The sequence below is a fragment of the Schistocerca piceifrons genome, chromosome 7 (genome assembly GCF_021461385.2).
Source record: "Schistocerca piceifrons isolate TAMUIC-IGC-003096 chromosome 7, iqSchPice1.1, whole genome shotgun sequence".
Lineage (NCBI taxonomy): Eukaryota > Metazoa > Arthropoda > Insecta > Orthoptera > Acrididae > Schistocerca > Schistocerca piceifrons.
In genome coordinates this window covers 421,493,689-421,565,777 of record NC_060144.1, presented here as the reverse complement: position 1 = coordinate 421,565,777, position 72,089 = coordinate 421,493,689, and positions in this window count along the sequence as shown.

Below are 72,089 nucleotides of genomic sequence, written 5' to 3'. Positions count from 1 at the left end.
TCCTTCAACATTAAATAAGAATTCTGAAAATCAATGACTGCGTCGTGTTGTACCAGAAAATTCGTACCTAAAATAACGTCTGTTGTCAATAAAGGAACAATCCAAAAATTAGAGTGAAAAGTATGACCTCCAATACAAAATGATAAATGCGTCTGTAATTTAACGTCTACTCCTTTGCTCGATACTGCTCCCTTCACTTTCATTTTGCCTAATGGTAATGTAGAATATGTATTCTCTTTGTTGCACTCGTTGAAAGTCTCCTCATTTATTACTGATATAGGTGATCCGGAATCAATTACTGCTGAGAATTTCGATGAACCAATTTGAATTTCGATAACAGGATGTGAAATAGATTTCTGAACAACTGGTCTTTCCTGCAAAAGAGTGTCTCTGATGTCGTCAAAAGTAATTACATTTTCGTGAACAACATTTTGCGTGTCAAAGGTAGTGCTTGTGTTATTGGAAGATGCGTCCTGTACAGTATCTAGTCAGATTCTATCTGACGTGTTATTATTATTAGGAGGATTCTGTGGCATTTCTACTATTTGAACTGTTCTATTACTTCTTCCAGACGTATTACGCTCTGGATGATACCTACTGTCGGGTTCATTCATGAGAATAGGTTCTTGTGTATAATTTTGCTGTTGGTATGTCCGACTGTTGTTAGATGTACGCTGAAAATTGTTCTCATTATTTTTATGTCTGTCGTAATAGTCATTCCTATACGGTGTATTGCGATAGGAATTGAAATATTGTCTTCTTTGTACGTAGTTGTTTCCTTGCTGTCGTGCGCTACCATTTGTTGGATCTGGGACTATACGTGCACGCGGCTGAACATTAAAGCCTGGTTGACCTTGTGCATTACATTGTTGGTTACGTATGCTAACCGGTTGACTTTCATGCTGTTGCGGTGGAAAACTTCTATTATTACCAAAATGTGGTTCCTGTTGCTGATGATTTTGACGATATTGATAATCAGAATTCTGTCTGTGATTTAAGTCCTGGTGGTTGTCGTTCCTAAAGCGTCTGTTACTTTTCCTATTGAAATTACGTCCCTGATCATAATTACTGTAAGTTTGTTGACCTTGGTTATTATACGAAAAGTTTTTGTTTACAAAAGAATAATCAGATTGTTGTACTTCCAAGAGCTGTAACAAATCTCTGAATGCTGAAATATTTTCTTTTTGCTGACCTGTTAAAAGTGACACTCTTAATGGCCGTGGTAATTTAGAGATACATAATTGAATAAGTGCAGATTCACTGTACGGTTCACTTAAGTACTGGTTTTGTTGGACCATATGCTCAAAAAATTGCGTGACACTGGGAAAATTTGTGTTCTCATAATTTGGTAAGCTAATTAACTGGTCTTTAATTCCGCGCTGTGTCGTCTTCGACCAATACGCTGACAGAAATGCATTCTGGAATTCTTCTACCGAATAGCATTGTCTCGCGATCGGTCTCATACGAGTTGCCGGTTCGCCTTCCAAAAAACTGCAAATAAATTCAAGTTTATGCGTAACGGGCCAAGTCGGTGGAAGAGCAAAGCTAAATTGTTGAATCCAATCCAGTGGGTGAATCTGCGTTCTATCGTTTTTAAATACTTTAAACTTTCTCACTGACAGAAAATGCTTGTAATCGAAATTATCATCTCTGTGTGATGGAACAGGTTCAGGATCGTAAGAGAATCTGTTGAAATGTGGTTGTTCGGAATCTAAGTCCCGTACTCTCTGTAGATTACTCAAATTATACGCGTTGCCGAGTCTCACAAATGTTCGCAAAGTGGCGTCTGCTGTGATGTGTTATTAACTGAAATACTTTTCATTTCTGTTACCTCTTGCTGTAAGCTTGACAATTTTCTACGCAAGGTGTTGTTAGATGAATCGATCTCATTAATTGTCTGCTGTAAATTTTGAAATTCAGGTGTTTGATTAAATGAAACCGGTGAAGTATCGTCTGATTTGTTGTCATTACTACTTTCTATAACGTCAATACGACTGGCCAATTCATCATATTTTTCAGTCAGTATTTTTACCTGCTCATCAGACTTAGTGTCAGAGGCATTAATCTGTTTTTGCAATTTACGTGTTGTTTCGTTCAGTTTTTTAACGTCAGTTTTGACGACATCGGAATCCTGTGTTAGTTCTAATTGTTCGAGTTTGTCGGTCACTGTTTGAAAATCGGTTGTGTATGTGTCTGTTTTCGATTTAAGATCAGAAATTTCGTCACGTAATTCTGTGTTCGACTGTTTGATGGAATTAATTTCGCCGGACACTGTGGCAATATTGTTGTCTACGTATGTCTTCGCTTTCGCGAACATTTTACGTTTGTCTTCTTGTCTCTGAGCAGTGATTGTTTCCATGACTTGACGTTTGACTTTATTTTGATCCTGAATAAATTTGCGGAAACGCGTATCACTGTTTTGTATGTGAAGATTAAAGCGTTCGTCAATCTGAGTGTTCTGCTGTTCGAATTTCGCGTCTATCTTTGCGTCCATTGTGCGCGAAAGTTCTACCGTCATTGCTTTAAACTCGTCCCGTAATTGTGTAGCTTTTTCAGAGCATTGTTTAGCGACTCCGCTAATTTCGTCTCTGAGTGTTTCTGTTGCAGCTGTTTGCAATTCCCTTAATTCCTGAGCAACAGACTTAATTTCTTCGCTACTTTTTCTTGAACAAGCGTCAATTTCCTCGCGCAGTTGTTCCTTAGTGTCATGACACTGTGCGGCAACGTCTCTAATTTGTTCACTAAGCTGTTTAGAACTGTTGTCTAATTTTTCATTTAACTGTCTGGAACTGTTGTCTAATTTTTCATTTAACTGTTTGTTCTGTTCACTAAGTTGTCTGAAATCTTCACTTTGTTTTTCACTAAGTTGTTTGAAATCTTCACTTTGTTTTTCACTAAGTTGTTTGAAATCTTCACTTTGTTTTCCCTAAGTTGTTTGAAATCTTCCCTCTGTTGTCTGAAATTATTGTCTATTTTCTCACTTTGCTGTTGTAGCAAACTTGTCATAATTCGTACCAAGTCAAAATTAGCGTTTATATTCTCTGTGCTGTTTAGTGGTGGATCTGGAATTGTCTCGTTTTCTGTAACCATTTGGTTATTCTGAGATTTACAAAAAGGTTTGCCAGTTAAATATACACTGTCAGTCCCTATTTCGGAATTAAATAAATCCGTCGTACTTTCACTACACTGACCATTTTCATTCGAAAAATTTGTCTGTATGTTACTTGAATTTTCCAAACCGGTTGTGTTAAGCTGGGCAGCGCTCATTACAATAGAGCGTCCCGCGTCATCAATTGTCGTCAAGTTAACAGAAGAGACAATTGAGTTCGTTTGTTCATCATTAAGATAAAAGTCATCATTAATGATTGGAATGCACTGATTGTTAGTGAACGCAGGATTGTCATCATTACACTGCGTGTCACAATTACTATCGGTCACGTTGTTTAAGTCGGTAATTTCATTCACAATACTTCGCGATACACTATTCACAGTCTTTCGCGGCATTTTTACAATAGTCACAAATATTCACAAAACAATAAGCACAATGCAAAAACAACACACAAATACAACAGAGCAACGAATTGCCGTTGACCTGTAGAGAGAAAGTCACAAGATTAGTAAAACCGTTGCGCCAAATCCTAATTGTATCTAAGCAAATAAGAGCAGATATCTGACTGTTTTTCAAAAGATTCTCAACGAAATACGATCCTGGACTGGGTGTCGCCAAGTGTAACCTCCCCACAGAAATTTAAAAAAAAAGCACAATATTTAATAGAAATGGGAGCCAGGCGTAACCTCCCTAGCAATTAAATTTAATGACAATAAAAATGAGAATCGCAATCTGACTGAAGGTGTAAGCTGTCACGAAAATAATGAAAGACAATTCAATGCTAATGAAACTTCAGTGACAATGAAAATTCAATTAAACCGAAATATCGGTCTTTGGTCCTGTGCAAAAAATCATAATTAATTTCTTACCTCACTGAAACTGCATGTCAAATTTCTGCTCTTATTGTTGGCCACGGCTTGAAGGAAATGCATTGCAAATATTTTTTTTTTTTTTGAAGTTTAACTGAAACTTTACTTTAAATGAAATGGAAGGAAATCGTTGGTTCAATTAAAGGGTTCTTTTGTAAAAATTGCTTTGAAATCAAAATTATTATTGGGGCGATTATTGCACAAATTAGTTACAATTAATTTACATTATTAGGTAAGGGCATTGCTGATTCATTACCTTGTTTAAAAAATAATATACCTCGTCCTGAATCTTGACCAGAATGCCATGTCGACGCCCGCCGACTCCTCACACACAACTGCACTGGGCTGCTACTACCGACATACTCCACTGCTCACAGACTGCCCACTGACAGACTGCTCGCAACTGTACTGCACGACGCACGACTACTACTCACAGACTACTTCACAACTGTACTGCACGACGACTACTGACAGACTGACTACCGCTCGCAACACTCCCGCGGTCAGGCGCAGACTAACTACGATAAATGGCTCTCTGGTCAAAGATTTTATCATGCCTCACCAACGCTGCTACGTTACATACGTGTTTCAAAGTTGAATCTTTCCTCCCATCTTAACAGATGGTGGGCATATCTTGTTCCATTCACGCATGATTTTCTCCAGCACACAATTAAACAATAATGGAGACAATCCATCGTCTTGTCGAAGGCCAGTATGAATCTCAAAAGGTTCAGAGAACTCATTTCTGAACCTCACTCTAGCTTTAGTATTTTGAAGGGTGACTGCAACGAGGTTGACAAGTTTCTGATCTAAATCAAAATCTTTAAGAACTGGCAGTAGAGTTTCACGATGGATACTATCGTAGGCTTTTTTAAAATCGACAAACGTGATCACTAGTTTCTTGTCCCTGACCCTTTGATGTTTCATTATCCATTTGAGACTAATAATCTGATCAGGACAGCTTCGTCCTGGACGAAAGCTTCCTTGATATTCGCCTAGTTCACTATCAAGCTGTTCATGAATTCTGAAGTACAGAACCTTGGAAAAAAGTTTTATAAGTAATATCCAGCTGGGGTATACCCCTATAATTATTTGGATTAAATCTATCTCTTTTTTTGTGTAGTGGATGGATTATTGCAACATTTAAATCCTCTGGTACCTTCTCAGTATTCCAAATGTCGGTAAGATGTTTGCGTAAGTTCAGAATAATTTGTACATTTTCATATTTCCAAAGTTCTGCCACTAGTTGGTTCTCACCTGCTGCTTTATGATTCCGAAGTGAGCTACTCGTTGCTTGTACTTCATCTGGCTGTGATGGTATAACTTTTTCTAAATGCGTTTTGTTTCTTGGATAGGGGTCAAATTCCAAACGATGTTCAGGTTCCGCGCTGTTCAGTAACTGTTTGAAATATTTAGCCAATATCATTGAATTGTCATAATTGTTATGTGCTACCTTCCCGTTTGTACCCTTCATCATAAGAGTAGGTGGAGTGTATTTCGACTGTTACTGTTTGAATGTCTGATAGTAATCTCTAGCGCCGGCCGAAGAGGCCGTGCGGTTCTGGGCGCTGCAGTCCGGAACCGCGAGACCGCTACGACCGCAGGTTCGAATCCTGCCTCGGGCATGGATGTGTGTGATGTCCTTAGGTTAGTTAGGTTTAACTAGTTCTAAGTTCTAGGGGACTAATGACCTAAGCAGTTGAGTCCCATAGTGCTCAGAGCCATTTGAACCAAGTAATCTCTAGCCTTGTCGCGATTGAAGGCATCCTCTATAGATTTTAGCGAGTCCTTATAAAATTGCTGTTTGACTCTTCTAATTTCTTTGGCGGTTGATCGTCTAGCATTTATTAATTCCTCCCTGGAGCTTTCAGTTTTCTTTTGTTGGTCATTTAAAGAGGCCTTATGTCTCTGTTGAATGGATGCATCACATTCCTCATTCCACCAAGCATGTTTCTTGCGTTTCTGTACAGAAACTACTTCTTCAGCCAAGGCTTTTAATTGATTGACAGTGGCTTCTAGATTGTCACTTAAAGGTATTCTTGATCTCTCGTAATATATCTGATTATTAATAATATAACTAGAGTCATATGCTCTCTTTGTATCTAACTTTGGAGGTTTGGTTTTTCATTTAGGTGTCAGTTTGATGTTATTTTTTGAACTGTAGTGGTCTGAATCAACATCAACGCCACCCAGCGCTTTAATATTATAGATTTTCTTATGGAATTTCTGATACATGGTCACATGATCTATCTGGAACTCTCCTAGCTTGACTTTAGGACATTTCCATGTCATTAACTTATGTCGTCATCTCTTAAACCTGGTAGTCTTCAAAACCAATCCATCTGTAGTAGAAAATTCAATTAACCGTTCCCCGTTCTTGTTTGTAAGTTTATGTGCTGGCCATCGCTCCACCACACCTCGAAATTTCTTCTCTCGTCCTATCTTCGCGTTATAGTCTCCAAGCAGAATTTTAATGTTAGCTTCCGGTATGGTCCTTACTAGTTGATCAAGTTCATCCCAGAATTTTTCCGTTCCATCCTTGTCAGTTTTACTTTTAACATTAGTTGGAGCATGAATATTTATCAGTGTCTTTGTTTTCCACCTTAATTGATAACAATGCCATTCTTGAGGGATTGGATGAAAAGTCCTCAATGGAATCCAATATTATATTCTGTACCAAGAAACCCACACCGAATTGGGGAAGATATCTATTACCCTTTCTCCTGGTGGTCCCTTATAAAGTAAATATCCTCCTGATTCGATCGTGTCCTGGTCAGTATTGCGTAACTCTTGAAGGACTGTGATAACTATGTTCTGTTGATCTAAGACATCTATTAAATGCTTCAATTTACCAACTTTCCTTACAGAATTAATATATACTGTTGCAAAATATGAAAATCTTCCTAGTTTGTTAAATTTTAGCACCTTCTTATGTGGAATATGTTGCATGTTTGTTTGTTCATTCAGTGCTTCACTAGGTGCTCCCACTCGCCTTTGTCCTCTATGTGACACCCCACCCTATGCGGTGTTCATTTTGTAAGTACTTAACAATAATGGATACAATATCGATCGACGGCTTATTTTAATTGCTACTACTTTTAATTAGATACATTCGTAATAAGATATAAATTCCAATCTTCGATTAATGTCATTAGAGTAGTGTAATCGTCAGGTAGAATATAGCAAATCGAATCCTACAGGCATTACACGAATCAAATAGCACTACATACGAGTAATGCTACGAGCGTCTTATAGTCATGGTAATTCGTATGATACATCCTTATAAGAAAGCAACATTTTTAATCTAACTCAACGAAACAGTACATATCCAGTGATGTCAGACGTGTTAGATGAGATACGTGGTGTGTCCCAGTTCCGTCAGAACTGTTTGTGTGACATTTCTGTCTGCAATGTTATCTCAGCGAGAGTTGCGGCATTGCGTTGCCTGAAATTTCAACAACAGCCGAGTGGAAGGCGAAAGGACCAGTGCTGCTGCTGCACACGTCCAGGATTCAAATGTAAACAGTACGTGTCTGACAATGGACGAAAAATGGTGGTGGAGCAACAAGGTAACATTAACTTCCGTGCTAAATTTTGCGTCTTGGACGAAATTTCGTGAATTCGACCCGAATACCTAGAAGTAGGTTTCCGGTTGCTCCTCCACGACAACGCTCCAACCCACAAAGGCAATGATCGTGCTCGTGTGTTTGTCCAACCAACGGATTATAGTCGTGGACCAGCCGCCATATTCGCCGGGTTCCGCCCCAACAAACTTCTGCTTTTTCCTCAGAATGATACTGGAAATTAATGGACAAGGCTACGATGCATTTAAGGGCATCTCAGAAAACTGAAATGCAGTAATAAATACAGTTCGGAAAGAGGAGTTCAGTGACTGTTTCAAAACATTTAACAACTATTTCAGCTGTGTATTGATTCAGGGGAGGATTGTTTTTCAATAAAAGCCGTGATTTTATGATCATAATGCCTGACTTTTATTTTTCATAGCCACAGTCCTAACGGAAGTAGGACACACTATATATGCTGTACATGGTGTACAATGTTTACACCAGTTGACTTTATCGTGACATTAGATCCTTAGTACTTAGATACAGTTTATCCGATAACTGTAGATTACTTTTACGGAATTTTTAATGTACAGATCACCTATAGGAAACAAGTGAGTTCTAACTTTAATATCATGTAGGACATTAACACTGTATCCAGCTTCCTGAAAACACTTTTAAAGTAACGGTGCGTTGAGTATCCATCAATTAGATTATGGCTAACCGGAATTGAGGTGGTCTCGATTCCCGGATTGGATGAAATATCAATTTGCATGGAACACTAGGTGCGGGACTCCCACTCGTACTTATCCGGAATTTTTATTGGTAGAACATGCAACAGGAATACAAGGTAACTTTCTGTAGTTGTGCGAAAGTAATGCTTTTAATACTTTTGTTCCACGTATCAATGAACGGTCACCACTGATCAGTATTCACCGGACAATTTATGATTTTTGCAACGTGTAGGAAGTCAATCGGTATGAATAAGTGTTCCAATACATTATTTCTGTTATGGAATTCTGCAGATTCTTGTACATAGTTCCACATCGTTAAGTGCGATGGTAAAAGCTCTCCGCAATTTTAAGAGTCCTAGATCGCCTATGACAACGATGATGAAGGCTTTTTGCCCGCTGTCAGGATGATAAGCAATGTTATCGCTTTCAATATCTTCCTGGTTCTTGACTATAAACTTTATGACGCAATCCACACAGGGTAGGTTCAAATGGTTCAAATGGCTCTGAGCACTGTGGGACTTAACTTCTGAGGTCATCAGTCCCCTAGAACATAGAACTACTTAAACTTAACTAACCTAAGGACATCACACACATCCATGCCCGAGGCAGGATTCGAAACTGCGACCGCAGCGGTCGCGCGGCTCCAGACTGTAGCGCCTAGAACCGCGCGGCCACTACGGCCGGCCACACAGGGTAGTTCTGTGATGATGTTACAAACTTTCAAGGACATGGAGAAGGGTAAATGTATCACTTGGAGGTGAGGTTCCCCTCTGCGAGAACGAACGAGCCGACAATTACAGGCAAAAGTGAACCTCTTGTACTGTAAGGTCTTGGCAGTCCATATTTTGGGAGGAAGTAATATGGAATAAGGCAAGTAAAAATTGTTTACTAAACATGGGTCCTAAATTACATACCTTGAGACCCATGAGGATTTGTTCAGAAGGAGAAATGTGTTTTAACTGGCACAGCTCTTACGGCATGCTCTTTAGAGCCCACGTTTACAGACAGTTTTTGTTTTTGTTTTGGTCCTTACTAACTTTTCTCAAAATACAGAAATCAAAGAGCTTGCAGTAGAAGAGGTTCACAGTCAGAGGTATCAGAACGATTTTCGCTTATAGCTTTGGACACGGTCGTTGCCGGACCTGGGTTCCCTATCTTAAATCTATACATTTACCCTCCTCCATCAACTCCGACAGTTAGCAACGTCATGGAATCAACCTGTATATCGCTGGCCGCTGTGGCCGAGCGGTTCTAGGAGCTCCAGTCCGGAACCGCGCTGCTTAGGTTATTTAACCTGTATATCGTGAGACTGTCGTTCGTAGCCAAGGGTTTTCTTTTAAAATTTTCTGTATGTGGTTCGAGATAGAATTACAGAGATTGTGCAGGTCACGCTTTCCGTTTCTATTTAGAGAATATTTCGCTTCTGTAATGTTTCACTAGAATTAATGTTCTGATCAATAGGCACATTATGAACGTCCAGTTTTTTTTAATCTCTTTTCCATCTACACTGTTGTTAGCAACGACCATGTACAGGTGTGAATGATTCTTGTTTACAATGTACCTCAATGGAGTAGGAGACGTCGAGATGAACAATTTGAAGTGAAACACTTGCGGCCTATCAAGGCAGGAAACTGCCTCAAATTCGCTTACAAAAGTAGTCTAAGCAACAGTGCATGCGCACTGAGCCAACTTTTAATATCCTCTCGCACTGACTCTATTGCATCCGACTTTCGTTAACATTAGTGAGTTTACCCACTTATGAAAGATAATGGCTTATAACTAGTCATGCAGGTAGTAATTACGTTCCCAATTCGATACAAAATTAGCTCTTACAACCGCAGTTGCTTCACAGTAAGACGATCAGAGAAACAAAACGATGTACTTGCTAATTTTACGCTCTTGAAATTACCAAAAGTACAAGATAAAATTTACACAAAAGTCAATTTATAGTTTTTAAGTGCACGGTTAATCCGGTGGTGCAGTAGAGCGAGAGGATATTATATGGCTTTTTCTTGGCCAGTTGGAGGTTGCTTCCCGGCTTGATATACCACAAGAGTTATATAAGTCTTGTACCAAACTGTTCGACTCCACATCCTGATGCCTTGCACATAACTGAATAAACGAATCTGTCGTAAGTCAAGTGATACTTAATTTACCGATTGCTATGACCCTCTTTACACGCTGTGTGATTCGTTAGTGGATACGGGAGCGAGGAACAGATGCCGTTTATGAACAGAGAAATGAGATGTTAATTTATTCTACATCTAATATCAAATAATAAAAATAATACGTAACTTTTTAGATGAAGTTGCAACGTCGGTTGCCAACAGTATAGAAATATATGCAGATAAAAAAAGATTTATAAATCTGTCATTCTTCAGTACAATGCTCATTCAGAGTCCTGACCACAATGAAAGTCTGTAAATGTTATTCAGCTGGCAGACACACAGAATTCGGTCTGTGCTTGAATGTTCGAACCTAAGTACACCCGCCACTTATGCTCCGGAGAGCGGATGCTTGCATCTCACTGGCAGCAGTGTAATTGTGCGTGGGAGCGCCCTCGTGCCATGGTAGCGGCTATTGAAACGCGCCGGTATAACTGACGGTGCGTGTTTTTGAGGCCGACCGGATGGCGGCGGATACCGCACCGATAACCTACCAATAGCTTACAGGAATATTGCATTTTCTGTTCGTTCATTTTCACCACTATTTGTGCCGATTCCCCACGATACCTGTTGACAGCGATCCCATCTCACGCAACAAAGTAGCAACTTACTCCAGTTTATAGAGGAGGTAAATACACTCCTGGAAATGGAAAAAAGAACACATTGACACCGGTGTGTCAGACCCACCAAACTTGCTTCGGACACTGCGAGAGGGCTGTACAAGCAATGATCACACGCACGGCACAGCGGACACACCAGGAACCGCGGTGTTGGCCGTCGAATGGCGCTAGCTGCGCAGCATTTGTGCACCGCCGCCGTCAGTGTCAGCCAGTTTGCCGTGGCATACGGAGCTCCATCGCAGTCTTTAACACTGGTAGCATGCCGCGACAGCGTGGACGTGAACCGTATGTGCAGTTGACGGACTTTGAGCGAGGGCGTATAGTGGGCATGCGGGAGGCCGGGTGGACGTACCGCCGAATTGCTCAATACGTGGGGCGTGAGGTCTCCACAGTACATCGATGTTGTCGCCAGTGGTCGGCGGAAGGTGCACGTGCCCGTCGACCTGGGACCGGACCGCAGCGACGCACGGATGCACGCCAAGACCGTAGGATGCTACGCAGTGCCGTAGGGGACCGCACCGCCACTTCCCTGCAAATTAGGGACACTGTTGCTCCTGGGGTATCGGCGAGGACCATTCGCAACCGTCTCCATAAAGCTGGGCTACGCTCCCGCACACCGTTAGGCCGTCTTCCGCTCAAGCCCCAACATCGTGCAGCCCGCCTCCAGTGGTGTCCGAACAGGCGTGAATGGAGGGACGAATGGAGACGTGTCGTCTTCAGCGATGAGAGTCGCTTCTGCCTTGGTGCCAATGATGGTCTTATGCGTGTTTGGCGCCGTGCAGGTGAGCGCCACAATCAGGACTGCATACGACCGAGGCACACAGGGCCAACACCCGGCATCATGGTGTGGGGAGCGATCTCCTACACTGGCCGTACACCACTGGTGATGGTCGAGGGGACACTGAATAGTGCACGGTACATCCAAACCGTCATCGAACCCATCGTTCTACCATTCCTAGACCGGCAAGGGAACTTACTGTTCCAACAGGACAATGCACGTCCGCATGTATCCCGTGCCACCCAACGTGCTCTAGAAGGTGTAAGTCAACTACCCTGGCCAGCAAGATCTCCGGATCTGTCCCCCATTGAGCATGTTTGGGACTGGATGAAGCGTCGGCTCATGCGGTCTGCACGTCCAGCACGAACGCTGGTCCAACTGAGGCGTCAGGTGGAAATGGCATGGCAAGCCGTTCCACAGGACTACATCCAGCATCTCTACGATCGTCTCCATGGGAGAATAGCAGCCTGCATTGCCGCGAAAGGTGGATATACACTGTACTAGTGCCGACATTGTGCATGCTCTGTTGCCTGTGTCTATGTGCCTGTGGTTCTGTCAGTGTGATCATGTGATGTATCTGACCCCAGGAATGTGTCAATAAAGTTTCCCTTTCCTGGGACAATGAATTCACGGTGTTCTTGTTTCAATTTCCAGGTGTGTACCACCAAATATATAATGATGATGATCTATCTATTTAGTCTCAGACCGTGTAAGGTGTCGGAATTCCTCCTGCTTTCAGCGGTCCTTGATTAGTAAAGCACCTGAAAAAAATTGAGCGGAATCGATCACAACAAAAGAATAAAATAAAATAAGAGAATGAGAGAGAATGGCAAGTTTTGAACAGATAATTTTGTGTCACAGATTAGAGATTCAAAATTTTCAACAGAGTGGAGAATTACTAAAGAAGAGCACACGAACAGAAAACTTCGCCAAAGAACAGAGAAAGTACAGAAACGCTTGTCAATTCACTAGAGGCAGGCTAAAGCCTGTACAGTACTTGTTGCAGAATGTTAGAGGGCCATGGCTCTCGCCAGAGAGGGATTACTGAAATATAATACACTGATTCGTGTGACGAAGGAAAGGGCACAGAGGAGTCGTGTCGCGTGGCTGGGGCCGGCATTCTGAAGCCGTAGCAAGGGATGCCGTACGAACGAAGTCACGTGCGTACGTAAGCGTCGCCGACGAGATCTTTTCAAGTTAAACTTTTCCTGAAAGCAAGGGGCCAGTACCTACTGGGAAACGCGTTCGTGACGGAGATGGTAACTGCAACTGTTCGTCAACACCGAAACTGAAACTGATGTGACTCGGGCGGCAGCGGAACGACCTTCTGTGACTCTGCAGGCGCCAACCTCCAGACAACTCCGACGCCAAAAGATTGATCAATTGTAAGCTTATGTGATGGAGGCAAAAGGGCACCCACTGTGACTTAGGGGAAGACCATATCTTTTGGCGACACGATTTTAAAAAAAGAAAATGGTTCAAATGGCTCTGAGCACTATGGGACTTTACATCTGTGGTCATCAGTCCCCTAGAACTTAGAACTAATTCAACCTAACTAACCTAAGGACATCACATACATCCATGCCTAACGAAGTAGGCGAGTGTCAGTAATATGTCTCGTGGTCTTATCGTTGCGTGTTTATCTTCTGCCGTTAGGTCACACGATAGAAATGCCACTCGCACCCTTAGAGTAGCAGATTGATAGTGATCAGCTTTAAACAGAACTTGATTAATTTCCACACACATGTATTAAAATAATAAAAAGCATAGACATTACATAACTTGATTCTGGATGCTCTTTACAATTGACAATCTGAAGTTCCTTTGGTCGTGTTATGTTATTCTTATTCTCACATATCTCTGAATGTTGACAAAGTGTCTATACAGTTATCTTCATGGCTGTGTACAGGAATATGATAATCTTCTTAGGTGCAGACTGAGACTTCACTAGAGACTGGTACAGACTAATGCAGACTGGTACAGACTGGTGCAGACAAATGTAGACTCGACAGGCTAACGCAGACTGACTAATCGGAAGTCTGTACACTCATTATAATACCTCGGGCGTTCAGGTATCACTGCGTGAGTGTGATCCACGAGGAGAAAATGTTCTACGTTAGCAGCAATCTCATTGGCTGCGTTACATATCAATACGTGGATCGGCAGAAGCAGAATTTGGTCCGTCTCTAAGGCAGCGCCATCTAGTAGTGCGGAGATGGACGAGCGCTGCACCTGGGCTGTTGTGGTTAGCGGGGCGCACCCTAGTGGGAAAGTTGTGTACACACTGCCTACGCCGAACTATGTACATAACAGACAGTTAGGCAGAGGTGAGAAAAATGGATTTCATGGTCGAGTAGCTGCACATAAGCCACACAGCAAGCCGGTAAACGCGAAACGATGCCTGGCTTGGTGTAAGGAGCGTAAAAATTGAACAGCGGAAAAACGTTGTAAGGAGTGACGAATCACGGTGCGCAATGTAGCGATCCGAGGGCAGGGTGTGGGTATGGCGAATACCCCGTGAACGTCATCTGCTAGCGTGTGTGTAGCGCCAAGAGTAAAATTCGGAGGTGGTGGTGTTTTGGTGTGGTAATGTTTTTCTTGGAGGGGACTTGCTCCCCTTGTTGTTTTGCGTGGCACTATCAGAGCACAGGCGTACATTGCTATTTTAAGCACCTTCTTGCTTTCCACTGTTGACGAGCTGTTCGGGGATGGCGATTGAATCTTTCAACACAGTCGAGCACCTGTTCATAATGCACGGCCTGCGGCGGAGTGGTTACACGAAAATAACATCCCTGTAATGGACTGACCTGCACAGAGTCCTGACCTGAATCCTATAGAACACCTTTGTGATGTTTTGCAACGCCATCGTCGTACGAGACCCCACCGACTAACGTCGATACCTCACCTCAGTCCAGCACTCCGTGGAGAATGGGCTGCAATTCCCCAAGAAACCTTCCAGAACGTTTTTGAACGTATGCCAGCGAGAGTTGTAGGTGTCATTAGGGTAAGGGTGGGCCAACATCATATTGAATTCCAGCATTGCAAATGGAGGACGCCACGAAATTGTAAATCATTTTCTGCCAGGTATCCGGATACTTTTGATCGCATAGTGTAATTAATGAAGGAGGGAATAGCATTGGACTTTGTTTTATGAGTGTATGACAATTATATGTTGTTTGATGTGGGATAAGTATGCACCTCGTCTTGTAAAACAAAAACGAGGATGAATCCTCTTTTGCGGACTGCCAATAATACCTCGTCACCACAAAAATTTGCAAAGAAAAATGTTTTCCCTGTAGGACTATGGACCTGCTCACAAAGATATTCGGACGATGGGATTAGTGAGTAATTCGTGTGCAATTTCTTAGAATGTCACCCAAGACACAAAATTTGGAGATCTTTTGTTTACACCGTTCTCACGTTCCCTAATAAAATGTGATCTAAATGAGTCCAATGAAGAGGTTACATAAGCAAGTGTATGTTTAGGATGCCGTATTGTTTAATATTACAGGGATAGATCTCACTCGCTGGTAAAAGGTCTGGGCTCGATTGGGATGTTTGGGGGAAGAGACCAATCAGCGAGGTCGTCGGTCTCATTGGATTAAGGAAGGACGGGGAAGGAAGTCGGCCGTGACCTTTCAAATGAAACCATCCCGGCATTTGCCTGGAGCGATTTAGGGAAATCACGAAAAACCCAAATCTGGTTGGCCGGACGCGAGATTGAACCGTCGTCCTACCGAATGCGAGTCCAATGTGCCAACCACTACGTCAGCTCGCTCCTTAAAAGGTTTGGATAAAATGCTATTGCTCAAAAGCAGTCTACTCGTACGTCAAAAAATGAGAGAATGCCATATGTAAACCTTCAGTTCTTACAGTCGGTCAGCACAGAAATAATTAGTACATACACAGCGTCTCCTTCCTGGAATGCAACACACATATCAGTAATACAGAGTAAAATAAAATACTGTAAAGTGATCCCTGTTACAACTCATAGTCTTTGCAAAGTAAATGCATCACCAAATAGTGAGCCGGCCGGTGTTCCCGAGCGGTTCTAGGCGCTTCAGTGTGGAACCGCGCGACCGCTACGGTCGCAGGTTCGAATCCTGCCTCGGGCATGGATGTGTGTGATGTCCCTAGGTTAGTTAGGTTTAAGTAGTTCTAAGTTCTAGGGGACTGATGACCTCAGATGTTAAGTCCCATAGTGCTCAGAGCCATTTGAACCACCAAATAGTGTAAGTGTTTACTATAATAAACCACACAGGTGATGAACACAGAGGTAAATTTGATGAATATCGGCTTCCTACAAATGGGGGAAAACTTAAGTTAGTTCACATGAGCAAGGAAAACTGTCCTGTCATGTTCGAATACGCTATTAGTGGCGTGCTGCTTGACCCAGTCACCTCGAATAAAACTGTCTAGGACTAACATTGCAAAGCAACTTGAGGTGGAACGAGCAGATCACATCAGTTTTAGGGTAGTGGAATGGTCGATTTCGGCTTATAGGTAGTATTGTAGGAATGAGCACTTGATCTATATAGGAGACCGCCTACAGAGCACTTGTGCAACCCAGTCTTGGGTACTGAGTCTGTTGAAGTCGGGATAGCTGTTGAGAATCATTGTTGAAGTTCAGTCTTTAATTCTCAATTTTTGCAAGTCGTCGTGATTCCGTACCAGCCTCGGTTATTGCTGATTTATCTGTATGTAGGATTCTAGCTGAAGTCCGCCGAGTCAGCTCAGTGGTTGCACTTCCAGGCATGGTTTAGCGACCCCGGTGACATGGCTGTTGGCCTGTGCGAGGTGGTCTCGTGTTGACTGTTGGAGTGTCCTCGGTTCCATACTGAATTCTACGAAGACCCTTGATGCTCCATGCACAACGTATCTGGCATCGGTGGGTTTCAGCACCTGGAAATGCATGAGTGTTGAACAGGCAAGTGGACCCCATGAGGCCCTCATGTTGGCTTCCGCGTTAAAGCTCTTGTTGGCAGCACACTTTAATATGGTGTTGTCGGGAGACAGTCAGTTTCTGCTTCTGTAGACGGTAGGTGATGAGCAGCACGAAGTCCATCATGTGTAGGTCATCATCTCAAGTCCATCTTCGGCTAGTCCATAGACTGTGCAGGAACATCTAGGACACAGTTCCACTGCAGTATTGTAACCAACGAATCGAGTGCTATTGCTGTGAATGCCATCAATCCTAACATCCTAGTTATTCAGCTCTCGTCGTGAAATAACGCATTTTTCCTCCTTATTCTACTGTACTCAGCTAACAGGTTGTTAACAGTTTCGTCAGTTACTCACTAATCGTTCTTGTCTTACGATCTAATGAATATTATTATTTCACTTCCTTTGGTTTTCTGCACAGTCTGCCTTTTGCTGAATGCGTATCCTCACCCGGCAGACAGTGTCTAAATGTATCGACGACCTGATCCACTTGCGACATACTGACTAGCTTCCAGCTTACCAACCCCCCCCCCCCCCTCCCCCTCTCTGTCACGTCCTGAGTTTACCTGTGACAGTGTGAATTCTGTGTCATAACACATACGTATTCATTATACAAATCTCGCACTCGGGCGCCCTCTCAGCAGGGCATCCAAAGTGGCCGAGCGGTCGCTCCAAATTGTGAAGCGTCTTGTACAGAAATCTTACAGTTAGGAGCCTCTGAGGCCCTTCTGTGCTTGGCGGCCCAAGCTGCAGCTTGTGGAGGCTGGACCTTAAGCCTGCCCTGGTAACCTAAGGAGTACGTCGAAGCAAAACAGAGACGTACTGCTTTTTTGTAGGTTCGTACCATTTCGAGGGTAATGTGGATATACTCTGTGTACTCAAACTAGGATCTTTTCGCAAAACACCGTTGAAAAAGCTTAGAGGATTGTCATTTCTGCTGTGACCAACTGAAGCATATAGACATTTTTTTCCCTTGCTCAACTTGTTATTGACACAGGAAAGGGGACGGCCATCAGTCGTAGAATGTATCCTCCACGAACCGTATGGTGATTACCGCAGTATGTATGTAGATATTATTGTTTTCAGCTTACTTCCTTTCTTCTGGATAACGGGCATTGGTGAACACTTGTCATTCTGTAACATTCAAAGATCGTCATATTATCGTTCAGATGTGTGCTATGCATGGATAAATTGACTGCGACGAATGAACATTTTACACACGAGTTAGTGAATTGCAGAGAAATAATGAAATACTTAAATTTATGTTGAATTACTTGTTTTAGATAAGTTTCGCTGTAACCAGACACATGTCGGCTATCGACGTTTGGAGCACTCTTTAGTAGATAAGTTACGTTATGCGTGGGCAATATTTGCTGCTGTTGTAATGTAGTGCTTGCTCATTCTGTTGCGCTGCTGACTATTATGGTCTTTTGAAACTGTTCCCATGTATTATATGACCGCAGAGATAGCAGCTGAACTGGAAAATTAACCGATGGCCGTTAAACATTGAACGTTATCCATCATACAGGCAAATATATTCCGCCCAACAGTTTCACTAGTCGGTGATGTATTACGTCTGCCTGATGTCAATATTTGCGTCAGCTTCGGGTGTTATCAACAGTCTGTGAGCAGAATGTGTTTTGCATTGTGATCAGCTGCACTTTCGAATCTTCTATGTTTAACACACGAAATTTAAGGTGTTGCACGATCTGAAGGCTGCGATGGTCGCAGATAAAGAAATAACTCCGCGTTATTACCTTAAAATAAATAACATTATAGACAGAAAATGGAACTACTGTGGCAGAGCTGAAGTGGCGAACCATTACAACATTTACGTTCGAAGACACATTACTTCGCATGGAACAGAAGTGTAGGTTGTAGCATATGTATGTTGCAGACAACTTAAAGTTATAAAAAAACGACATTACGTTCACATATTCATCCATACTCCGCAAACCACATTATGGCGTGCGACGAAGGATCTCATCTTTTACTGCTGCATTCGCGACTAGTGAACGTCTAGAATTAACGTCGGTAATATACTGAATTAGCTCGTATTTTTCTAATTCTTATCTTCGTTGTAATTTTTCGAGATTATGTGAATGAAATTCGTATGTTGGTTGACTCTTCGTGTTCCCGGAATTTCGACAGTAAATTTCACCTGAACCAAGTTTTCTCTAAACATCTGCCACCTAAAGTAGGCAAGCATCGCCGTGCATTTCTCGGGTTTGATATAATGACCTGTGTCGGAACGTGGCATTTTTCTCAGTTGGTTTTCTTTTTTCCTTCATTTATCCCGTCTGGTATGCTTCAGAGATTGTAGGGCAATATTAAAAAAACTGTCGTTCAAGATTTCGTGAGCTACATCCTCCCAGCAATCACAGTTTGTCACCTGCTTTCCTAAGAGTCGTTGAAATCGCTTCCAATGCATGCTCCTTCACATTTTTAAGCTTTTACTGTCTCCAAAAGTTAGTAACCAACCGTGTAATGAACACTAATAGGTGTTCCGCCCATTTAAATTCAATACGTTACATTTACTAATTTTGGTAGTCAATTTCCCGCGCATAACGACAACTTGATAGTTCGGGCAATTCGTTAGAATGTTTCGACGTTCTGACTTTAGTAAATGTGGTGAATAACTTTTTACAAATTTTCTGCTTAGTCTCCGTGTAATACACGAGGCATATCCGAAGATTAAACACCGTTTTGGAAAAATACCACACAAAAGTTTTTTATTTCAAAACAAAATTTATTTTTACATAAAAAGCATTTCTTAAACTATTTTTTTAAGTAGTTGCCACCATTGTTCAGACACCTGTCATAACGGGAAATCTACTTTAAGTGAGCTCTTCATAGAAAGATGTCGCCAGTGAGGGCAGCAGTTGCAGCAATTTTCTGTGTGGGTATCGCTGGTAAATCGTCTTCCTCCAAAATGACGCTTCAAGTTCAGAAACAAGTGGTAGTCAGAATGTTACCGAATTGCTCCGAACCGAGTTGCTGGATACGTTATCAGTGATAATAACGGAAAAGGGGCATGCGTTGTCGTGAAGCAACACAGTGCCTTGACTGCTTAATCCGCGCCTTTATGTTTTGAACTGCGCGCCCAAGTTTTCTCAATGTTTCACAGGATCGTACATTCATTGTTTCACCTCTGGGAAGGAACTCAACAAGCTGAATACACACTCTGTCCAAGAAAAGAGTGCACATAATTTTTTGTGCTGAAAACGTAGTATTGTATTTTTGTGTTTTGGGGGATGGTGAGTGCCTCAACTCCATCAATGGTAGTTTTATTCTGGAGTGACATGACAAATCCAAGTTTCATCAGCGATCCCAATTACGCTCAAGAATCCATCTCCCCAATCACTGTATCGGGTAAGATATGTCAAATCACTCCCGGGTAGCTTCGTTTTGTGGACGTAACTAAGCTTTTTCGGAACCCAACGAAGAGACAGTTTGCCAACATTTGAATGATTTCTGACAGTTTCATGAAAAATAATTTTCGACATTTCTAGAAACTCATTACAAAAAATTCTTATTGTGAAATGTCTTGTTTCACGAGTTTTCTCATTCACTTTCCCAACCAAATCGTTATTCACAACAGAAGGCCGAAACTGCATTCCTCGTCATGAACATTGCTTCATCTATCATTGAATTGTCTCACCCACTTCCTCACCATTGTATTGCTCATGAGATTTTCACCATAAATCTCTATAAGTTGTGAATGAATTTCAGCTGGTTTCATATTCCTTGCGTTAAGAAACTGCATTACAGAACGCATTTCATAGTCGGGGGGCTCTGAAATTATCTTAAACATTCTGGACAATTACTGACAGATGTAAAAACAACACAAACTGCATCAGTGGGCAGACAAATGAACTAATGTGCGAATGTGTGGAACTGCATTACTAGTTCTGCGGTGGCGGTAGAAAGAAATTGTACTTACTTTACGGACACGCCTCTTATTTCATCACGAGTCATTTTTTTCGAAATTTTCATATCTTTCATGATCGATCGAGTTGATAAATGACATACGGCCAATTTACGAACCCCACTACTACGATAACTAACTTCCGACTGCGATAGATCTTGCTTAGACTTATACTCCACTATTAGCGATTATTGAGTCGATTAATCAGAATAACTCTTGACAATTACCTTATGCTAAAGGTCTAACTTATCACATAGCATTGTAAGGTAATATAACTGTCACATGCGTAAGAGAATCGATAGAGGGAACTTATATCTTAATTGTGAAATATTTGCCTATACGTATCGCTGAATTAATTCTGAAATACTAATATTAACCCAGTCATGATTAATTTGAAACATAAGTGCAAGTTCCGTGATCTTAAGTAGAAAACTAGTTCTCAGATTAGTTTTTATTTTGACTAGTATTTATTTTGTTGATCAATGAACCAGCCACACGTGTCTAATTTAGACATTCATGTTACTCAGATTAAAGTCTTTAATAATTAGGAAGATTTCCGATGTAAACTGCTACCAGTTGCGACGGGAGTTATTATCGTACTGAGTACTAGCAGTGGAAAGAAAGTGCATTGTTGCCGTCGTGATTTTATATCAGCGCCTAGGAAGCGCCATTATAGGTGAACAGCCTCGTGTACTTTTGGACGTTATCCACTTTGTACTCTGAATATATCACAAACATTAAAATCCTTGAATACCCGCTTGTAATGCTCCTGGAATCTGCCGATTTCTCGCAGTTAAGAATGACATTCAGAGATGAAATAGTTCTCTCTCCTGCCTCAAAGTTTTTTCAACATTTCGTGACGTCGTGTTTTGAACAACGGCTAAAAGGGAGGAAATATTATGGAAAGCGATTAGGAAATGGAGTATGGCATAATCAAAGGCGTGCTATCTACAAGATTCCAGTGAAATTTTGTGTTTGTTCATTACGTTAGTAGCAAAATTTGCACTATCTCGTGCCATTTCATTTCTGGTTGCATGACAGTGGTATTTTTTTCTTGGTGGGTAGAGTACAGTAAACTTGTAGCAAGAAGCCTGCATGACTTTTCCAGTTTGTCATAATGATGTGGTAAGTCATTTAGGAAAGAGACGTGTTTTACTAAAGCACTGGCCCGCAGCAGAGAAAGTGGGCTCCCGATTTTGAAAGGAGAAGATGTCAAGCTACAAATATCATATTATCTCGGCCTACATGTACGATAACTTTGCTTCATAAAGGCACGAGAACTGCAGAAAAGTAAACAAATCCTTCGAATGTTCGTGTATGAGGGAAGGTGTTGATACTGCGACACAGGAAACACTCTACGATAATGATTAAACAATAAATAACAATCATCTCTAGGTGACAGATACTTTATTCAAGAATATATGGTCTACTCGGTAAACGTAAGGAACATTTGGAGAAGTAAAACGAAGGTTAATGTAATTACACACGAAAGATAATAGCGGATGTAGGGGACACTACAAAATTTCTCAGAGCTCCTGCGGAAAGTTCAAGAGTAAATAAAAGTAAATATTTACTTATCTCTAGGCATGATGTGGAAGACGAAGAGAGTGAACAGTATTGGTCGCGACGGTTATCCTCCGCTGTTCAGAGTCGAGCAAAGGCCTAAGGTAATATTAATACAAAAGTTTAGGTATTTAGCAGTACGAGATACTGGAATAACAAGCGGAAGCAGTAGAAAAGGAGTCAGTGTATTGTGCAGACTACATATATTTTTCTGTAATATCTTTAAAATAAATTAAAATACTTACGTTTTCACTAAGTGTGAATATCTACAGAAAGCTTGATCACTTCCAGAAGCAGAGTCGTTGTCTTCGTATTACGATCATGATCCAGACCATGGGACTCATTATATTCGCAACATGCATACACTTCTGTTACTTTTAGTTCTTTTCCAAATCACTCTGTTCAGAGAGTTTTATGCTTCCTCGCTGAATATTTATTCCATTTCCGTCAAATTGATATGTGTAGATTCCTACTATGCCTTATTTACCATTACCTCCTACTTACATTCAAACATTACGATGCTGAACTGTTTGGGCGCCCTGCTCTTGCTGCAACTGTATGGTCATTTCCACCACCTTCTTGTAACACATCAAGAAGAACATGTTACGTGTCATCTTGTCGCCATATCTGTTAAACACATTCGTCATCACCTCTGCAGTCATATTTCCACCCGCGAACTGCATAGGATTTGTATTTTCTTTTGACGCCCAAGGCTGAAGGCGAAAGCGTTTCCTTTCTCTGGTGATTTAGGAGAGTAGACAGATATTAAGCGTGAAATGTCGACCACTTTCTGAACACTCACGTGGTTTTCTTTTCTCGAGATGGATTTATCTCCTAGGTTTACTTCACGGCTTACACGGGTACAGAATTGTCTGAAGTTATAAACAATTGTTTTTATTCATTCCTTGTAGTATCCACTTGATAAAACTGAATGGGGATAACTGGCGTAACAGCAACATTACAGCAAATATTTTAATATTATACATCTGTGGCACCCCTGATGACTATATGTCGTCCATTACCATAGAAGCAATTTATAATATCAAATACAGAATATAACCTAGACAGGAACTATTTATGGTAACGTGGGGAAGAGATTTTGTCTATAGCGACTGCGAAAGCCTTGGTAGAAATGTAAAGCAGAAGAAATGTAATGTGAAGAAATGTAAAGAGAGAAGTTACAGAAAAGAAATGGAAAGAAGTAAATGTCAGATGGTATGAGTCTGGCGTATTCCAGAATCGACTGATCGTCATGTGAACAAGCGGAGGTTGCGGAAGCCGAGGTAGCACCTGTGCCTCACTGGAATGTACACTGGATAGTTTCACTTGTCGACAGTTTTGGGATTGTTACTCTCGTAGTAAACAATATACCACTTGTCAGCAAACATGTCCGTGCGCAAGTGGAGATAAAACTTTATTTTTGTGTTAGGCATGAGCCTGTAGCTGTCCCTGGTTCAAATGGAAGAGCACTGTCGAGAAGCGGAACGTCCGTGTTCTACGACCGTGCAGATTAGATATTGTGACACTGTTGTTTTTACAGATGCTGTCTGCAGTACAAATAAGTTTTGCAAATCACATTCCTTGAGGGGTCAAGTAAATTCCGATACACACTATTTTTCTATCTCTTTTAGAAAGTATAGGCCAAATACGAGCGAATTAATTAATGTACGACGATGACAAAAGAACAGTTTGTAGTTACGAAAAATTAAGCAATTAGCTACTGTGAAATCGAAACACGCAAGTTACCACGTCGCTTCGAGAGCTGGTTAAAGGCATGTATTGAAGGGATGGAAAAGTACGAGCCAAGAGTTAGGACAACAGACAAATAAGAAATACATGGTGTTTGGAAACTCCCGTTACAGACATCTAAGACTTGTAGAGGGAAATGAGTAGATAATAATTTGAATCGATCCCATGTCCGAAAACCTACCGTTCCCGTGCTACAACCATTTGAAAACGTGTTGGTAACGGGACCACTTTTACAAGTAACTGATCAGGCGTGACACAGTACATCCCTTTTTTCAAATTTCCACGGATTAACAGCCAAAGATATTCCTCGTGTGGTCTTTGACGGTTTCTCTTCATTGTGAGGCAGAATGGCTTCTTCCTATTCGGGTGTGCGGCGTCGCCTGCAGAGCACCATAGTCACCCCTGCTGACGATGAAGATATCATAATGTTACTTGCAATCAAGACGGATTTTAAGTAACATTATAAAATCACTGATTGCTGTTATCCCATAAGACATTATGTCTGTTTTTGCGAAGATATCATAATTGTGGCGAAATGGGTATGCGATGGAGTCGGACGTAGCGGAGAACGATCTTGATAAAGGCGACTAGAGCTCATATATTACCATGAGCTTACCCATTCAGAACGATCATGCCGCTGTATTCCACAAATGTGTACTCAACCATGTTGTTTCAATTACAGACACATGAATGAGGCTGGAGCCAGGTCAGATAGTTCGGATAGACGTCCAACGATATCAGCCGATCCGATGTAAACCCTCCTACCCACCACGACTACACTGCAGCATACCTACCTAGCAGATACGTTTTGAAAAGGTTGTAGCGAGGTAACGGTACGTTTCCGGACATGGATTCCTATGCAAAACATTACTGAAAATATACTCACTCGCCTCCACATGTACTAGAAATTTTTAACAGAAATTTCCTAAAGCCTAGGATATTTTTATCGTATAGTGACTATTGAACAACAGCATAAAGTTTCTGTTGGATGTTTGTGAGCTAATGCAAAGAATATGGATTAATCAAAGACAAAGTTTGCTGGAAACAAGAGACAAGAGAAACAATGTGTTATTGTTACTGGCACCAGCTGTATAGAGAAGAACTCGGAGACTTGCTAGAACTGTGCTGCTCACGGCACCGACGATTTTGTTACCAGAGATTGATATAATTCTTCGGTTGTGAAATACAATACTCTAAATTAGCATATGAGAGTGAGAAACATACTAAATAAGTTCGGATTCTGAATAACTTTGCATGAATTTGAGTGAATACTTTACTGCATTTCTGGATTACTCAGTGCAGTTAGAAATAGCACTGTATCACGGACTATTGCATACTCTACGACTGAATAACTTTGCATGGAATTTTCCTAATTATTTAAGCAAATAAGAGGCAAATACTGGACGGGATGACGAGTGAGATTCGCCGTGTGCCCACCACTTAATTCAGAACTAACGCGATTGTCATCGGTGGCGTACAATTACTTTTTGCCCGTATTTGCAGCCGTTCTTTTTTTTTTCCTTTCTTCCCCTCTCTCCCCCTCAGCCCCCCCCCCCCCCAGCCTCCCTCCCACCACTCGCGTGGAACGCTGGAGCGCGTAAGCTGCAGTGGCGAGAGAACTCGCAGGCCACGAATTAGACTTTCGGATGAGCGGTGACATCTGGCGGCCGGGACCGTGGCGCGTGTCAATCCGACGTGACAGGCTGCTCATTTCAATAGTTACATATTCAGCGCGCCCCTGCGCTTCACTTACAAAAGATACCGGCACACCCGAGCTGCCCCCTCTCCGACCCGAACTCTCATAAACACGCACACACACACACACGGAGGACTGGGCCAGGTGGAGCACACGGAGGAGCAGCTGGCGACCATTACCCGGGCCATCAGGCCCTGCCTTGACGGCGCCAGCGGTTCCGGCGCTCTCGAAGCAGGGACACTTCCCGACAGGTGCTCCAGATCGTCTCTACTGTAGTGGTGCTTCAGGACACACGGAATCTCCACTGTGATGGAACGCACACACTAGAACCAAGTTTACAAGCACGGTCAAGTCCATTTCTCTCGAGCCGTATCTTAAGCCAGCCCAGTTAAAAGTTTGCGACGGTGTCTTTACGGCACCATGAGAAAAGTCGCGAGTATACTGAAGCACTATTGCTGCTCTTTAGAGAGACTGTTAGCTTCTCTTTCGTTGTTCAAAGTTATTTTCTTACGAATACTCACGATAGACTAATTAACACTGAACATTTATTACTGCATATTATTTTTCAGAGTCACCTGAACTATATGATCAGAACTAACGATATACCTACGAGCGGCTCTAGGCGCTACAGCCTGGAACCGTGCGACCGCTACGGTCGCAGGTTCGAATCCTGCCTCGGGCATGGATGTGTGTGATGTCCTTAGGTTAGTTAGGTTTAAGTAGTTCTAAGTTCTAGGAGACTGATGACCACAGAAGTTAAGTCCCATAGTGCTCAGAGCCATTTGAACCATTTTTGTATCCCGCCTGGAAGGCGGTACGCCGGTCTGCTCCTGTAAACTGAAGGGTAGGCCGAATGCAGGAAGCTAGGAGGAGCAGGTGAAGGTGAAATGCTTCAGTACTGCGTTTAAATTTAAATCACTTTTACTATAGGAAGAATTAGGATTACATTAGGCTTACGTAACTTTTGCTGCGATGAGCACGTGGGTGCGAAGCTGTACATCGAGTTACAAAGGCAAAATCTGTAGTGGCTCGCCCACTATGAAATACAAACAATGTTGCTTGGTCGTCTACTCGGAAACAAATGGGATGAATCCGGAGCGAGCTCGTAGAGCAGCACAACGCCGGCTAGAGGGCGCTGTCGTCTCTGTCGGTGTCTTAGTGCCAACCTACGAACTTGCACCTACGCCGTGGAATCGTAGCTGTCGATACCACAAACCTTACTCTTGCTACCTCAAACACATCTTGCTGATAGTGCTACTATACATGGAGAGCATATTTTGTAACTCAGCCGCCCGTCCCTAATAGCCTGGTGGTCAACGTGACATTAAACAATAAGTCTCTTCTCTTCCGTTGTTATTAAACCTAACTCTGGCCTCGTAAAGGTGCCTGATGGAGGTTATTGATCCCTGACAGTGGATTCCTTACTTATAAAGCACATAACTCATTTTGCGTTTGTAGTCCTCTCCTATGGTCTGACATATGTTATAATCGTCCGTGATTACGTGAGCCTCATTTGTCGAAAGGGAAACAATTGCAAAGTAGTTTGACCCAAAAAGAGATGTAAAAGTGTACAACTAATCACGAAAATGGCAACTGAATACACATTCGTAATAAAGAATTTGCATACCACAATATAATTCCAAAATAGATTTGGTTAGGTTCGTCGAATTTATCATTAATTGAATGACATATTTTAGTGGTATTTCAGTCATGCAAAAAAGGATTTCAGTCGTCAGCCCTAGAGCGGACCATTTACTTTTGTAATCAATTACTTTCAGTCGAAGTTCACATAAAAAACAGTTACATAGACATTGATGACTTCAGTCATTACCTACACTCAACTAATTTCCCTACGAAAAAATATGAATTAAGCCGAAGGTATTTCTCAGTTCTTTAGCAGGATTTAATGACATAATAAGCAAAATGAAAACTCGATGAATCACTATTACGCACGATACGATACTAATGACGTAGCGTAACGTAATTCCAATGTTTACTGCCACTAATATTGATACACAATCTTTTGCAAATTCTCTAGATTCATTCGCAGTGCTGTTTTATCAGAACATTAATTACTTAAAATCAACAGCAAAATAGCTTAGCAATATGGGGAACGACAACCGAGATATAGACACAGAAAAGCATCATAAACAAGAAAAATTAATTAATGCTGCTAAATAATAAGGGATATTATCTGTGATTAGCTAGATTCAATACGTTCAACAGTTGTTTTGCAAGTTAACTTTGCATGTTAGCTGTTATTATTGTAGCTCAGACTTTACTTAATTGCTGTAGCAAATTAACGCAAATACAGTATCAAACAAAAGAATAAAATATTCAGTTTTACTTTGTCGAAACTTTATTAGCCCGACTATTAATTAAATTTAGCAATTATAATGTGACTCTTGGAGTAAAAGAAATTAGTAAATGCCTAATGTTCCAGGCAATAACGTTTTGGGGTAATTACAACCGTTCACTGAACAATTATGTTGTTCAAGCCACACAAAAACAGTGGGAAATGCTTTACAAAGCTAAGAATGTGATATGTTTCTGTCTTACACCTTTCGGTGCTGCAGGTGGGAAATTAATAGCTCGTAGACAACAACGTTCCGTAATTCCAAATTACAATATCTCTTCTGAGATGCAGATATTCTTTATACGCGTATTAACCAAAGAGCGATGTTCCTGTTATTTCTCTTTATGCAGCATTATAGTTCACCAATTAAGTGTCTCAGCGTATTGGATGCTATTTGGTGAAGGCGAGGACATTATATGGTGTGAAATTGCAGGCGGAGGTGCAAAAGGATCATTTGAGTCATAGATCTCTTCTCATACAGATTATGATACCAACGATCATTTAGTTCAAGAACAAAGCACGTCTGACTACAATCTGAATTTTTTCCGGCTTACCACGCTAACAAAGAGACGACTTATTTGTAGTTATAAATTCGGCGCTCATGTTTTTCTCGTGCACAGGGGCTATTCTCTTTCAACGTCCCTCGTCCTTCTGTCCTAATAATACGTAAAGTGACTAACAATTGTAATATTTTAGGAGTTGAAAGTAGGCTGGGAGCTACATTCATTCATCTATCACGTTTCGGCATGAGAGGAGAGAAGAAAGACGTGGTCCTACGTGGTAATTGACGAACTGACAACTGCCAGTTGGTGTATGAAACGGCTGGATGCTGCACTGCAAGCAGCGTCGCAGCGACTCGTCACTTAGAGACAGAAAAACTGAAGCGTGGATACGATGACGTCTACTGATATGAATGTCTCACTTTACATGTTGGCATTTCTTACGACGTCTTTCAGACTGAACTTAAAATGTTACTAAGGCATCACAATCGACATATGTAAGGAAAAATTCAGAATACTAAAAGGGTCTGTTACGTGGCTGATAGTGTTTCGGATATACATTAATATCTGCTTTATTTGTTACCTTAACTAATGTTTATGATTATTCCGATGGCTTCCCTTGGCTGGTTGCGTCAACACCGTAAGTATATCTCAATCAAGGTCCTGAAGTGAAAGTTGTTTAATTAATTAGGTTAATACAAGCCGTTTATTGCTTTTAATCTCACAGATATTGTCTAGCTGTTGATCTTTCATGATTAAATCTTGAGTTATGTTTATACGATATTCTATACTAATAAAATTCTGTGCTAATATGTTGGTCAAACTACGCCTGGAACCTCATCACTCACCACTGGCCTGCATTGTGCCTATAAATAGGTTTTCGAAATGTGAGGAGAGGTGCTGAAGATATCAGTAATTAAGAAACCGATGGAAAAAACAGATCCTATGCTGAACTATGTCGCGAATTAAGCATTGCCAGTTTTAGAGACTACTATTCTCTTTTTCGAGAAAGACTGAATGTAAGTAAAATAGAGCTCTCCTGCATGCTGTAACTGTTCGTTCTCTCAGATATGGATGGTCTTTCAAGACAGTACAGCGGTGATTTAGAAGGCGGTGGCATACCATCTAGGAGTTTCGTAGGAACTGCTGTGTAAGTTTGTATGTGAGTATGACGTACGGCATCTTACATTTGGTTTAAGATCTACGCTACACAAAAGAAATACACGGTCACATTTCCGAAATCCCGTCGTTTTCCCCCCATTGCGACACAGAAACGAGGAATTTGGCTACAACCTTCCTCTGCAGCGGCGTAAGTGCGTGGTGCCCTCTGATGTTAGCCTCGGTCTCCAGGATAGCTTACACAGCAAGGTGTCGAGTCATGCGGAACGAAAGGACAGAGCACAGAATTACATGTGAGATGTTAGGTTGGTAAATGATGTTATATTCGCACGTAATTTCACCACAGGTCTGCCCTTTACTCTTATCTCACTCGTTCTGGTGACACCTCTGGGGTGGAGGTGAAAACCACGACGCCCAACGTCGAAACCACACGGTTTTCTTGTGAGTGGAAAACTTCAGGCACACCGCTTCTCAGTATTGATGTGAAAAGGCCTCAGGGATGGCACAAAAGGCTTAAATGAAAACACCCCTCCCCTGGAGCGTTGATTCCCACATATTTCGAGGTGGAAAATCATATTCCGCAGTGCGATAAACAAAAGGTCACCTTTCTTGAAAAAGTATGACGCTGTTGACACCTTCAACATAGCTCAATCGTTCTCGACGAACATCACGTGACTGCATCCCCACTGAATGTGATCTCTCCTCTGTAGTGTGCTGTTTTTTTTCAGATTGGAACTGTTCAAAACCATTCAACGAAATTTGAACATTACCCGAAGCAGCAAAGGGTGCTTCCGAATCTTCAGCGCTTCTGTTTAGAGCCTTCTTGCGGACGTTATCACAGGAGATGCAACATTCACACAATCACGAGTAAAACGGGAAGGGTTCCCTATAAGGCCACCCATTTTAGCAACACTCTCAGTTCCACCCCATACGTTCGTTGAGCACTTTAATCATGTACCTACACAGAGTCAGCCCTTGACTGATTCCGAGTCACCTGCAGCCAGGTAAATCTTTTGATACTTCTAACATTATGTGTGCCTGCAAGCAGATGCTCGAGCAGCAGTATGATGACACTCAGCTTAAGAATGCAGTGATTTTTTATAGTATTTACTGAAGTATCAAAACTTGGACTTTTTTCTCTCTTCTATAAAACAAAGTTGTTTTACGAATATGTAAAATGAATACACAAGTAACGAAATAAACAATGGGCTAAGCTAGAGTTGTAGCCATGATCAAAGGTACCCACATAAAATGGTTGCAATAAAATAAGATCATAAATGAAAGGCTGCTACATTCAAGGGTAAGGATATTGGAGAAGCTGATGAATATAAGTGGTGTATATGCCCCAGAGGAGGGAGAGAGTGCAGATGATGATTAACAGAATGCCTAAAGCAGAATATTTTTTGCTGGAGATTTCAATGCGAGGTAGATAAATCTGCCATTAAAGGAATAGTGGAAGCCATATGGAGAAAATACTGAAAACTGTAATAGAGATCACTTAAGGGGAGGTATCCACGAAATTTCAACTTAATCATAAAAAACTAGTATGGGTTGAAATTTTATTTCATAACATGTCTTGGCATACTGATTTCAGCGGGTTAATCCAGTTTTTCCGTCACTATTGAATATCTGACCATGAGTTTTGAAGAAAAAACCTTATTTCTTCAAGCCCATACTTGGAGTTTTTGGTTATCACGGACTGCACTCACAAGAAAAGTTTGAGCTGAAAATGTTTACAATTGACGGTGGAGTAGCAGCTTTCGTTTCGCCAATTTTGATTTTTTCAAAAAAGTTCAAGTATTATTATGTTTCTATCACTAGACAGATACGTAGCGTGCATAACTTTAATTGAAACATTAATATTATACGAATATATCTATATACATCCGTAGTCATCTACGTATATGTGAGTAACCTACATCTAAATCCGAAATCGGTGTAAATAAATAAGTGTAATTATAATTCACATTTTTTCAAAATATCCAGGCATGAGAATTTACGTTCGCGTCGGACTCAGTTGTGAACTGGAAAGTAAATATTTAATAAAAGTTTCTAGTCCAGCACTGGCGGCATCGGGGTGCAGGATTCTTGGGTCGGGCAGGTGATCAACATTCGAACTCATTCCAGTTAGTACAACGAAAAACCAGTCAAAAGTTGCAAGTTTCACTTTTTTAATTCACTTGATGACTATTTTCGGTCCGAAATTCATTTTCAGATCATAGTAACATACTCAAACATGGTGTTTCTGAAAAGGTGAAAACCACTTCAAAAGGTGTAACGATACAGATGACTGTTTCCTTCAAATATTGTGTAATGTGTTAGTACTTCTATTTTACGCTAAATTCTTGTCACGTATTATCAATACAGAATTTTTTAAGTGATATACACATTTAGTATGTACATAGTGCCAAACAGCTGATCGACGAAAGAAGGAAGTATAAATATATTCAGGGAAACTCAGGAATGCAGAAATACAAGTTGTTGAGGAATGAAATAAATAACAAGTGCTGGGGAGCTAAGGCGACATGGCTGCACGGAAAATGTGAAGAAAACTAAAAAGAAATGTTTTGTGGCGGTGTTCGTAGCGACAAACAATTCGCTGTAGAAACGACTTACGAAGTCACCGCCACACTTTTAATAGCGGGCCGACCGGTCCGCTGGAACAGTTAACAGAAAGATGAAAACCCAAACACTCTGATTAAATAAAAGTCGGTACTTATCTTTATTAACGAAGATACAGAAACACAGTGGTGAACTCCGTGTCTACAGAAATCTGTCTAGTTCGAGTCGGAGCGGCTTGGTCAGCGTCGGCTGACGACAAACAACAACTCTGCTGCGATGAACACACAACTGACTAGCCAGTACACAATTCGGTGGCGAGTATACAACTGAGCGGCGAATACAGAACTGTCCTAGCGCTAGCGACTCCAGCGCTTGGGAAGAAGCCAGAAGCCAGCGGTGGCGCGCGCAGACTTGCGGCGATTTGCTGTCTCGCTGGCGCTGCTTATGCGGACGGCGTCCGGACTTTGATGCCGCCAACCTTTTGGCAGCGGGCTCGGGTGGCATTACTGGCTAGGATATAACAAAATGATTGTCGGAAGGACTGACTCAGTATACAGGGTGTCCCAGCTATCTTGTCCACCCAAAATATCTCTGGAACATTAACAGCTATTACAAAACGACTTTCACCGGTATTAATGTAGGGCTGGGGCCCATGAATGTACATATTTGGAAACATTCTCAAAAGGAAGCATATGTGTTTCTTTAACACAGACTTATGTTTTTTACATGGACCTCCTATATTTTTTCTTCAGCAATCCATAGCATGTCAAAGCACATACACAATGGCGTTGATTGCATCGCAATATTCCCATTACATCCCGAGATATTGAGACGCGAAGTAGACGCTTGAAACACCCGACATGCGCTGCTAGCGCACGTCCTGAGGCTCAGGCGTGAACCCCATGCTGCCCGAAATCGCGATGTGATTGACATGCGTAATCACACTTCGATACTTATCAAGAGGTCCGAAACGAATAATACGGTCTGCTGCCATCCTGCATTAACGTCGTACATTCCAGCAGGTATTTATCCCATAGGCTAGGGGTGATGCGGTTCTGTAACATGTCTGTGTACCGCAACGTAATCACAAAGTTAGCTTCGCTTATCGTTAATCCGTCACTAAAAATGTAATGCCGTTCAACGTTAAAACTTTAGTTTACTGTAGATCTAGCGCAAGTGACAGTTAATCATTCACTAGTAATAGTAAAATTCGTGTTGATGGTTTTAGTGAAACGAGCAAATGGACTAAAAGTTTTACCGTTGTTTAGGTAAAAATGTTTTGATTTGGGAAATTCAGGTAGGACGTAGAAGATGAACGTAAACATATTTAACCAGTTAGTTTTACTATCACATAATTATCAGTGTTATGTTTATCTAATGCGTTAAATGACAAATTGTTGCAAACAAATGTTTCTTAACATCACTGGGTAAAATGGCCCTTTGTAGAAACTTCCACTGTGATACCAGCACTACATACTAAACATAGCGTTCACATCTCATGCTCAAAGTGATGCCCATTGGCTTGCGAACATAGGGTCATTCTGCGGTTGAAGAATGCCCTACTTGGTGCTACCGTTTCCTCTTTGATGGCTGTGCAAGCATCAATAATTCGTTGCTTCATGTCCTCTGGTGTTGGTTCATGTTGGTAAACAGCATCCTTCACTGCTCCCCAAAGAAAATAATCCAGCGGTGTAAGGTCCGGAGATCGGGCAGGCCACCTAACTCATAACGTATTTCCCGTCAACGTACATTCTCCATAGATCAGCAGCATTTCTACCATATCTTCATGTGTGTCTATTATACTGTACAGTATAAGTTCCACTACACAACGTTTATTCACAATGTGTACTACCTCCGTGCCGTCACTAGATTACTCTGATGCACGACTACGCTGGCAAGCGCTGTACTGCACGCCAAAGCAACAACAAATGGGATGCTCGGAGGGTGGTGGAGTACAGGAGTTTGCATGGGTCGCAACTCATAAACAAGGCGAAGTGGTAACTGTGGCAGTAGTGGGAACTACGTTGGACACTTGACTAGGTAGAGCCAGGCCCTGCGCGACAGGCACAATGGGTCATATAACGCATTAGATAAACCTAACTTTGGGTGTACACCGATCGGTACTGGTTCATATTGTGTACGTAGATACGTAAAACGTGCAAGAGGGAAACCATTATGTGCTTATGAGAGTTGATGGCAGCAGACCGTATTATTCGTTTCGGACCTCTTGCTAAGTATGGAGGTGTGATTACACATGTCAATCACATCGCGATTACGGGCAGCATGGGGTTCACGCCTGCGCTAGCAGCGCATGTCGGGTGTTTCAAGCGTCAACTTCGCGTCTCAATATCTCGGGATGTAATGTGAATATTGCAATGCAATCAACGCCATTGTGTATGTGCTTTGTCGTGCTATGGATTGTTGAAGAAAAAATATTGGAGGTCCATTAAAAAAAACATAAGTTTGTGTTAAAAAACACATATGCTTTCGTTTTAGAAAGTTTCCAAATATGTACATTCATGGGACCCAGCCCCACATTGATACCGGTGAAAGTCGTTTTCCAATAGCTCTCATTATTCCAGAGATATTTTGGATGGACAAGATAGCTGGGACACCCTGTATAGGCAAGTCGAAACAACATTAGATGAAATTAAAAGCAAGGGTAGTAATATTAAGAGTGGAACGGGAATTCCGCTGTTAAATGCAGAAGAGAGAGCGGATAGGTGCAAAGACTACACTGAAGACCTCTATGAGAGGGAGGATTTGTCTGACGGGAATTCCGCTGGTAAATGCAGAAGAGACAGCAGATAGATGCAAAGACTACACTGAAGACCTCTATGAGAGGGAATATTTGTCTGATGTGATAGAGGAAGAATCAGAATTCGATTTAGAAGAGATAAGGTTCCAGTATTAGAATCAAGATTTTAAGAAAGCTTTCGAGGACTTAAGATCAACAAAGGCAGAAGGTATAGCTAACATTCCAACCGAATTTCTAACATCATAGGTGAAAGTGGCAACAAACCGTCCAGTCAAGTTAGTATGTTAAAATGTATGAGTCTGGCGATATGCAAGGTTCTGAAGCCTGCAAGAGCTGAAAAATGCGAGAATTACCGCACAACAAGCTTAACAGGTCATGCATCCAAGAATAACATACAGAAAAGTGGAAGGAAATTGAGGATGTGTTAGACGACGATCAGTTTGGTTCTAGGGAAGGTAAAGGTACCAGGGAGGCCATTCTGACGTTGCAGTTGATAATAGAAGCAAGACTAAAGAAAAATAAAGACACGTTCATAGGATTTGTCGACTTGCAAAAGTTGTTCGACAATGTAAAATGGTGCAAGTTGTTCGAAATTCTCAGAAAATAGGGAGAGCGGGTAAATTATAATACAGGGTGATCAAAAAGTCAGTATAAATTTGAAAACTTAATAAACCACGGAATAATGTAGATAGAGGGGTAAAAATTGACACACATGCTTGGAATGACATGGGGTTTTATTAGAACCAAAAAATACAACAACAAAAATAAAACAACAAAGCTCAGAAAACTTTCTGAGTGAAATCGAGCATGATGTGTGTTTGAAACAAACTTAAGCCTAGCTGAAACAAATTAATAAAGATGGAAGAGATATGGTTCACATAAATCTCATTTCAGAAAATGAGTGGTTCGATTATTTTCAAAATCTATTACAGGTGATGAGGAAAATGTTAAAACTGCAGTTAGTGACGAGCATGTTTAATATCTGTGGAAGAATTAGGGTTGTTTCAAAAACATCTAAAAATAGAAAGTCCCCAGGGGAAGGCAACCTTAGTGTGAAATTATTTAAATACGTTTCGAAATCGTTACTTACAAAACTAGTGAACTTTGTAAATATTTGTTGAAAATACATCAACATACCAGAGGATTGGCACATAGCAGTTGTTATGTCATTATTTAAAAAGGGGTTGCAGAAAATGTGACAGTTAATAGAGGTATTAGTCTTCCGCGCTATGGATACAAGATATAAGCAAAATTACTGAGAAATAGACTGAAGGTATCTTCAGGAACTTTTCTTACTGAAGAACAGGATGGGTTACGGACGGGAAGATCTTGGTTAGACTGTGTTTTCCAGTCTGCCATATCAGTGAAAAACACGCAAAACACAATCTTCAAACATCCATACCCTTTATTGATTAGGAGAAAGCTTTTGATGAAGTTAAGAAAGTCAAATTATTGGATATTTTAGAAAAGAATGGTATACCCGAGTGTGTAATAATTCTAGTTCGGAATGTGCATATGGACAACACAATCGAAATACAAAAAAGGAAGTCTACCTGCCACAAACATCCGTCATGCATTGATATAAGGGTGTCCTTGACCACTCGTATAATTTAATAAATACATAGCCGATCCGTCATAATGACATGGCAGTATAAAGTAGCGCTGCGCTGAGTGGCCGCACGATTTAAGGCGCCATGTCAAGGATTGCGTGTCCCCTCCCGTCGGAGGGCATGGGTGTGTATGTTGTTCTTAGCATAAGTTCGTTTAAGGTAGTTTCAGTAATGTGTAAGTCTCGGAAACGATGAGCTCAGTAATTTGGTCCTTTAGGAATTCTCACACATTTGAACATTAGAGCATTTGAATAAAGTAGTACTCGATTAGAAGTTCAATAACGAAGTCATAAATACACACCTGTTTCAAGAAAATCAATTCATCTTAGCGGACTCAGAAGATATATTACAGAGAGCAGTTTGGTCCTTGCACAGAGTAGGTAATGATCATAATGTGTTAATACACTCCTGGAAATGGAAAAAAGAACACATTGACACCGGTGTGTCAGACCCACCATACTTGCTCCGGACACTGCGAGAGGGCTGTACAAGCAATGATCACACGCACGGCACAGCGGACACACCAGGAACCGCGGTGTTGGCCGTCGAATGGCGCTAGCTGTGCAGCATTTGTGCACCGCCGCCGTCAGTGTCAGCCAGTTTGCCGTGGCATACGGAGCTCCATCGCAGTCTTTAACACTGGTAGCATGCCGCGACAGTGTGGACGTGAACCGTATGTGCAGTTGACGGACTTTGAGCGAGGGCGTATAGTGGGCATGCGGGAGGCCGGCTGGACGTACCGCCGAATTGCTCAACACGTGGGGCGTGAGGTCTCCACAGTACATCGATGTTGTCGCCAGTGGTCGGCGGAAGGTGCACGTGCCCGTCGACCTGGGACCGGACCGCAGCGACGCACGGATGCACGCCAAGACAGTAGGATCCTACGCAGTGCCGTAGGGGACCGCACCGCCACTTCCCAGCAAATTAGGGACACTGTTGCTCCTGGGGTATCGGCGAGGACCATTCACAACCGTCTCCATGAAGCTGGGCTACGGTCCCGCACACCGTTAGGCCGTCTTCCGCTCACGCCCCAACATCGTGCAGCCCGCCTCCAGTGGTGTCGCGACAGGCGTGAATGGAGGGACGAATGTAGACGTTACGTCTTCAGCGATGAGAGTCGCTTCTACCTTGGTGCCAATGATGGTCGTATGCGTGTTTGGCGCCGTGCAGGTGAGCGCCACAATCAGGACTGCATACGACCGAGGCACACAGGGCCAACACCCGGCATCATGGTGTGGGGAGCGATCTCCTACACTGGCCGTACACCACTGGTGATCGTCGAGGGGACACTGAATAGTGCACGGTACATCCAAACCGTCATCGAACCCATCGTTCTACCATTCCTAGACCGGCAAGGGAACTTGCTGTTCCAACAGGACAATGCACGTCTGCATGTATCCCGTGCCACCCAACGTGCTCTAGAAGGTGTAAGTCAACTACCCTGGCCAGCAAGATCTCCGGATCTGTCCCCCATTGAACATGTTTGGGACTGGATGAAGCGTCGTCTCACGCGGTCTGCACGTCCAGCATGAACGCTGGTCCAACTGAGGCGCCAGGTGGAAATGGCATGGCAAGCCGTTCCACAGGACTACATCCAGCATCTCTACGATCGTCTCCATGGGAGAATAGCAGCCTGCATTGCTGCGAAAGGTGGATATACACTGTACTAGTGCCGACATTGTGCATGCTCTGTTGCCTGTGTCTATGTGCCTGTGGTTCTGTCAGTGTGATCATGTGATGTATCTGACCCCAGGAATGTGTCAATAAAGTTTCCCCTTCCTGGGACAATGAATTCACGGTGTTCTTATTTCAATTTCCAGGAGTGTATCTAAAGATAAAACTAAGCTAATGGCATTCCATGGTACGGAGTATTTAAGAGCAAGAGCTATAATTGCAGATAAGCCACTAGAATAAATAAATACTTTTAAATAACTTGGATATGAGGTTGCATTCATCACTCGCAATAATCAAGAAAAACTGCAAAATTTACAGCAGTTCGTACGTCCTATAAATCGCACTCGCTTCAAAAAATTATAAGAGAGGCCTTACTAAAATTTTATAATATGATGCCAGTACCACATCTGATGCATAGGGCAAAGACTTGGATTCTAACCGCCAGTCAAAGGAGGAGAACCGAAGCAGCAGTAATGAGATTACTAACATCTCTAGCTGATTACAAACTCATAGATCGTATAAAACTTAGTGACACAAGGAATAAACTTGCTGTCGAAACCATACAAGAGAGAACAGAGGAGTACAGAAAGAAATGGCATGAACACATTCAAAGAATGTCAAATGAATGAATATCTAAAATTCTGTATAAATATACAACTCAAGGGAAAACGAATGTTGTGCGTCCTAAGAAGAGATGGAAAGACCAGTTGCAGTCTACATGAAATTGGAACATGCAAGGATGCCTAAACCAAAACTCGATATGATGATGATGGAACGTTCAAGTGTTGAACAAAGCATTTTTGTTAACTGTTTTCAATACTTGTGCGAGTTAATGACGATATATTTCAGTGTTTTTTTTCTTTATTGAACGACAGGAAAACTCCACCGTATCAGTATCCTTTCAAACAGTTGTCGGTAAATATAATGATCGATAACTGAAATTTTCAGCCTCAACAATGTTTTCAGACTTTGAAGACAGCGCAATGAAAACTGGAATCTAGTCTGGTCTGACATAAGAATCCAAGGATGTAAATTTCACTTACACGAGGTCTGGTTACGAAAAATACAAACTTTGGGACTTCCACATGACTATCACGCAAGAAAGGTTTCTGTCTTGTATATTTGGTTTACCGATGCTGGATCCTGATGTGTCTGGTGACTGTTTTATCGAGGATTTCACATCAGGAATGCCTGGATCGGAAATGTAGCAACCATTTTGCTATTACTTATACAGAAGAAAATGAATTCTTCCCTCCAGCTACTTGGGCAGAGGTAAGCTGTAATCGACAGTGGACCACCAATGCTTGTGAAAGTTTCCACAGCAGACGTAATGGTCAGTTCTGCTCATGCAGTCCTGATATTAACAGATTTCTTTAATTGATGAGCAAATTCAGGTCGACGCTAAGATCGCAATAAATTCGTGAAAAAAAAACAGAAAAAGGAAAGTAGCTGTCCAGACTTGAAATTCATGGTACGGCAAGAGACGAATTCAAGAGCTGGAAGTATTTTGAGATTTCCATATGTGAAATCGGCTTCCTAAAAATCAAATATGGAATTACACGGTAACCAAAAATGTAATTTTTTAGGTACCTGCTCGTATTAGGATACAAATGAAGATATTTTGTAAATATCTTTAACAAAACAAAGAAATAAGAAAAGAATACTATAATTTTAGATGTAGATGTTACCAAATACAACTAAAATTCGGATATACATAAAAAATTGTAAATATATTTAAAAGTACTAAAACATTAAATATGTAAGTATTTTTAGGGTGTAATACTATTTACCTCCTTGTGATAGACCCCGCGTATCTCTAAACGAGCTGGTATCCTCAACATCCATTTTTCTTTACTCATTCTTGTTTCTAACAACACGAGCTTGTTCCCAAAAATTATTAGCTCTCATTCAATTAATACTAGAGAAAAATTGAATCTGCATCTGGATGACACGTCCCTCACTCTTGAGCAGAAAGGTGTATAATATTCTTCCGCATACCTTTTCAGTACGTGACCATGAGATGTCAAAGATCTTAACGGGAATCCTCGAACTTTCCAATCTAAATAGAAGAATATCCTGATGGCACATCCCTTCTATTATGTTTTATAGTTATGAGGAGAAATTTCAGCCATTCCTGTGTTTAGTTTCTATTCTGCTAATTTATATCCAGCCGTTTTACAGATTTTTTACGATCGAACGAAACTCGACTAGTAAAAGAGGAATCCCTATGACACATTAACTATATTCATCGCAAACGCGGAACAACTTTACAGCTTCTGCTATAAACACATATGCTAGAAGGCTTTGCTTGCTTGTTCATAAAGTTTAGATTAAAGAATGGGTCGGGATGGGCTCCGGTTTGTGGACAGAAAAAACCCATGCCAGAACGCCAACGGTTTCGCGGGCTGGTCACACTGCGTTCTCATCGTCCGATAGACTGACCCAGGACATACAAACACAAAGCCATTGCTGAAAAAAAAAACCCATGCCAGAACGCCAACGGTTTCGCGGGCTGGTCACACTGCGTTCTCATCGTCCGATAGACTGACCCAGGACATACAAACACAAAGCCATTGCTGAAATTTCTACGGAAGCTATTCTCGTTTGAGCGTGAACTTAAAAAATAAGTCTGTCCCCACCAATGAGTGGACGCAGTCCAACAATACCTAGGTAGTAAGCCCTTCGGCCACAATAAACTTTAAATCCCACGTAAAACCTCCAGTTATCAATATAATGCATCATTTAATGCATATCCAGAGATTAAGTAGCAGTTTCCATGAACGACTTGGAGGTTCCCTGCCCAGAGATACCCACAATGTGAGAGGTGATCAACTAAAAATACTTTACTGTCAGAATTGAGTAAAGCATAAACTGGTTCCGGACCAGGGGAGGAGCAAACAAAATGGAGATGCATTCTATTAACGGCACCCTGATGCAAGCTCCGTATTCTTTGCTGGCCGTCAAAAACATCTGCAATGGCTAGGCATTCCTCGAGACTCTGTCCCCCCCCCCCCCCACCCCGCCACCAATATTCCACTCTTCGTCACTGAATCTAATATTCTCAGTGCCGACGACCATTTTCTCCCAGTCAGCAAATGTGTGAGGCCTATTAGTAAATAAAACCCTTGGCGGTCTCCTGGTGATATCCCTTTCAAAATATTAAGTACTGCCTTGTCTTCAGAAATATGTAACCCGAACACAATCATTTCCATACATATATTCCCACTGTAGTCCCAGAAAGATTCATTCACCGCTTATACCCTGAAAAAATGCTGGCCAGTAAGTTCCTTTCGCCTAGAGATTCCCAAACCCCACCTGGTGAGACACAGCTCTGCAAAGCTGCTACCATTAGCCTACTTAATCGGCTGACTGCTAATGATTAAATATCTTAGAACAAATTACTGTGTAGGATCTGCAACACTTCGGCCAGTATCCGTAACTTAACAGTTAACCGTGGAACTTCCCAATTTGGTTAGTATTCTCAACAGATAATCACTGAACACTCTTAATAAATACCATCAATGAGTTCAGTAATATACTAAATTCTTTCTACATAGCTATGATCTTACTCTGCCCCTTGATAGTATTGAAATTATTATCAAGACCAGTGTTAATTGCTTCAATCATGGTCTTCCAGTAATTATTAAGGAACGAAATTTGTTTTTGCAGTAATCGAACTCACCCTTAGAATGCCTGAATATCAGACAATAACTTGGAATACATATTAACTAGACACATACCGCAAATCCTATTACCAACACGATCCATTGGCGCTTGTAAGCGAGATGCAGAAGCTTCGGCTTTCACAGTAACACTCTTTTGTACATCGACGAGCAACTTGCTCCAAAATGAGTATGCATCACTTACCTGACCAACTGTTTCACAGTGATGTGTGCAGCACGATTTAGTGCCATCCACAACTGCTCACATAGCTCAGTTCAACTACATCCTCCGATTCGTTACAGATCTTTAACTATAATTTCAAGCAGAGTTTCTTCAAGTATGTTAATCCTGTGACCTTTCTTGTTTGCACGGCCTTCTACTCTCCAAAATTAAGCAAAATAATAGTTACAGAAAAGACACTTACTCATTACCAGCATGTGCAACTGCCCGCACATGCCGGATAACCACGCACTTTCTAAAACTGAAATGGTTAAGCATGGGGATATCTAGGATTGGTAAACCACTGTGCCCAGACTCAATAGATGAAAGACACTATTTTATTTCAACAGCATAAATTTACATCAAGCGCACACTAGTAACTTCACTACCGTTATTAAAGGAATATAATTACTGCGCCGTAAGTGCCCAAAAAACGGAAATAATACAAAGACACCGAAAAGCGAAAATATGAAGCACTTACTTAAACGTGTCCAATGGCAGCTCAAACCATCAACCAGAAATAGTTTTAAAGACAACAGTTATGAAAAATAGCTCAGACGTGACAATAAGAGAAAATACTAAAGAATTATTCAAATTCACCCTAAACAGATTAGACCTTTTACCAAAATTATTTTGAAGACTCTAGTCATACAAATAGTTCCGAAGATATCATAAATAACAGTTCAAATACCCACAAATTATTAGTACACTTATCAAAATTATTTTAAAACGCTAGTAGTAAAAATACTTTAAGTTTCGACCCAGGGCATACTGATGTAGAATCCCAAGGGATTAGCCTTAAAACATTTACATTCGGCATCGCGATCCAGAGGCATTCCCACCAATTTTAGAATTAGGTTTTACAGCTCTAAACAGGAAAACAACAACGTTAACGTATATTAAATAGCATATAATCTAAGATAAGGTAAGATTTCAGCACGATTTTTCTTTTAGCGTTTAAGAACGCAAAAAATTAACCAAATGAAACGAGTGTCAGCTTAAAGGGTTAAGCTCCTAAACAGCATAGTGTGAAGTGCGTACAGACAGTGAGTCATATACAAGTTACCATTGTCACTCCCTTTTGGAAATTTTAAAAAAGGAACACTTAAATGCTGGGGCAGGCAAACTCCCATTAGCACTGTCAAGATTGGATCCCACAAGTATAAGTTTGTCATTTAATATCACAGGTGCCAGCTCACCATTAACTTCAATTGTATAGTGATAATCGACACAATGGTTTCACAGAAAATAAGTCTCAGTGAGGTATTTCTGCAGCGGAATTGGAAGACACCTTCCCAAGGAAACGCAGACGTATCGTCAAAAAATTGAGTTGCAATAGGTTACCGAAAAAAGCCACACGGAGTCTCCCGGGCCATAAAGTCAGGCAATAATTTCACTTGCTGCAAACCAGTCAGTAAATGCCACTGAGGAGCAGACAAGTTCACATATGGCTCTCAATCACCTTTGTTGTGAGTCATCGCTCTTGTGACCAGTTCGATGCGGCCCGCTACGATTTCATCTCCTGTGCAAACCTTTTCATCTCAGAGTAGTACTTACAACCTACAACTACAATTGTTTGCTGGATGTATTCCAATTTCTGTCTCCCTCCACAATTTTCACCACCTAGGGCTCCCTCTTATAGCATGGAAGTTAATCCCTTTAGTTTTAACAGATATCCCACCATCTTGTCCCTTCTTCTTGTCAGTTTTTCCGTGTATTCCTTTCCTCGTAGATTCTGCGCGAACATCCTCATTCCTTATCTAACCCGTCCACCTGTTTTTCCGCATTCTTCTGTAGCACCACATTTCAAGTGCTTCCGTCATCTTCTGTTCAGGATTTTTCCTCATTCAATGTCTCATTGCCATACAATGCTGCCCTCCCAAAGTACATCATCAAAAATTCCTTCCTCAAATTCAAACACATTTTTGAATCTGGCAGACTTTTCTTGGCCCTTTTTTGCCCCTGCTAGTCTGATTTTTTTTTATGTCCTCCTTTCTCTGCCCGTCAAGCGTTACTTCTCTGTTAAGGTAGCAGAGTTACTTAACTTCATCTACTATGTGACGACCAATTATCATGTTAAGTTACTCGCTGTACTCCTTTCTGCTACACCTCATTACGTTCGTCTTTATTCGATTTACTCACTATCCCGGTTCTGTACTCATTAGGTTGTACATTCCATTCAACAGATCGTGTAATTCTTCCCATTTCCACTGAGGACAGCAAATGTGCTCAGCGAATCTTAGTATTGATATTTTTCCACCTTAAATTTTAATCCCATTCCTGAAACTTTCTTTCATTTCCGTCATTGCGTCTTCGACGTGTAGGTTGAATAGCAGCGACGAAAGACTACATCCCAGTCTTACATCTTTTTTAATCCGAGCACTCATTCTTCGTCTCCAACTCTTATTCTTCCCTCTTGATTCTTGTACACATTTTGAATTACCCGTCTTTCTCAATAGCTTACCTCTATTTTTCTCGGGGTATCGAACATCTTGCGCCATTTAACATTTCCGAATGCTTCTTCCAGGTCGACTAATCGTATGAACGTGTTTTCTTTTTTCTTCAGTCTTGCTTCCACTATGAAGCGTAGCGACAGAACTACCTCTTCAGTGCCTTACATTTCCTACAGACAAATTCATCGTCATCTAACACATCTTCAGATTTCTTTCCCATTCCTCTGTATATTATTCTTGTCAGCAAGTTTTATTCATGAGATGTTAAGTTAGCTACGCAATTATTTTCGCACTTGTCGGCTCTTACTATCTTCGGAACTGTGTGGATGATGTTTTCCCAAAAGTCTGATATTATATAGTCAGTCTCATATTACTTGATTATTAGTTTTGTTGACACTTTCCCCAATGACTTTGGAAATTATGGTGAAATGTTCCCTATTTTTGCTGCTTTATTTGTTCTTAAGTCGTCCAAAGCTTTTTTAAGTTCTGATTTTATTACTGGATCCACTGTCTCTTCTACATCGACTCCCGTTTCATCTATCACGTCATCAAACAGGTGTTCCTCCTAATAGATGCCTCCAATGTGTTCTTTCCACCTAACCGCTCTCTATTTTGCAATTAACACTGAAATTTCCATTGGAATCTTAATGTTGATACCCTTGCTTTCAAATTTACCGAAGGGTGTTTTCACTTTCATACATGCTAAGTCAATCGTTTCGACAATCATTTTTTTTTTTATTTCTAAGAGTTATTTGTCAGCCATTCCGCTTTAGCTTCCCAGCACTTCCTGTTTATTTAATTCCTAAGTGACTTGTATTCATGTACTTCTAAAGTTCCTTGAACACTTTTGTATTTCCTTCTATCGTCCATCACCTTAAGTATTTATTACGAAACCGATGATTTCTTTGCAGTTACCTTCCTCATATCTACGGTTTTCTCTCCAAGTTCTTAATTGCCCTTTTGAGAGATGTCCATTCTTTCTCAACTGAACTGCATGCAGAGCTATTCATCATCGCAATATATGTAGCCTCACAGAACTTTAAGCATATCTCTTCATTCATTCGTACTTCCGTATCCCACATCTTTAAGCACTGATGTTTCCTGACTAGTCTCTTAAACTTCAGCCTGCTCTTCATGGTTAGCGGATTGTGACCTGAGTCCATATCTGCACATAGACACACTTTACAATCCGACGTCTGAGTTCGGCATCTCTCACTTACCATGATGTAATATAATTGGAATATTCATTCATATCCGGGCTTTTCACAACTATACCTCCCCCTATCTTGATTATTGAAGAGAGTATTCGCTGTTACCATCTGAAATTTATTGCAAAACTTAATTAGTCTTTCTTCTCTCTCATTTCTACTACCAAGCTCATATTCTCCCTTAAGCCTTTCTTCTGCTCCTTCCGCTACAATCGCATTCCAGTGTACCAAGAGTATTAGATTTTCATCTCTCTTTACGTACTGAAATTACCCGTTTAACATCCTGACATATTTTCCCTGTTTCTTGATTATCTGTTTTACGACGTCGGCATGAATAACTGATCTACCGTTGTCGGTGTTGATTGACCGTCGTTTCTGATGAGGACAACCCTGTCACTGAGCTATTCACATAGACACTTCAAAACAGGAAATCCTGCCGCTCTTACACGGTACCACTCACCCCAGTCTTGGACAATCATGAACTCGTCGTTGCTGGCTGACTGCTCCAAATGTAACTCACAAAACTTTCCCATCTCTCTCATTTGTACTTGGACGGCGTCTCCAGCCGCCCATTCAGAAACAACGTGTTCTCTTAACGTGCCGAATAACTCCAGGTCGAACCATTGCCGCCAGTTTACCCAAAATGTATCGATAAGAATGTATCTACCATATCTTAACAATCAAACGTAAAAGAACATTTCCTGTATTCAATAGTTGAACAATATCAATGAGATTAATAAAGAATAAAGAATTTTACTGCATGAATTAATTAAATTACTATTAAGTCAGGATAATTAATGAGACATATTCTTGGTTCACAGAAGTTGACATAACGAGCACACGGGAGCCTTTGGAATACTCAGAAGAATTAGCCGGCATAAATAACGCAGAACTACAACATAGAGAAAGAAATATAAATAAAAAGAAGCGTTTGCGTCGTTATAACTCATGTTTAAAGACGAATAATAAGATCTGGATACAAAAATTTGGGAGATGCTACCTATATTCTTTTCAACATTTAACCCTTTGTTTCCTGACAAGAAAAAATTTACTTTTTAACATTTTCTTTGCAGAATTTATGCTGTTGTGGCCTCAAATGATGGTAGGATTTTTTGTAAAATTTTATTTTATTTTTCACAACTTTTTTCTCTCCTGGTACTCAGAAGTACCGTCAGACTCCATGGACAGAATCACAATATGCGCAGAAAAGTGCTCCAATTTTTATAACTTGTACTTTATTCCACATAAATATTAAATATTTTTACATTACAAAATTAATTAACAGAAATATGGTATTTTTGAATGTTTTTTTTTTAAATTTCGCATAAATTTATTATAGAGCAACTTCACAATACATAGTAACTTAGCTATACATTTATGACAGTATATACATATCACATATTTAGTGTTAGTGATACCTCATGAAATTGTAGGAAACAGTTCTTTTTCTCATTGTAGCACAAATACACTTTACATGTGCTACATTGTGAATGTGCTGTCGACTGAATTTTATTTTTCGCACACATTTCGCATCGTCCTCTTTTACAACTGAACACTACAAAATGGTTTTCTCAGTTGCCAAGACGTACATTCTTCGGGACAGAAAAGTTATCCTTCCTTCTCTTTGGGGGAGTTATTTCATATTTACCTAAGTTTCTCTTTTTGAGATTTGGCACTTGCTGTTCATTCATTAGCCCTAGTGCCACAGCACTCCTGAATTCCAGCAGTGGCAGTGCCCCATGTAGATCACTGAAAATTACGGAAGCATTGACAAAAGCAATTTCTATTGCTCCCCAGGAGAGACGGTGCCACCCTTTCTTTGATCGCCTGTCAAGACCATAAGTTGAACGTAATCTGTCTGCATGATCCACACCACCCATGTTTTTATTGTAATCACATATAATAACTGGTCATGGTATAGTCATACTAGTTCCATCTTTCTGTTTTCTTGTCACTACGCTCTGTTCAGTGCCATGGAAGTTTGACGCAAAATACACTACTTTATTTTCCCTTCATTGAAATACTGTTAGGTCTAACGATGAATCTCTGTGATTTGATTCCCCACGGTTTAGATATTTTTATTTAGGTAAATTACCTGGCAAACCTTTCCTGTTTGTTCTAATTGTTCCACAGGCAAATCTATTTACGGATTTCTGTGTGAGAAAAAGTGGACAGAACAACTAGTGAGAGGTAACGCATTGTTGCTACAATAAAGTGTTCGCACAACCTGACGGTACTAATAAGTCCGCCTTATAATTTCCACTTTATCTCATTCACTTCTAACGTAATGCTTCAAACTATTATAAAAAACAAAGAAGGTAAGTACGTGCAATGGAAAACTCAACGGAAGTTTCAATAAATTGCACACAAATTCAGGCAACACCATGGAAACAAGCACATACAATCTTCTGTTTTCACAGCAGCGCACGAAAAGCAATTTCAAGCTCTGACCGCCAGAGAGGTCTATGTATTGCACAATAACATCTATGAAACAGTAGAGCAGAGTTACTGTTACGTACCGACAGGCTTTCGGATCACGAAACTGCACCACGAGAAAATAATGAGAGTCAAAACTTGCTGGTACTTTTAAGTACCGTCAGGCAACAAAGGGTTAAAGATTGACATTAGCGTATAAATAAAATGTGATTAAGCGATGCAGAAACAGCGTTCTGCTTTCCGCTAGTGAAATTATCACATAACTTAAGAACAATAGCCGATGTTTATAAAAGGTGCCGGCTGAGACGACATACTAAAACATTTCATACAATATTCAACCACTATCTTTCGGCGACGGGAGACAAGGTTAATATCATCATTCACTATAAAAATATTAATAAACATAAAAGTGAATGTCCAGTACAATTTTTCCAGTGTGATCCGAGAGACAATTTTAGCATTAAGTTCACACCAAATAATTTTCCTCCGTGACTGTTTGTTTTTGGGGTAGCGGTTTCGTAACCCTCAATCTGTTGTGCCAAACATCATCCAGTTACGCACACGTCCTTCTTAAGGTGATTTTCGAAGTGAACAGCCATGCCTGGTCTGCAGGAGCCACACAGTTAGTAGAAGGCGCCAAACAGAATTTTGGCACTCCGCCACAACTTGGAATTACACGGCGGTGCAACGCCTCCAGGCCATTACCGGTGGAAAATGTCCCAGTAACTCAGCAGCCAACTGACTCTGCGAGCGCGACCGATCCGTTGAAGTCGGCGCAGGGCCAGCCGGCCCCAGTGGACACAGACGGTAAACACGTTCTCACGGGTTAAGCAGACGTACAATAGGCCATGTTAATGATTACATGCACCCGCTCGGGTCACCTAACATTATTTCCTATTTACAAAAATTTATCGGTCTTGCTCAGCTTATTGGCCACAGCGCTTCATTACACTTAAGCTGTTTCTCTAGTTCACCCATACAACGCTGAAGTGAATTACCGTGTAAAGCGCGTCTTGTCAAAAACCTCTCAGCATTGAAAAGGAGAATAAAACTTTATTCATTATTATCCTCCTGGTTTCCTTCTCAGCATACCGACTATGCCCTTTTATCTAACAGTAAACCAGAACATCTGTGACATTGTAAAATGTCCAAAATTTTCTGACCGCTATCAGTGTCTCCTTCCTTCCGACTATCTCTTCTTTTAATCCCACTCTATCATGACTCGCACTTCCTCTGACCAGTTAACTTATTCTCAACATGCGCTTCCTTCTATTCTGCTGACATACATTGCCATTGGATAGCATATTTCATAATCTAAAAGAGCTTTAACATATTAGAAGGTTGTTCAGCGTAATTAAAATTCTTTAATTATAATTTTACTACATACACTGACGAGCCAAATCATAATGACTACTGCCGACCGTTAGATTTAGTACTGCCTAGTAGCGTTATTGGCACCGGGCTTGGTAGGGGCAACATAAAAGCGGAACAAAGACAAATGAAGAACAATTTAGTGCAGACTGGAGCACAAACTGAGAAATAAGTCACAAAGATATTTTTGACGAAGAGTAGACTGTTGGGAACTGACGTTTGGAAGTGACCACCTCGGAAGCTGCGAAGTTTTTTCAGAGCTTGTCCGCTGTGTAAAGTAGGATAGGCAACATCCATAGCAGATCTGACAACTGAGTAAGTGCTGCAGTAGTCACAAATGTTTCGGGTTACACCGTTCAATGCACTTCGCTGAACATGGGGCTCTGGAGAAGGAAAAACCTACGTGTTCCCTCAATTACATTGTCAGTTACATTATAGTCGGTAAGGTATCACAGATTTTGTGGCTTGAATCAGTAAAAAGCAGTCAACTGGTACAGTGAATCAGGTTCTGAATCAAGTTTCCTGTTTTACTAGATCTGCGATCTTGCCCAGATACGCCTTCATCCAGGCTAAAAGCTTCTCAAATCTATGCACCGCGACAAGGACTCAGGTCGGTCGGGCCAGTATTATAATTTGGCGTTCATTCATCTGTGCTTCCACGAGAGCTGTGGTAGCAACTAAAGGTATCATGAAAGTTGTGTACTACGTGAATATCGTTTGGGAGAACCTATATCTTATCATTCTAGTTGGCTATCCTGGCCTTGGGTTAGCACCTTAAATTACTAAACAAAACTTCCTTGGTTCCGGATTGGAATCACCCCGCAGCTTAAATTTTGAATGAAAGTCATCATCAATGGCGACCGACGATGTCCAGCATAAAAAGTCATCCTCATTCGCTCGTCGTCTTCGTCAAAGAGGGCAGAGGGGTGGGTAGAGATTCAAGGCTCGCTCTTGCCCTCGGGATGGGACACAGTGGAAGAATCAGCAATGAGCACCGGCATAAGGACGCAGAAAGCAATGGAAATCACTGCATTAAAGACATGGAATGTGCTACCTCAGGATATGTGGGCTGTCATGATGATCTCTGCATCGACAAAAAATTCCGCACTAATATCCCAGTCCTGTCTTCTGGAGGGGCTTCCAAAGGGGAGGTAAGCATGAGAAAAAGATTGAATAACGAACTAAAGGATAACGTTTTACAAGTTGGGGCGTGGAAAGACAGAAGTTTCAATGTGATAGGGAAGGTAGAAAATCTGAAAAGGGAAATGCTAAGCCTCAAGTTAGATATAGTGGGTATCAGTGAAGTGAAATGGAAACAGTACAAGTACTTCTTGTCAGACCAGTCTAGTGGGTAACATCGAAAGCTGTAGAAAATGGTATAACGGGGGAAGAATTCATTGTTTATAAAAAGATAGGACGGAGAGTGAGTTACTATGAACAGTACAGTGATACGGTTATTGTCATCAGAATCGACAGCAGAGCAACATCGACAACAATAATTCAAGCATACATGCCGGCGGCGCACGGATAGGATGAAGTGACAGAGAAAGTGTATGAGTATATTGAAATGATAATCCAGTGCGTAAAGGAAAATGAAAATCTAATGGGGAGAATGCAGTTGTAGGGGAGGGAATGGAAGAAAGGGTTGCAGGGGGATACGAGTTTGGTAGTAGAAAGGAGAGACGAGAAAGACTAATTGAGTTCTGGAACAGTTAGAAATACTAGATGCTCTATTCAAGAATTATAATAGAAGGAAGTATACATGAAACGAGCTATAGGTACGGGAAGATTTCAACTATATTACATCATGGACAGGCCCATATTCCGAAATAAGATACTGGAGCACATACAGACTCACATCGCAATCTGGTAATTATGAAGAGTTGCTTGAAATTTAAGAGATAAGTCAAGAAGAATCACTGCCCAAAAAAGTGAGGAAACGGATGTTCTAAGGAATGAAGAGATACTCTTGGAATTCACTGAGGCTATAGAGACCCCGATAATGAACAGTTCAGTATGCAGTACAGTTGACAAGGAATGGAAATCTCAGAAGAGGGCAACCACAAAAGTTAAAAAGAAAACCATAGGCACAAGGAAGGTAACTGCCAAGAAACCATGGATAACAAAAATTGGTTCAAATAGCTCTGAGCACTGCTATGGTCATCAGTCCCCTAGAACTTAGAACGACTTAAACCTAACTAACCTAAGGACATCACACAACACCCAGTCATCACGAGGCAGAGAAAAATATCTGACCCCGCAGGGAATCGACCCCGGGAGGATAACAGAAGAAATACTTCAGCTGTTCGACGACAGATGAAAGTACGAAAATATCCAGGGAAACTGAGGAGGACAGAATTACAAATAACTTAGGAAAGAGTCAGGGGAAACTAAGAAAATGGCTGCGTAAAAAATCGGAAAGGAATGACTGTGGGAAGGACTGATTCAGCATATAGAAAAGTCAAAACAGTCTTCTGTGAAATTAAAAGCAAGGGCGGTAACATCAACAATTCAGTGGAAATTTCAGTGTTAAACGCAGGGGAGAGAGAGGATAGATTGTACATCGAAGACCTCTGCGAGGAGGGACATCTTATGACAACAGGAATCGACAGGGAAGAGATAGAGGACCCAGTACTAGAATCAGAAACAGGAACTGAAAGGGTTTAGAAAGGCTTAAGAACAAATCAGGCAGAAAGGCAGAAGGTATGGTTAACATTCCATTAGAATTTGAAAAATGTGGCGGAGTGGGAGGGGGTGGTGAGAGTGGCAACGAAACGACTATACACATTGATGTGTACAATGTATGAAGTTGGCGATATACCATCTCAATTTGGAAAAACATCATCCCCATTACTCCTTAGATTACAAGGGACGACAAGTGTATGAACTATTGCACAGTCAGATAACAGATCAGGCATCCGAGTTACTGACAAAAACACTATAACGAAAAATGGAAAAGAAAATTCATGGCATGAGAATGCAAAAGTCAATGGAAAGACACATAAGTTGTATCCTCAGGACATGTGGCCTATAACTGAAAAATTGTCATGATTTTCTCTTCATTGGCAAAAGATTCCGGAGTAGTCACCCATTCAGACCCCAGGAGGGACTGCCAAGAGGGAGAAGACCATGAGGAAAAGATATAGTAACCAAGGGAAGGATAACGTTCTACGAGTCGGGGCGTGGAATGTCAGAAGATTGAATGTGGTAGGGTAGCCAGAAAATCTGAAAAGGGAAATGCAAAGGCTCAATCTAGATATACTATGTGATCAAAAAAATCCGAAAACCTGGCTGAAAATGTCTTACAACTTCGTGGCACCCTCCATCGGTAATGTTGGAATTTAATGTCGTGTTGGCCCACCCATAGCGCTGATGACAGCTTCCATTCTCGCAGGCATATATTCAATCAGGTGCTGGAAGGTTTCTTGGCGAATGGCAGCCCATTCTTCACGAAGTGCTGCACTGAGGAGAGGTATCTATGTCGATGGGTGAGGCCTGGCACGAAGTAGGCGTTCCAAAACATCCGAAAGGTGTTCTACAGCACTCAGTTCTGGAGTCTGTGCAGGCCAGTCCATTACAGGGATGTCACTGTTGTGTAACCACTCCGCAGCAGGTCATGTATCTTGAACAGGTACTCTATCGTGTTGAACGATGCAATCGCCATCCCAGAATTGCTCTTCAACAATGGGAAGCTAATAGGTGCTTAATATATCAGTCTAGTCCTGTGCTGTGATAGTGCCACGCAAAACAACGAGAGGTGCAATCCCCCGCCATGAAAAAGACGATACCCACACCCCGCCATCCGATCGCCACATTGCGTGCTGTGATTCGTCTCTCCACACACTATTTTTCCACTGTTCAATTGCTTACGGTTCTTACACCAAGCGAGGCGTGGTTTCACATTTACCGGCATGATGTGCGACTTACCACGAAATCCATATTTTCTCGCCTCCCGCCTTACTGTCATAGTACTTGCAGTGGATTCTGATGTAGTTTGGAATCCCTGTGTGAGGGTCTGGGTAGATGTCTGCCTATTACACACTACGACTCTCTTCGACTGTCGATGGTGTCTGTCAGTTCACAGACGAGATCGGCCTGTACACTTTTGTGCTGTACGTGTCCCTTCACGTTTCCACTTCACTATCACATCGGAAACGGTGGACACAGAAATGTTTAGGAGTGTGCAAATCTCACGTACAGACGTACGACACAAGTGGCACCCAATCACCTGACCACGTTCGAAGATCTTGAGTTCCGCGGAGCGCCCCATTCTGTTCTCTCACGATGTCTGAAGCCTACTGAAGTCGCTTATATGGAGTACCTGTCAGTAGGTGGCAGCACAATGCACCTAATATGAAATACGTATGTTTTTGGGGGTGTCCGGATACTTTTGATCACATGGCGTATAGTAGGGGTCAGTGAGGTGAAATGGGAAGAAGACAAGGATATCTGGTTAGATAAGTACAGGGTAATATCAACAGCATCAGAATATGGTATAACAGGATTGGGATTCATTATGAATAGGAAGGGAGGTCAAGACTGTGTTACTGTGAACTGTTCAGTGATATGTTTGTTCTCATTATAATCGATAGCAAACCAACACCGACAGCCACAGTTCAGACATAGATGTCGAAGATGACGGAGAAAGAGAAAATGTATGAGGATACTGAAAGGGTAACACAGAACGTAAAGGGAGATGAAAATCTAAGTCATGGAATGTAGTTGTAGGGGAAGGAGCACCGTAATAAATTTTGCATACTAATAGGGAATACTATGTTCAAGAATCTCAAGAGGAGGGGGTTTACATGGAAAAGGCTGGGTGATACGGGAAGTTTTCAGTTAGATTACTTCATGGACAGGAAGAGATTCCGATATCAGATACTAGATTCTAAGGCGTAGCCAGGAACACATATATAAATTCAGATCACAATGTAGTGGTGATGAAAAGTAGGCTGAAGCTTAAAATTAGTCAGAAAGAATCAGTAACGAAGATATATGGTATGGAAGTACTAAGAAATGATGAGATACGCTTGAATTTCCTGTGGCTTCAGATACAGCAATAGGGTTTAACTCAGCAGGCAATATAGTTGAAGAGGAATGAACATCTCCGAAAACGGCAGTCATAGAAATTGGAAAGAAAAATATAGACACAAAGAGGTAACTGCGAAGAAACCAAGGGTAACAGAAGAAATACTTCAGTTGAACGATGCAAGAAAGAGGTATAATACTGTTCAGGGAAATTCAGGAATACAGAAATAAAAGTCGCAGAGAAGTGAAATAAATACGAAGTACAGGAAAGCTAAGACAGAATGACTGCAAGAGAAATGTGAAGAAATCGAAAATGAAAAGGCTGTCGCAACGACTGATTCAGCAGGAACAGCTATCGATGAAATGAAATGCAAGGGTGGTAACACTAAGAGTGCAACGAAAATTCCACTGTTAAATGCAGAGAAGAGAGTGCATAATTGGAAAGAATACATTGAAGGCCTCTATGAGGGAGAAATTTTGTCTGATGAGATAAAAGAAGGAACAGGTGCTGATTTAGAAGAGATTGGGGATCCAGTGTTGGAATCAGAATTTAAGACAGCTTTGGAGGATTTAAGGTGAAATAAGGCAGAAGGGATAGATAACTTTCCATCAGAATTTCTATAATCATTGGAGGAAGTGGCAGCTAAACGACTATTCACGTTACTGTGTAGAATCTATGAGCCTGGCGACATAGTATCTGACTTTCGGAAAAATGTCCACACAATTCCGAAGACTGCATGTGTTGACAAGTGAGAGAATTATCGTACAATCAGCTTAGCAGCTCATGCAACCAGGTTGCTGACAAGACTAGTGTACAGAAGAATGGGAAAGAAAATTGAGGATGTGTTAGATGACGATCAGTAGGGTTTTGGGGAAGGTAAAGGCACCAGTGAGGCAGCTCTCACGTTGTGGTTGATAATGGAAGCAAGACTAAAGAATAATCTAGACACTTCGACCTGGAAAAAACGTTCGAAAATGTAAAATGGTGCAAGATGTTAGAAATTCTGAGATAAATTGGGGTAAGCTATATGGAGGGACGTGTAATGCACAATATGTACAAGAGCCAAAAGTTTATTAGAAAACTAAAAACCCTCCTGGATTGCAAAAAAAGCACCTAGTGTTAAATTTTAACCCAGGTTTCGTCGTAGGTAGCGGGTCAGGCTTGTAAGTGAGCGAACATATGTAGCTGCAGTTTATGGCGGGTCATGGCCCATCGAATATACGCCGGTGTGGGGTGGAGCGTACACCATTAAGTTAAGTAGTGGTTTTGACTTTGTACATATGTACTGTTTGTGTTTCCTTTTCTTTTTCGTCTATAAATGTATAGCCATGGTGTTCTTCTAATCATTGACAAAGGTCTTCTTAGGCACTTGTGGGTTTTATTGTTGTTCTGAAGAATGTGTAGTTATCTACGCCGAAACCTGGGTTAACACTAAACACTAGGTGCTTTTTCGCGCTGCGATGTTGAAGGTTTTTAATAATACGAGTGAACGACCAAGAACGAAGTCTGGGACTAGAAAGGGTTTAAAAGAAGAGTTTAGTCTTTCGCCCCTACTGTTCAGTCTTTACATCGAAGAAGCAACGGCAGTAAAAGAAAGGTTCAAGAACGGAATTAAAGTTCAAGGCGAAACGATATCATCGATTCGATTCGCTGATAGTATTGCTATCCTGAGTGAAAGTGAAGAAGGATTACATTGTCTGCTGAATAGAATGAATAGTCTAATGAGTACAGAATATGGACCGAGAGAAAATCGAAGAAATTGAAAGTAGTGAGAAGTAGCAGGAATGAGACAGCGAGGCAGTTAACATCAGGATTGATTGTCGCGAAATAGATGAAGTTAAGGGATTCTGCTGCCTAGACGACAAAATGACTAATGAAGGACGGAACAAGGAGGGCATCAAAGGCAGATTACCAGTGGAAGAAGGAGCGTTCCTGGTCAAGAGAAGCCTACTAGTAAGAAAATAGGCATTAACTTGAGGAAGAAATTTCTACATGGAGTGTGGGAAAACTGGAACGGAATCGAAACATTTGAGACGTGGTGCTACAGAATGTTAAAAATTAGGTGGACTGATAGTGTAAGAAATGAGGAGGTCCTGCGCAGAATCGGAGAGGAAAGAAATATGTGGAAACACTGACAAGGAGAAGGAAAGAATGATAGGACATCTGTTAAGACATCAGGGAATTACTCCCATGGTACTAGAAGGAGCTGCAGAGAGTTGAAACCGTAGAGGTAGACAGGGATTTGAATACATCCAACAAACAATTGAGGACGTAGGATGCTACTCTGAAATGAAAAGGTTGACACAAGAGAGGGATTCGTGACCGGCCGCATGAAACCAGTCAGAAGACTGATGAATAAATAAATAAATAAAAGCAAAACGTCCACCTACCCATGCGGGAGGAAGAGCCAGCAGCAGCAGCATTTTGTGTCAGTACACATCGTTTAATTTAGATTTGGGCTTTTCTCATGAAGTGAATGTTACGTGTGTTTTTATTTGACTGAATAGTTTCTATTTACATTTAAACTTTGCCTATTTATCTCGTGCATTAGCTTTTGTTTATACTTAGTTCCTAGCGAGATGTAACTCTCGATATATCTATTGTCGATAGTGTACATTATTTCCGATTTAATTGGTGTATTTTACGACTTTACGATATAGTGAGAGAGCAGATTTTAGTATTGGCTAATTTGTTTATATTTTGTGTATATCCAAACTTCAGAAGCGCCACATTCGGGTAAATTTATCTCTTCTAAGATTTGTTTGTTCCTTCTCAGTTAATCCTGCCTGATTTGTTCGCATTTTTAGAATTCATACAATTCGTACACGGTGTGCAGACGCAAGGAGATTCAGCTTCTGTCCGTAAACAGCTGGAAGCTGCATTGCCCACAGTCGATAGGCTTCAGTATAGGGCTCACAGCTGCGGCGACATCGGGGCATCAGTGACGAGACATGCAACGAATTTGCTGTCGTTGGAATCCCCTGGAAACTCCTGCAGCTTCCAATATGCAACATGTGTCCACTTTGTCTAGAGAGTCGGGGGGTTGCGAATTTCTTGATGGATGGTGAAAGTGAAAATTGACGTTAAGCCATGTGCCTTACGAGTTAGATGCAAGTACGAGATGCTACCCAGTGTTAATAAAGCGTCTGACCCAGCATAAGATGTCTCTCCTTTTGAGCCAGCGGCAGATATTCCTACGCATTCCGGACAAGAACAGAGGGCGAGTATAGTTATTGAGAGCTCCAAGGTTAAACTGCCACTCTGGAAATTAGCAGACGTGTCGGGAAAGAATGCCACTTTGCACTCGGTATGTTTGCCAGGGGTCTCACCCCAGATGTGAAGAGAGGCTCTGCCGGCGACTATCGAGAGCACTGGGTGCCTCCGTCTGAAAATCGTGGTTCACGTCGGCACGAATGATGCCTTCCCTCTCAGTTGAGAGGTCATGTTCGGCTCCTTTTGGCGGATGGACGATTTGGTGAAGCCAGCTGGTATCACAATTAGGTTACAGACCACTTGTAGCATCGTATTCGGCGTCAAACAGGGTCCTTTGGTTTGGATAGCAGTGGATGGTCTAAACTAGAGGCTCAGAAGATTCTGTGACAATATTAGATGAGAGCTTCTCGACCTCCACTATTGGATGCAGAAATATAGAGGCCCCCTCAATAGGTCAACCGTGCATTACACGCAGGATGCGGCTGCTGTTGTAGCACAGTAGATGTGTCTTGCACATGGGTTATCTTAGGTTAGACGATCCCCTCTCGAGAACAGTGTGTAACAACACCAAAGATATACTATTGTAAATATAATAATTTTTTCTTCTGATTTTCGATAAATTAGTGTAATCGATGTTCTGATTTCATTTCTTTTTTTTTTGTTTCATACCATTATGTGTTAAGAAAACTGTAAACAAATTTCGATGTGAATTGTAATGTTTATGTCAAATTTCAAGCAATCTTGCAACAAAATTGAAATGTAAGAAATGTTGGAACTGTTGTAAGATGTTAAAGTTGTAATTGGGCGCCTGGTCCATACGTAGGCAATGTATTAGGATATGTAGAATGCAAAACCTCGGGTGAATATCCTGTCTGTAGGGGAGCGGTGAAAGGTGGATGGCAGGCGAGCGCGGGAAAATGCACACGGGCGCGGCATGGCATAACGGGCTCAGCAGTAGTAGTCGGAGTTGGGCATCGGTCTGAGAAACACGTTCTGGATCGAGGAGGCCCTCCTGGAAGACGTGGTTTCATTGAGCCTCGGATGTGCCGTTTCCGATGCCTATACAGCATGGCAATATTCCATAGGCACTAAACGGAAAAGTATTGCGACGCTAAGAAGAAGCAAAGTGCCGATACATCAAGAGCCATGGCTGTGATTGTATTTGTGCTCTGTGCCTCGCCATCTCGCCGCCCGCCAACAGCCGCATCGATACGAACAGGTTGAAACTTTTAGTACTGTATTCGTGTGGACCAGTGTTACTTTTGTTCCATACTGTTCAATAACAACTTAAATTTTACCAGAACTGTCCTATCAGTTAATTATCCTCACAACTAACCTAGACAGGATCCTTTCCACATGTTGTGCAATCCGAGTGTCCCGAAATGAAGATTTAAAGTTTATGTTAATAATAATTACCTACAGACCTATCTATGTTAGAAAGAACTTTGTTGGTAATGAATATATCGGTAAACAACTAAGGAATGACAAAGTTGGAAGACAATTTTGAAATTGATTCAGTAATGAAGTTTAATTATTTTGAGGCAGATATAATGATAATTAAATGAGCAGGAAATAAGCTAAAAAGAGTAGCAATTCATATATTGGAAATCTTGAGCACTTAATGATTTCAATAATCAAAAGTTTCAATACAGTGATCATAGCAGTTTAAGGTTCCCCTCCCCCCCTCTTTCTAATTCAATTGGATTCTGAAAAATACTGAACCGATTTGACCAGCAAAGTTAAAGTCAATATAAAACCAAAATTTATCAGTGTTTTACCCTTTTCAAAATTGACATTGTATGTGTGTTTCGAAAGTGCTATTTCTAGGGTAACCTATGCCCGATTTTAATCTGGTCAATAGACAGTACGAAGTCTTGTAGAAAACATTATAGTGTAATGTTGTGTATTTATGGTTTATCAATATTGGTACAGAAAGTGAAATTATCAACTCAGTAGGTTTTCTGGTTCTAAAATTTACCGTATTATGCAGGGTTACTACGTGTTGTTATGCTCGAACGTACATCAACTTGTACAGGGAAGTAACTCAGTTAATGCCTAATTAGGCTGGCGACCGTATAATTAACAATTTGGTAGCATCTGCTGTGTTGTTTCTTGCCTGTCCTAACGTGTGGTTGCACTTCGGAATTGCTTGACGTATCATTGTTATTACTGAGTGGGTGTACGTCTGATTTGCCTCCATTCAGGTACACGCGGTCAAAATCTACACAAAAATCCTTTCTTTTAAGGTGAAGCCCTTCAACTTACCATAGTACAGGCTTTAAAGAGTATCGTGTGCATAGCGCAGTGTTACAAGTGGCGACTGGTGACAGGTCATCCAGTTGTTGTCGGTCACAAATTAATGTGAATACCGAACAGTGGATGTTCAGTGGCACGAACTGCAATATTATTCAGTAAAATAAATAGCAGTGAACGTCAAGTACGGTAGTGTGGTGTAATTTGCATTCAGTATTGACAAGAACGTAGAAACAGTAGATGTGCCGAGCGGAATGGAAAATGCGGCTGGCAATAGCAGGAGTTAGGGCGGCCAGATAACAGATGGCGTTAGTGGTAGACAATTGGCGTACATACAATATTACGAACATGTTAACGAACAGATTGAAATGTCGAGATTGCCTCGAACACAGCAAGGGATAAAACAGGAGGCAGAGGACGACTTTGTAGATGATAGTGGGTACGTGAACGAATCCACTGACATGTTTGATTCACCACAGATAAAGAAAGAACCGAATGAAACTCTTGAAGTAGGATCCGAACACACCGATTCCGTAGAACAAAACATTGTGAAAATTTTATGCATGAACGATTTATTTGAACAATTAACCAAACAAATTGCAGGACTGAATAATCACCTTAAAACACACGTTGCCGAGCAGCTCAAAACACCAAATGATCAGCTTAAAGCACACGTTGCCGAGCAGCTCAAAACGCAGAATGATCACCTTCAGAAACAAGTCAGTAATCAGGTTAGTCAGCTTAAAACACACGTTGATGAGCAGTTTAAAACACAAGTTGGCCAGGTTAAGCACAGGTCGAAGAACAAAGAATTAAAATTAGTAAACAAATAGAACAGGTAGAACAAAAAGTGGGTAATTTAAGTTCTGTGGTAAATACTATGAAATTTGAAATTGACGCAATTAACAAAAATATGGATACTATGCAGGGGGAAATTGACAACATTAACAGTAGGTTTGATGTTGAAATTCTCCACATCCAAGAAAAAGTGGAGCCTCTGGTTGAAACAAAAGTAGACGAAAAGGTTTTCGGTCTTAAAACTGAGATCGTAAACGAATGTCAACATGGAATCTCACAGTTGAAAAAGGCAGTTTCAGACACTGAAAGAGATTTAAGTGAGAAAGTTACCGGATGTGTACAAAAATGTGAACAAAATACTTCGAAAATTCAAGGCAAAATTTTCGATCTTGAGAGTAAAATTAAAGATAGACCTGGTGTTGTCTGTAATGGCACACCACTTACGAAGCTGTTAGAAGGTGAGGAATGCTTCGATCCCGCCAAGAAACATAACGGATGGCGTTCGTTAGATTTCATCAAAAATTGCGAGACGATGTTTCCTGAACACTTGTCTGATCAGGAAAAGATAAACGTAGTAATTAGCGTCTTAGCAGGTGACGCTAAGCGCTGGGGAATTAATTTGAATACCGAACGAATGACGTTCGAAGAATTTAAACAAAAGTTTACGGAATAATATTGGTCCGAACAAAAACAGGATCATTCGTGGCGCGAGTTTATCATGGCCAAACTTCATGATAACAGGAGCAGGAATTCTTTGAAAGATTTCTGCGAATATTGGTACCGAAAATTGACACATTTAAGAGGGAGAAGATCCGATTCAGAAATCATCTGGGGGCTATATAAAAAGCTTCCAGAAGATTCAAAGAGATACGTGGGAAGCAATCATCGCAGCTTCCAAATATTTCTCGAAAGGGTCGAAGACGAAGACCACTGGCGCGAAAGTCGTGCCAATTATCAGAATTTTGGTAACAGAAATAATCGTAATAATGACGAGAGAAATGACGGCGATGGGTTTCGCGTCAATATGATACAGAGAGGTAGAGGCAGAGGAAGAGGAAGAGGGAGTTATTCAGGTCGCGGTAGAGGGTACACCGGACAAAATAATAACGACGCGGGAACGTTGCGGGCCAAACGGAAGCGGACAGTATATACCGGCCCCGATTTAATAAATGTTATCGGACCGACAGTAAAGTTATGAGACATGTTAGAGACAGGCGTGGAACGACGCAACGTGTTGTTGCGAAACAAGCGTCAGGTGCAAGTGCGGATGAGTCATCTTCGCCGCACAGAGCAATACAGGTTAAGAGGCGAGTGGAGCATCATAGGGCAACGGCCCTGCCTAACAGAACAGCTATTCAGAGAGAAGCCGCTAGCGATTAGGCAGCATTAGGTACGAACATTGCCGTAAGAACTAAAAAAATGGTTCAAATGGCTCTGAGCACTATGGGACTCAACTGCTGTGGTCATAAGTCCCCTAGAATTTAGAACTACTTAAACCGAACTAACCTAAGGACAGCCGTAAGAACTGATGAATACATTACGAGTGGTAATTCCGTGGCGAAGGAAATAGTAAATAAAACAGTGGATACACAGAGAGGTGCGGTTAGCAGTGTTAGCTATAAAGTAAATGGCGAGAATGAATTTGCAGAAGTAACTGACTGGCGTGTGCAGATCGACGATCTGTACAAAGGCCTTAAGCAATGTGAGTGGGAGGATTTTAAGAAGGAGTATGAGGCAAGGAAGTTAATTAGTGGAAAAGGAAATAGTAGGGACGTCGAGAAGGTGACGTGGCCCAAATTTGAAGAGGAGAGAGTAAATAGCGCCGCGCAAAGTACGCGTGCTGCCGATAGGACGAAGGTTAAAGATAGGAAGGAATTGGAGGATGAAATCCTTAGCATTGACGAGGAAGTAACTTCTGTTAACAATCCGCCAACAGTACAAGCTGCTACCGAAAGGCACCGTGAGAAATAGGCAGGTAATTACATGAAGGTAATTGAAGTCCACGAGCATTACACTGAATATGAAGTAACAGTGGATGTGAGTAAAGCTGATAATGAGGCCGTTTTGTCGAAAGAGGATACCGAGTTAAAATCAAAGCCTGACGAAAATGCAGAAGGAGAACTTAGTGCCTGTCTCAGAAAAGCTTTTATGTTAGAACCCGAAAGCGGTCCAGAATGGTCGGATTCTGACGATAGTTCAGATGACGAATATTGTGGTAATAGTGGAAATAATGGAAATACAGTTAATTGCGAGATTATATATAATGATGATGAAGTTTCAAAACAAAATCCAGATGTTGAGACTGAACAAAGAAAGAAAGAGCCACCTGACGACTCAGGGTCTATTTTACAAAGAGTTCAAGTAATTAATGACTTTGAACTCCCGGAACCAAAGAAACAGCCAGATATAGGTGATGTGAATGTTAAAAGCATATCTTGGGACGATGTTATCGTCGACCCGGATTTGCTTAGGGAAGACCACAACAATGAAAAGCATTCGACGGTTAAACAAACTGTAATACCAGTTGAAATTTATAATGTGAAATCGCAGGTACTTCTTGATACTGGATCACAGATAAGTGCAATCTCCCAGTCGTTTTGTGAACACATTTGTGATAGGCAAGACTAGTAAGCCGGTAAAGAACCAGATTTTGGTTGAATTTAGTATAAAAGGACAAAAATTTGAACACGAGTTTTTGGTTGTGCCAGACTTGAGTACTGAAATGATTCTGGGAATAGATTGGTAAGATAAAGAAAAGGATATTATTGACTGTAGCCAGGAAGTGATCAAAATTAATAATGCATCTATGAATTTGGAATTAAAATTTGAGGAAAATGGGAAGGTGTTCGATTCAGAAATTGATTCTTAATTGTTGGAGTTCGACCAAGGGAATGATGGTTTGACAAACATGTATGAGGTGTACCATGTCCAGAGGTTAATAGATGAGAGTGACAAGCAGGGGCATAATTTTAAAGAAATTGTGGAAAATTTGAAGGAGATATCTCCTGATCAGAAAACAGAATTGCTTGATATTTTAGAAAGTAATAGCACCGTATTTTCGGACAAACCTGGCCTAGTTAAGAACTTCGAATACCAGATTGACACAATAAGACCGTTTTCGGTACCCATATCAAAGAGGCAGGCTGCGCAAGTGGAAATAGATAAAATGATAGAATGGGGTGTAATCGAACGGAGTAGCAGCGAATATAATAGTCCCCATATCATCGTGAATAAAAGGGATGGGGGAGTGAGAGTAGTTATTGACGCCAGGACTTTGAACAAAATTGTAAAGAAGGAAATAGACAGACCTGAAAATCTGGACGAAATGCTCCAAAAATTTTATAATGTGAAGTATTTAACCAGCCTGGACATGATCGCCGGATACTGGCAAATCCCATTGAGCAAAGAATCCCGTAAATATACTGCTTTTCTATTCGCCGGGAAATGCTATCAGTATAAAGTAGTGCCATTTGGGCTTAGCACTTCTGTGGCAGTATTTATTAGGGCACTGGACTTTGTATTAGGGAGAGAATTGAGTTCCTGGCTAACCATTTATGTAGATGATTTACTGATTGCTACAGAAGAATGGCAAGAACATTGTGAATTATTGCAGATAGTTTTTGTTGCTCTACAAGCAGTGGGCATGACGCTTAAGTGGAAGAAATGTGAATTTGTGAAGTCGGAAATAAAGTTTCTGGGGCACATTATTACTATGACCAGTATTGGCAAGGACCCGGAAAAGTTAAGTGCATTAGCAGGGTGTCCAGCTCCTGGAAATAGAAAACAGTTGAAAGCCTTTTTAGGTTTATGTGGATTCTATAGAAAATTCGTCAAGGAGCAAGTTTTTAATAGCCCTCATTTGAATAATCTTCTTAAGAAAAATAGTGCTTTTGTGTGGACTGAAGGGTGCACGAGAGATTTTGAAAATTTAAAAAGTGAACTTTTGAATGAGAATATTTTGCATCACCCCATACTGTCAAAACCTTTCCACATGAGTATTGACAGCAGTGCTTATGGAATTGGTACAGAAGTTTGCCAAGAAATCTGTGATGGCAAAGAAATCGAACACAGGACTATCGCGTTTGCAAGTAGAACTTTATCAAAATACGAGAGAAACTACACTATATCGGAAAAGGAAGCTTTAGCCATTATATGGGGGTTAAAGAAATTCAGAAATTATCTGTGGGGCCATAAGCTCATCATACATACTGACCACAAAGCCTTAACTTTTCTTAAAGATTGTCGTTTACTTAATGGCAGGCTAACTCGTTGGGCTTTGTACCTGCAACAATTTGATTACGAGATTTGCTATGTTAAGGGTACTGAGAATTATGTGGCAGATGCTTTATCTCGATTGCCTAATGGCATGAGTGAAGTGCCCAATGAAAATGGTGAAGAGGGTACTTTTCAGATCAGGTATATGAAAGAGGTTTCAGGGAAAAGGAAAATTGAGCAAATATGTAAAAATATGAGATACCATCAGAATGAGGATCCGACATGGAAATCTGTGAAGGTAAATTTTGACAGTGTGCAGTATCCTCAAATTAAGAAGTATTACGAAATCATTAAAGGCATTTATATGAGAGGAAAGATTTAGCCACTGAGGAATGGAGACTATGTTGGCCACAACAGTTTGATACCGAGGTCATAGACTATTTTCATTTAGCATTGGGGCATAGTGGACCAAAGAAATGTTTGGATAAATTGAATAATGTAGTAGTGATTGCTGGTAGTGTCAGTAAGAAGGTAAAGGAACGAATTATGTCTGTCAAAGGGCCAAAGTACCGAACAGAACTAGTAGAGGTCCAATGCAAAGTACATTACCTGAAGACACCCTAGAATTACACTCCTGGAAATGGAAAAAAGAACACATTGACACCGGTGTGTCAGACCCACCATACTTGCTCCGGACACTGCGAGAGGGCTGTACAAGCAATGATCACACGCACGGCACAGCGGACACACCAGGAACCGCGGTGTTGGCCGTCGAATGGCGCTAGCTGCGCAGCATTTGTGCACCGCCGCCGTCAGTGTCAGCCAGTTTGCCGTGGCATACGGATCTCCATCGCAGTGTTTAACACTGGTAGCATGCCGCGACAGCGTGGACGTGAACCGTATGTGCAGTTGACGGACTTTGAGCGAGGGCGTATAGTGGGCATGCGGGAGGCCGGGTGGACGTACCGCCGAATTGCTCAACACGTGGGGCGTGAGGTCTCCACAGTACATCGATGTTGTCGCCAGTGGTCGGCGGAAGGTGCACGTGCCCGTCGACCTGGGACCGGACCGCAGCGACGCACGGATGCACGCCAAGACCGTAGGATCCTACGCAGTGCCGTAGGGGACCGCACCGCCACTTCCCAGCAAATTAGGGACACTGTTGCTCCTGGGGTATCGGCGAGGACCATTCGCAACCGTCTCCATGAAGCTGGGCTACGGTCCCGCACACCGTTAGGCCGTCTTCCGCTCACGCCCCAACATCAAGCAGCCCGCCTCCAGTGGTGTCGCGACAGGCGTGAATGGAGGGACGAATGGAGACGTGTCGTCTTCAGCGATGAGAGTCGCTTCTGCCTTGGTGCCAATGATGGTCGTATGCGTGTTTGGCGCCGTGCAGGTGAGCGCCACAATCAGGACTGCATACGACCGAGGCACACAGGGCCAACACCCGGCATCATGGTGTGGGGAGCGATCTCCTACACTGGCCGTACACCACTGGTGATCGTCGAGGGGACACTGAATAGTGCACGGTACATCCAAACCGTCATCGAACCCATCGTTCTACCATTCCTAGACCGGCAAGGGAACTTGCTGTTCCAACAGGACAATGCACGTCCGCATGTATCCCGTGCCACCCAACGTGCTCTAGAAGGTGTAAGTCAACTACCCTGGCCAGCAAGATCTCCGGATCTGTCCCCCATTGAGCATGTTTGGGACTGGATGAAGCGTCGTCTCACGCGGTCTGCACGTCCAGCACGAACGCTGGTCCAACTGAGGCGCCAGGTGGAAATGGCATGGCAAGCCGTTCCACAGGACTACATCCAGCATCTCTACGATCGTCTCCATGGGAGAATAGCAGCCTGCATTGCTGCGAAAGGTGGATATACACTGTACTAGTGCCGACATTGTGCATGCTCTGTTGCCTGTGTCTATGTGCCTATGGTTCTGTCAGTGTGATCATGTGATGTATCTGACCCCAGGAATGTGTCAATGAAGTTTCCCCTTCCTGGGACAATGGATTCACGGTGTTCTTATTTCAATTTCCAGGAGTGTATTATCAGTAGATTTGTATGGTCCCCTCCAAAAGACATCGGGAAATTGTGCATATATTTTAGTAATTTTGGAAGTATTCTCAAAGTTTGTGAAATTGTACCCCTTGAAAAGAGCAACAGCAAAAGCTGTATTTAGTAGGATGGTCGAATACTTCAGAACCATCGGGAAACCCAAGGCAGTACTATCTGACAATGGTCCCCAGTTCATATCCAAATTTTGGAAAGAATGAATGGAGCAAAATGGTGTGGAGGTTAAATATATCTCAGACTACCATCCTACTAGCAACCCGGTTGAAGTGTACATGCGAGAAATAGGGAGATTGTGTAGAACGTATTACAGTCATAACCATAAGCCTGGGGCAAGTTTATATCGGACTTTGAGAATGTCATGAACACCTTACATCATGAAACCACTGGGTTCCCACCAGAAAAAATTTTGTTAGGCAGAAGAAAAACTAGAGTTTCCACCTTGTACAAGCTTGGGGTTGAGTCAAAAGAAAGAATTAGTCAGAAAAAGGACAAAGGAAAAAGCTGAATCTAGATCTAAAAGACATGATAAAAACCTGAAAGTTTCAAAATTTAAAATTGGCGATTATGTTCTTTTAAAAACCCACGAAAAGTCTAGTGAACTGAACCATGAAATTTCCAAATTTAAATATATTTATAATGGACCGTATATAATAGAGAACATTCCACACAATAATGCTTACTACCTGATCTACCCAAAATCCAAAAGACCTTTAGGTGTAAGAAACGTTGTGGAATTGAAACTGTATGTTCCTAGGAGTGAGTGACCTAAGTACACTCAGAAAGCAATTTGCAATAAATGTGCTGTATCCCATGCTGAAACTAATTTATTCCAAATGTAACTAATCTTTGTAAATATAGGTGTACCAATATCAGAGTGCTAATGTACTTATGTGAGTTTCAGATTACCAAATGTACTGTAAATGTAAAGATGTATGGAGAAAAGGGCTGAAAAGAAATAGCAAATGCTGCAAGCCAAATAAAAGATGGGACTGCTGAAAACCAATGTGGGCAGTATATGAGTCATAATATAAAGGGCTGCCAAAAATCAAGGAGGGCAGATAAATAGTCAAAGGAGAATTGTAAGTGCGGTACAGGAGATGTGACAAAATTATGTGAAATGGACTGCCCAAATCTGAATAATAGGCAGCAAAAATATGTAGTGATTTTTCTAAATATTATTGTGTGTTTTTTTTTAGTAAGTAAGGAAATGGACTGCCATTCAATGCAAGCAGCAACATATTGTCTTATAGTGTATATAAGTATTTGTAAATCCTTTTGTAGTTAAGTGTTAGTGTTCCAGATTTTGAAATTATTTCTTTGAGAAATTTAATAAATATGAGTAATTTGCTATTTAAATCATGTGGTGATAGGAGGTTGGACTGTGACAAAGGCACTTAAGCAAACGATAGGTAAATGTTCTTGATATATTAAAAAATTATAGACCTATATAATGTGAGTGAAAGGAAGCTTGTTGTACAATTTTTTTTTGATGGGACAATCACACAAAGACTCAGAACCACTGTATAAATATAAAAATTAGTGTTCCCATCAAATTTGCACTTAGTGTAATTTACTGGAAACAGGGGCATGTGTAACAACTCCAACGCTAAACTATTGTAAATATAATAATTTTTTATTCTGATTTTCGATAAATTAGTGTAATCGATGTTCTGATTTCATTTCTTTTTTTTCTCACCATTATGTGTTAAGAAAACTGTAAACAAATTTCGATGTGAATTGTAATGTTTATGTCAAATTTCAAGCAATCTTGCAACAAAATTGAAATGTAAGAAATGTTGTAACTGTTGTAAGATGTTAAAGTTGTAATTGTGCGCCTGGTCCATACGTAGGCAATGTATTAGGATATGTAGAATGCAAAACCTCGGGTGAATACCCTGTCTGTAGGGGAGCGGTAAAAGGTGGATGGCAGGCGAGCGCGGGAAAATGCACACGGGCGCGGCATGGCATAACGGGCTCAGCAGTAGTAGTCGGAGTTGGGCATCGGTCTGAGAAACACGTTCTCGATCGAGGAGGCTATCCTGGAAGACGTGGTTTCATTGAGCCTCGGATGTGCCGTTTCCGATGCCTATACAGCATGGCAATATTCCATAGGCACTAAACGGAAAAGTATTGTGACGCTAAGAAGAAGCAAAGTGCCGATACATCAAGAGCCATGGCTGTGATTGTATTTGTGCTCTGTGCCTCGCCATCTCGCCGCCCGCCAACAGCCGCATCGATACGAACAGGTTGAAACTTTTAGTACTGTATTCGTGTGGACCAGAGTTACTTTTGTTCCATACTGTTCAATAACAACTTAAATTTTACCGGAACTGTCCTATCAGTTAATCATCCTCACAACTAACCTAGACAGGATCCTTTCCACATGTTGTGCAATCCGAGTGTCCCGAAATGAAGATTTAAAGTTTATGTTAATAATAATTACCTACAGACCTATCTAATTTAGAAAGAACTTTGTTGTTAATGAATATATCGGTAAACAACTAAGGAATGACAAAGTTGGAAGACAATTTTGAAATTGATTCAGTAATGAAGTTTAATTACACTCCTGGAAATGGAAAAAAGAACACATTGACACCGGTGTGTCAGACCCACCATACTTGCTCCGGACACTGCGAGAGGGCTGTACAAGCAATGATCACACGCACGGCACAGCGGACACACCAGGAGCCGCGGTGTTGGCCGTCGAATGGCGCTAGCTGCGCAGCATTTGTGCACCGCCGCCGTCAGTGTCAGCCAGTTTGCCGTGGCATACGGAGCTCCATCGCAGTCTTTAACACTGGTAGCATGCCGCGACAGCGTGGACGTGAACCGTATGTGCAGTTGACGGACTTTGAGCGAGGGCGTATAGTGGGCATGCGGGAGGCCGGGTGGACGTACCGCCGAATTGCTCAACACGTGGGGCGTGAGGTCTCCACAGTACATCGATGTTGTCGCCAGTGGTCGGCGGAAGGTGCACGTGCCCGTCGACCTGGGACCGGACCGCAGCGACGCACGGATGCACGCCAAGACCGTAGGATCCTACGCAGTGCCGTAGGGGACCGCACCGCCACTTCCCAGCAAATTAGGGACACTGTTGTTCCTGGGGTATCGGCGAGGACCATTCGCAACCGTCTCCATGAAGCTGGGCTACGGTCCCGCACACCGTTAGGCCGTCTTCCGCTCGCGCCCCAACATCGTGCAGCCCGCCTCCAGTGGTGTCGCGACAGGCGTGAATGGAGGGACGAATGGAAACGTGTCGTCTTCAGCGATGAGAGTCGCTTCTGCCTTGGTGCCAATGATGGTCGTATGCGTGTTTGGCGCCGTGCAGGTGAGCGCCACAATCAGGACTGCATACGACCGAGGCACACAGGGCCAACACCCGGCATCATGGTGTGGGGAGCGATCTCCTACACTGGCCGTACACCACTGGTGATCGTCGAGGGGACACTGAATAGTGCACGGTACATCCAAACCGTCATCGAACCCATCGTTCTACCATTCCTAGACCGGCAAGGGAACTTGCTGTTCCAACAGGACAATGCACGTCCGCATGTATCCCGTGCCAACCAACGTGCTCTAGAAGGTGTAAGTCAACTACCCTGGCCAGCAAGATCTCCGGATCTGTCCCCCATTGAGCATGTTTGGGACTGGATGAAGCGTCGTCTCACGCGGTCTGCACGTCCAGCACGAACGCTGGTCCAACTGAGGCGCCAGGTGGAAATGGCATGGCAAGCCGTTCCACAGGACTACATCCAGCATCTCTACGATCGTCTCCATGGGAGAATAGCAGCCTGCATTGCTGCGAAAGGTGGATATACACTGTACTAATTCCGACATTGTGCATGCTCTGTTGCCTGTGTCTATGTGCCTGTGGTTCTGTCAGTGTGATCATGTGATGTATCTGACCCCAGGAATGTGTCAATAAAGTTTCCCCTTCCTGGGACAATGAATTCACGGTGTTCTTATTTCAATTTCCAGGAGTGTATTTTGAGGCAGATATAATGATAATTAAATGAGCAGGAAATAAGCTAAAAAGAGTAGCAATTCATACATTGGAAATCTTGAGCACTTAATGATTTCAATAATCAAAAGTTTCTATACAGTGATCATAGCAGTTTAAGGTTCCCCCCTCCCCCCTCTTTCTTATTCAATTGGATTCTGAAAAATACTGAACTGATTTGACCAGCAAAGTTAAAGTCAATATAAAACCAAAATTTATCAGTGTTTTACCCTTTTCAAAATTGACATTGTATGTGTGTTTCGAAAGTGCTATTTCTAGGGTAACCTATGCCCGATTTTAATCCGGTCAATAGACAGTACGAAGTCTTGTAGTAAACATTATAGTGTAATGTTGTGTATTTATGGTTTATCAATATTGGTACAGAAAGTGAAATTATCAGTTCAGTAAATTTTCTTGTTCTAAAATTTACCATATTATGCAGAGTTACTACGTGTTGTTATGCTCGAACGTACATCAACTTGTACAGGGAAGAAACTCAGTTAATGCCTAATTAGGCTGGCGACCGTATAATTAACAATTTGGTAGCATCTGCTGTGTTGTTTCTTGCCCGTCCTAACGTGTGGTTGCGCTCCGGAATTGCTTGACGTATAATTGTTATTACTGAGTGGGTGTACGTCTGATTTGCCTCCATTCAGGTACACGCGGTCAAAATCTACACAAAAATCCTTTCTTTTAAGGTGAAGCCCGTCAACTTACCATAGTACAGGCTTTAAAGAGTATCGTGTGCATAGCGCAGTGTTACAAGTGATCAAATGCCGGTCGACGTTTAAGACAGATTAGCCACATTATTCTCAGAGATGCTCGTCCCCGCAGATAGTAAGTATAAAATATTAAT